Raw genomic sequence first — 66,947 nt, 5'->3', positions numbered from 1 at the left:
AGGAGGAGACTGAGGACACGACGGGGGATAGTGAATTCGCAGTAGATGTGACAAACTAGCCCGGAGGCTGACTCCCAGTCCAGCTCACTTACCGGTACGCTAATTGCTAAGGGAAACATTGCCAGCAACCTGCATGTGCATCAGTAGGGGCATTAGTGAAATAAATAATGGCACATTCACCAACAAGATGCCTGGGTGGGAATATTTTAATGCAGACCATTAAAAAAAAGAATGAAGTAGATTGACATTTATGGATGTGGAAGGATGTCCATGATGTATTGATGAATGGAAGAAGCAGTTTGCAAAACAGTATTTGTGTGTGTGTGTGTGTGTGTGTGAAATATCTATCTATTTAAAAAATTTTTTTAGGGGCGCCTGGGTGGCGCAGTCGGTTAAGCGTCCGACTTCGGCTCAGGTCACGATCTCGCGGTCCGTGAGTTCGAGCCCCGCGTCGGGCTCTGTGCTGACAGCTCAGAGCCTGGAGCCTGTTTCAGAGTCTGTGTCTCCCTCTCTCTCTGACCCTCCCCCGTTCATGCTCTGTCTCTCTCTGTCTCAAAAATAAATAAACGTTAAAAAAAAAATTAAAAAAAAATTTTTTTTAATGTTTCTTATTCTTGAGAGAGACAGAATGTGAGCGGGGGAGGGGCAGACAGAGAGGGAGACACAGAATCCGAAGCAGGCTCCCCTGGTGAGCCACCCAGACACCCCTGTCTATCTATTTGTCTATCTGTCTATCTATCCATCTGTCTGTATGTCTCTGTTATTGTACAACAAAATGTTAGAAGTGAGTCTCTCCCCGTGGTAAGATTCTAGATTATTTTCATTTTCTTCTATAAGTTTTGTGCAGCATTTAGCCTTTTTCCTTTCAATGAGTATAGATTTTTTTAAATGTTTATTTATTTTTTGAGAGAGAGACAGAGCGCGAGGAGAGGAGCAGAGAGAGAGGGAGACACAGAATCCAAAGCAGGCTCCAGGCTCTGAGCCATCAGCATAGAGCCCGACATGGGGCTCCAACTCACAAACTGTGAGATCATGACCTGAGCCGAAGTCGGGTGCTCAACCAACTGAGCCACCCAGGTACCCCATGTATAGATTTGTTACGATAAAAGTGTATTAATTTTGAAAACCGTTAATGGCTCATTTAAAATAGGTTTGAGGGACGCCTGGGTGGCTCAGTTGGTTAAGTGTCCAACTTTGGCTCAGGTCACGATCTCACGGTTCATGAGTTCAAGCCCCGAGTCGGGCTCTGTGCTGACAGCTCGGAGCCTGGAGCCTGCTTCAGATTCTGTGTCTCCCTCTCTCTGCCCCTCCCCTGCTCACACTCTCTCTCTCTCTCTCTCTCTCTCTCAAAAATGAATAAACTTCAAAAAAAATAAAAGGTTTTAAATATCATCAAAGAAATACATCGTGGAAAACTATTTTTTTTTAAGTTTATTTATTTAAGAGAGTGAGGAAGAGAGTATAAGCCAGGCTAGGGAGAGAGAGAGGGAGACAGAGGGATCCAAGCAGGCTCTGCACTGTCAGCGCAAAGCCAGACATGGGGCTTGAACCCACGATCTGTGAAATCATGACCTGAGCCGAAATCAAGTTGGATGCTTAACTGACTGAACCACCCAGGTGCCCTGGAAAACTGTTTTTTGGCTTTTTTAAATGTTTTTATTTTATTTTTGAGAGAGAGAGCGAGAGAGAGCGCGAGCCAGGGAGGAGCAGACAGAGAAGGAGACACAGAATCCGAAGCAGGCTCCAGGCTCCGAGCTGTCAACACAGAGCCCGACGCGGGGCTCGAACTCACGAACTGTGAGATCATAACCAGAGCCGAAGTTCGATGCTTAACCAACTGAGCCACCCAGGCGCCCCCAAAACTTTTTTTTTTTAAATAGAAAGAAACAAGAATCCCAGCCAGCCCTACCACCCAGAGTATCATGGGTAATCCTTGTGTGCTGTCCATCGTTTGCTGGAATTTATAAAAAGAATCACTTCTGAAAGCGGCCTCAAATTCTATCTGATCTGCATACCGGAGTTGACTGAATGGTTCTAGATGGTGGGCACCTGGTTCTAGTTTTTCCTTGCGATACAGATGCTAAAGGACATGCTTGTGCATATACGTTCATCCACACGGTGTTCTTAGTGGCTCCTACACGTGGGTCTCCTGTGCAGAACCACAGGCATTTCTACTCTCGGCAAGTATTTCCCAATTGCTTTAAAAAGCCGCCTATCAATTTACATTCCAACTTGCGAGCCGTCTTTTAAAAATATTTGCTAAATTAGTCATCTTTGCGCAGGCTGAAAATCGGGAGGCCAGGGCAGAGCTCCTGGGTGCTGTGGGCGTCACCTACAGTTGGCTTCACGACCTCCTGCATCCCTTCCAGTTTGATCCAACAAACATCAAAGGACATGAAAGGAGGGTTGTCACAAAGGCATCCTGAAATATTGGATGGAAAGACCGAGGGTCATAACTTACAGGCTCAAGGCAATTCTCCCCAAACCCAAACAATATTGATGTGTGTGTGATGGGAGGGAGGGTGGACTTAACTCGTTTTCAAGTTCACGTAAAGGATAAACTGATGAGAGTTACCAGGGACATTTTTCAAGAATGAGAGTGGTGAAAGAAAGCTCGCCTTTCTAATTCTTAAGCTTTTAGTATTCCACAAAAAGAGAAGAAGAAGGTGATACAGGGCAATGTTTATCTGATTTAAGGACAAAGGAAAGACTTGCTAAACACCCAATAATGAAAACGAAAACACACAAAGGGAAAACAGAAATAGATTTTAAAGTTCTGTAAATAAATACGCATTGTGGACAAAAATGTAAGCCATCTGGTAACTAAGCACGTATTTGCAACATGTAATGGGAATGCAAACTGCTGCTATGGGGGTTCTTCAAAGAATTAACAATAGAAATACCCCATGATCCAGAAATCCCGCTGTAGGGTATACATCCAAAGAAAATGAAAACACTATGTGTCATAAGGCACCTGCACCACCATGTACATTGCAGGATTATTTATAACAGCCAGGATGTGGAAATAATCTAAGTGTCATCAGTGGATGAAAACATAAAGAAATGATGGTGTGTATATATATATATACTGAATTATATATATATATATATATATACTGAATATATATATACACTGAATATATATATACTCAATATATATACAGTATATACTGAATATATATATATATATAATGGAATATATATCTAATGGAATATTATTCAGCCATAAGAAAGAATGAAATCTGGCCATTTGTGACCACATGGATGGACCTTAAGGGCACTATGCTAACTGACATGAGTCAGGCAGAAAAAGACAAATACTGTATGATCTCACTTATAGGTGGAATCTAAAAAAAAGAGAAAACCCCCCCAAGATCATAAACACAGAGAACAGTTGCCAGAGGAGGGGGTGGGGTGGGGTGGGGTGAGGGTGGGGGTGGGCGAAACGGGTGACGGGAATCAAAAAAAGAAAAATACCACTGGAGGCATTTTGTCCAACAGTCTTGGACTTTCACAGACGAAGACATTTAGATTAAAATAGGATTCCTCCATATTCTCATCCGATCAATATTTTAAAATGTCGATGTGGAGCTAATTATGTGTCAGATATTATACAATGATAATAAAAAGTAGTCATACACTGTATTGAAGTTAATGATATTGCACCGATATTTTCCCACTGTTGACAACGTATCCTGGTTATCTAAGAGACTATTGCTGGGGAGAGCTTGAAGGGCCCACAGGGACTCTACTTGGGCAATAGCTAACGAGTCAATCTATTTCAAAATAAGAGAGGTAATATAAACAAAGAGCACAACCAAAAAGCATCGTGAGCAAAAATTTAAGCTGATAACTGAGAGCACATATTTGCAACATGTAGGAAAAAAGACTAACATCCCTGGGATTTATTCATTTGCTTCACATTTACTGAGTGCTTATGATGGTTGAGGCATTGTTATAAATGCTGGACATCCACAAATACATGAAATACTTTCATAGTTCCATAAGAAAAAGATGAGACTTTAACGGAAAAGTAGGTGAACATAAAAGCGATTTGCAAAGGAAAAGATAGTAACGGACGATCAGATTTTATTTTATTTTATTTTAAAAAAATTTTTTTTTCAACGCTTTTTTTATTTATTAATGGGACAGAGAGAGACAGAGCATGAACGGGGGAGGGGCAGAGAGAGAGGGAGACACAGAATCGGAAACAGGCTCCAGGCTCCGAGCCATCAGCCCAGAACCTGACGCGGGGCTCGAACTCACGGACCGCGAGATCGTGACCTGGCTGAAGTCGGACGCTTAACCGACTGCGCCACCCAGGCGCCCCAAGGACGATCAGATTTTAAACGCCCAGCCTGAGCATCGTGAACCTGCAAGTTAAGTCAACAAGGAGGCATAACTTTGCACTCTAAAAATAGTTTAAATGTTTAAGAACAATTCAATTGAGTTTTGATCTGTTGAAGAGGAGACTGGTGAAAACATTTTAGAGATAATAGGGTTTTTTTAATTATTAAAAAATATGTGAAATTCTAGAAATTCTGAGACTTTATCTTAAGCAAGATGAAGGAATCAGAGATGCAGGCAAGATTTACTGAAAAGGATGATTATTATGGCTTTCTCTCTCTCTCTCTCTCTCTCTCTCTCTCTGTCACACACACACACACACACACACACACACACACACACACACAAAGGGTCTCATCCAAAGTGCTCAACATTTGAATAATAGTTGAATAAATTAAGGTGCATCTGTATGTGGACTTTAAGTAGACATTAAAAACTTCGTTTTCTAAGGAATTTTAATGACATATTACTAGGTGAAGAAAACATTAGGATGTAAAAATCCTATGAATTTTTAAATTATACGTCTTTAAAAGCACGCAGTCTTCCTATCCGTGTGTGTATGCAAAGGGCTGGACAGAAGTGATACATGTGGGCAAGATGCACAGCCGATTGTTGGCTTTGGGGGAGACCTCTTCTTTCTCTTTTACAACCAGTATTTTGTTTTTGAATTTTTGCTAGGAGGAGGTAATGCTTTTGTAAATAAGGAGCTGTTTTAGGAAGTTAACAAAGCACAATTAGCATCATCGAACGCCCACACAGCCGTCTAGCAAAACACGCAGGAAGTAATTCTGCTATGTCGATGATGGGGATTTTGAGCCATATTTTTGTTCCTTTTTATATTTTCTGAATTTTCTATAAAATAAGTGTAGCTTTCATGGCCAGGAAGTGAACCACAGCTGGTATTATAGAACGTCTAGAACGTCTAGGTGACCCCCCCCCCCCCCCCCCCCCCCCGCCTCTAGCGATTTTTGCATGCTCAGGGTGTTCACAATCCCAGGAAACAGTATAAGCTTACTTTAAACCATTGTTAGTTACATTTCCAATCTTCAACCTCTAGATGCTTTTTCTCCTGAAATACCTGTAAACTTGAAACAATGTGTCCAATCGTTAGTGTGAAAAAAAAGTGCAATAAATAATCGCTTTCCGAGACTTTCTGGACCCTCTGTAGCACCTGAGGACATCTAGCAGAGTATTTGAAAATTTAACATGCTGTTTACAAATGACTTTCGCTGGTGGAACTATACACATGGAAATACACACTTGTGATGTTGTTGCATACAGTGAAACACTCATGTGACAGATAGCACAATAATTCCGCTTCTGGGTGTTTACCCGAGAGAAATGAAAGCTATGTCCAGACACGGCTTGCCCATGAATGTTCCCAGCAGCACCGCTCATCACAGCTCCAAGCTGGAAACTGCCCACGTGCCCATCAACAGGCAGAGGGACAGAACGGGTATATTTCCACACGTCATTATAACAATAAAAAAGGACAGACAGCGATAACATTACTGCAGGATGGACCTCAGAACATGGCATTGAGGAAGAAAAGCAGACGCAGGAGTGCATATTGCACAATTCTATTTTTATAGGAGTCTGGAAATGACAAAGTCAGCCAGAGGGAAAGAAATCCTTTGGGTGGTTGCCTGGGTCTGGGATGCAGGGCGTGACCAGGCAGGGCAGGAGGGATGTATGTTTCTTTCTTTCTTTCTTTCTTTCTTTCTTTCTTTCTTTTCCTCCTCTTTCTTTCTTTCTTTCTTTCTTTCTTTCTTTCTTTCTTTCTTTCTTCTTTCCTTCTTTATTATTTATTTTATTTATTCTCAAATTAGTTAACATACAGTGCAGTCTTGCTTTCAGAAGTAGAATCCAGGGATTCATCGGTAACATACAACACCCAGTGCTCATCCTGACAAGTGCCCCAGGAGGCAACTTTCTGGGGCGTGATGGAGATGTTCTCTGTCTTGACTGTGGTGGTGGTTATGTGAATACGTTTGTGAACATTTGTTCACCTGTGTGCTTCAAATGCATGCATTCTGTGGTGTGTAAATTATACCTCCGCAAGGTTGATTTTTTAAAAAGTGAGTTTATTCTATGCAGAGCCAGCTACATCATTAAGAAGGGGGCAGCAGACCGGTAAAGCATGCCTAGCGCCCCTCTGGGTGTGGGACCCTGCACAGGTCCTGCACATGAGGCCGACCCTGGTTCTGTTTTCTGATTTTTCAGAAACTCTCAGACACCCGTGTGTGTGTGTGTGTGTGTGTGTGTGTGTGTGTGACACTAGTTTACATAAATGGGATCTCACTGAGAACGCTGTTTTTAAATTTATTTTTTCCCTCAAAAATATGCTGAGGTCTCCTCTCTAAACCAGTAAATCCAGCTGCCCATTGTTCTTCAGAGAACATTCCACGGTGGGGTGTGCCGTAACTGAGTAAGCCATCTCCTCGTGATAGTGTTGAGGGTGTTTTCTGTTTTCACCAGAACTGGCACCCACCCCCACTGTATGGGGCTCTGTGCACAGAAATTTCTAGGCCCTTTCCCAGAAGCCGGGGCCCCTCCCCGCCAAGGCATTATCTCTGATGTGCCTAAAGGTTGTTTGCTTTTCATACTTCCCTTCCCGCTTTCTTTCTTTCTTTCTTTCTTTCTTTCTTTCTTTCTTTCTTTCTTCTTCTTTCTTTTTCTTGAGCTTTAAATAGAGTGAGTAGGTCTCTCCAATCAACTTTCTTTAGCTTGGAGGCTTCTGCCACTGTTCCCCCTCCAGGGAACCCTGGCACCTGACCCCTCACTGTGCCCAGATTATGCCTGTCACTCCAGAGGCCCCGAAGGAGGGCCACAAGGCTAGAAGCTGTACAACCGGGGTTCCTCAGGGCCAAGCAGTCCGTGCTCCTGCTGGCAGGATCATCCTTAAACGTTCCCTGAATTTCCCTCAGCCCTGCCGGGCCCTAGGACGTGTACTGAGCCTCGGGGCTTCCAGAACCTACGGTGAGAGGACAGCTTTATATCCCCACAGGGGAGAGACACTGCCACATTTCAAAAGAAGGGAAGTGTCAACTTACATTTTTACCATATACAGCTCGGTGTGGGCTTTCCACGCCCAGCACAGTCTCGGAGGCCTCCCGCCGCTGGCTGCAGAATGGGCCGAGGTTAACGGAGGCGTGTGAGGCGCCCGGAGCCGCCCTCTGTCAGTTAGGCAAGCATTAATTTGGCACATGTCACGTGCCAGGCCACGCAGCACCGTTTGCCACCGCCAGGCTTGTTTGAAAGGGAAGAGAGCGATGGCCTGTGACTAGCTCTGCGGCCCCGGCAAAGTCACCTGGTCCCCCCGGCTTCCACTTTTGCTGGACAATGCGATCTTTGCACCAGACGACCTGGAAGCATCTTTCGGGTTTCTTTCCAGGCCCCAAGTGTGAGGGTCCTGTCTGCCCCCTCCAGACGGGACGCACTTTCCTCAGCTTAGAAGGACAGCAGCATGTTCTCTAGGGAGTCGGCCCTAGGGTGGGAGGTTGGGGGGTTCGAAGCCCGTTGTTTTAACTTGGCCGGACGGGCTGATGGGGGTCCAGTGTCCGCGAGGGCGTTGAGCACTCCTGGGAAGGGTTCTCGGGCCCCATGTGGCCTCAGATCCCTTGGCAAAGAGCATCAGTAGTTTTGCTGGGGGGAAGGGAGATGCTAACTCCTGCATTAGGGAGGGCAGTCCAGAGCATCAACCGAGCTCAGGTGCCAGTCACACAGCGTGACTGCGGAGTCCGGAGAGAGGGTGAGGGTGCAGTGAGAGGGGGCCGGAGTCAGGGGAGCGACAGATTCCCAAGAGCAGGTAGGGGGGTTGGTGAATGTCAACTGATCAGGTCAGCCGGAGTCTGCTAACCGGCTTTTATCAAAGCCCGGATTCTACTCTGAGGCAGGGAGGCAGAGGCTCCGTCCTTCCTGACCATTACATTCAAAGGGATGGTCCTCGGGTCCTTGAGAAAGACAGCCCTGGGTGGTGGGAGATGTGGGTACATCTCGGAGGGACAGAGAAATGTTTACGATTCTAAGCTTTTTTTTTTTTTTTCCTCCAATAAATGCTCCGTGGAAAGGAAGCCATCCTCACGTGTCGGCCGGAGCAAACAGCACAAGGAATGAAGTGACCCCGAGACAACAAGTCACTTCGCGAGAAGGATGGGTTCTCGTGTTTTTTATCCTCAACAGAATCCGAAAAATTAAAAACGAATTTGACGCTGGATTACTTTGTGATGTTTGGCATCTAAGCTGGACACAGTTGAAAAAATGGACGGGCCTCGCTAGAAAAAAAAGAAAAAAATCCCTTCCAGTGTCATCCAGCCAGCGTGTGCATCCTGTAAAAATGAAAAACGGGATGCTGGTGTCTGTCTGGTTTTAGCAATAAACAACATCCATCCGTGGGTGCATCGACTCAATGAGGAGGAGAAAATATCTAAACACCTCATTGCGAGAGAGATGCCTTTCTAATAACATTTAGCCTTTTGTGGCTAATCATCATTTAGCAAAATTGTAATACCCACATTACTGTGATTTGTGTGCTAAGAATAATTGTAATGACCACCTGGTGGAGGGGGGGAAATTTGATCAGAGCCTCATGACCGCGGAAGTGGTAAAGTTTTAATGTTTTAATTTATGTATATCGTTTTTTTTTTAACGTTTATTTATTTTTGAGACAGAGACAGAGCACGAATGGGGGAGGGTCAGAGAGAGAGGGAGACACAGAATCTGAAACAGGCTCCGGGCTCTGAGCCGTCAGCACAGAGCCCGACGCGGGGCTCGAACTCACGGACTGCGAGATCGTGACCTGAGCCGAAGTCGGCCGCTTAACCGACTGAGCCACCCGGGCGCCCCTATATCGTTGTTTTAAAACATGGTCGGAGGATTATTATGAGGCTTTACTCGCATACAACTGATGCTGGCACGACACGGGTTTGAACTGAGTGTGGGTCCACGAATATGCGGATTTTTTTCTATCGCTATATGAATAGTACTATCGATGTATTTTCCCTTTCTTATGATTTTCTTAGTAATATTTTGTTTTTTAGCTTGCCTTATTATAAGAATACAGTATGTAATGCATATACCATACAAAATATGTGTTGATTGGCTATTTCTGTTACTGGCAAAGCTTCTGGTCAATGGTAGCTATTACTAGTTAAATTTGGGGGGAGTCCAAGGTTATATGCGGATTTTTGACTATGTGGGGAGGGGGGTTGGTCCCCCTAGCCCCCTGCATTGTTCAAGAGTCAACTGTAGTTTTTATTTTTTCATTTTTATTTTTCTTAATGTTTTTAATTTTTTTTTTGAGACAGAGAGAGACAGAGCATGAACGGGGGAGGGTCAGAGAGGGGGAGACACAGAATCTGAAACAGGCTCCAGGCTCTGAGCTGTCAGCACAGAGCCCGATGTGGGGCTCGAACTCACGGACTGTGAGATGATGACCTGAGCCAAAGTCGGACGCTTAACCCACTGAGCCATCCAGGTGCCCCATCAACTGTAGTTTTTAAATAGATGATGGCTGCACACTGGGGGGAGGCGAATGTGTTTTTAAGATTTTATTTTTTATTAATCTGTGCACCCAACGTGGGGCTCGAACGTACAACCCCAAGATCAAAAGTCACACGTTCTGTGGACTGAGCCAGCCAGGGGCCCCCGGGGAGGCAAAGTTTCACCTCCAACTCTGTTAGGTTTCTGGCTGGGCTTGAGAAACTGACTTAAAATGGATTAATTAGCAGGAGAAAAGCACTGGGGGCCTTGTGATGAATGAAGACCCAAAGACATGATAAAAGCCTGCGTGCTTTTATAACAGGTTAAACAAAGAGCGGCAATTGTGGGAAAGAAACTAAACCAGACGAGAGGCTAAAGGGAGATGAGAATTATTTTAACAGATTCTGTTCAGACAGAATTTTCTCCATCTCAACTTCTGGTCCTTGATGATAAGAAAGTTACTTTCCTTCTGGTCTTATAAGGAAGCGTCTTTTACATGGAGATTTCATCTCCTGCTTTCAAGAAAAGAAAAGAAGGCCAGAGTGTTTTTCTTGCATTCGCTGTTTTCCAAGTGGCTTTAACTCAAAATAATCCTTATGCCAAAGTGGTGTATTTTAGGGTGGTATATTCTGCCGTACTCCAACACCCATGTTCTTGGCAACACTGTTCACAACAGCTAAAATGTAGAAGCAACCCTTTGACAGATGTGAATGGATAAGCAAAATGTGGCCTATACTTACAGTATTATTTTTGCCCAAAAGGCTGAGTACAAAGGAAGGAATTTTACTTTCTTTCTTTAAAAAAAAAATGTTTAATGTTTATTTATTTTTGAGAGAGAGAGAGACAGGTGAGGAGGACGGGTAAAAAGAGAGGGAGACACAGACTCTGAAGTAGGTCCCAGGTTCTGAGTTGTCAGCACAGAGCCCCAACACGGGGCTCGAACCCACGAACTGTGAGATGGTGACCTGAGTTGAAGTCAGACGTTCAACCAACGGAGCCACCCAGGTGGCCCCAAAGGAAGGAATTTCTGACACCTGCTATGACTTGGATGGACCTTGAGGACATTATGCAAAGTGAAATGAGCCAGTGGCAAAAAAACAAATCCTACTGCATATTCCACTCCTGTGAGGGACTGGAAGTGGTCAAAATCATAAAGACAGAGAGTAGAATGGAGGCTGCCTGGGGCTGGAGAGGGCGAGGGGAGCCAGTGTTTCACGGGGACAGAGTTTCAGTTTTCCGAGATGACACAGGCTATGGGCATGGCTGGTGGGGACGGCCGTGCCACGTTCTGAATGTATTTAATACACTGAACTGTGCACTTAAATATGGAGAAGACGGTAAAACGTGCCTTGTGTGTATTTTACCACAATAAAAATATTTGGAAAGAGAAAAGGAGGACGGTGGATATCAACATTCTATTCCACTAGGTTCGTTGAAAAGGATAATGGTAACTGTTTTTTTTTTTAACATGTCAGTATTTAAAATGTGACATTGAATATGAAATATGAATCACATCCTGCCTCATCAGACTTCTTGATGCAACGTTTTAGAAAACAAGCAAAAAAGGTCCCAGGATGTCTGATGCAGTTCTCTCGAAACCATTCACGAGACCAGAGAGGAAGCAAACTCTCGCCCTTGGGCGGTCGGGGCCCGGGGCTTGGTTTTGCATGGCCTGCAAATTAAGAAGGCCTCCTGCATTTTTATGTGATTGAAAAGAAGTAAAAAGAAGAATAGTTTGTGACACATAAAAATGGTATGAAATTCAAATTTCAGGGCCCATAAATAGACTTCGATTGGAACGCAGTTAATCTCATTCATCTACGTCTCGTCTCTGGCTACTTTCCCAGCACGAAGGAAGAGTTGAGTAGTTGTGACACAGACCATATGGCCCGCAAAGCCTGGAATATTTACTATGTGGCCATTTGCAGAAGGTGTTTGCCTACCACAGACTAAGGAAATCGGGGAAGTGGTTCCGGCTCTGCTCCCAACCGTGGACAAACCATTCCAGGGCTCTGAGACTCGGGCCTCTCATCTGAAAAAAACGTGCCACTTGGACAAAGTCGTGTTTGAGTTCTCTATCATCTCTAAAAACTTGGCAAGCTTGGGAAAGCAATGCACACTCAGGTATTAACGGCCAATACCTCCCAGGAGTACTCACCTTTGACAGTGACCCCGGAAGAGGCAGCTTCTTAACCCAAAGAGGTGGGGTGCTACCCCACCATGGGTTGGTGGCCGCCATTTTGGTGAAGGGGTTCTTTCCAGCATCGTCCATTTGCAGTGTTTGTGGTGAACAGACAAAGGTTTGAACAAATCAATCTGTCCAGGGACGAGCATCCACCAACATCCCCTAGAGGCCACTCCTGGTTTGTTCCCAGCCCACCGACTTCCTGTAGAGGCCTCAGGAAGGCCGGGCACATGCAGGACTTTTCATGCCCTCTGTCTCTGTCTATGGAGACCTCTTGTTTCATGCTGGGCTTGCAGGGAGGGCGAGGTTTACAGGCAGACCAGGGGCAGGCCACACTGAGTGAGGCAGGCCATGCTGTGCAGGCCCCACCCACTCCAGCGGGCTGTGCACTGGGGTCTCCCACAGAAGGAAGGGAGGGCTGGGCGTTCAGGGTCTCCCTCTGACTCCCCCGGCTTCCCCAGCCAAGGTGTCAGCATGCCCTGCTCCCCCATGGGTCAAACGTGGCCCTGCTGGCTTTTGTGGAAGGCCAGTGGGGTGGGGGAGGGGTGACGAACCCAGTGCCAACAGGGTCCTAGTCTGGGTGACAGGCAGCCTTGTCCCATCTCAAAGGGGCCCCTCTCTGGCTCTCTCTCAGCTGACTGTAGCCGATTGTTGAAATTCCAGGTCTGGGGTTGCCAGCATTTCCAAATTTTCTAAAGAAACCGGAAATCTGGAATTCAATGGGAAATCTGATTTCCAAATGTTGGCAGTTGGTTTCAAAAACATTAAAAAACCCAGCTGGTCTCTCAGGAAAGCACATCTATAGGTCAAAGTTAGGCTCTAGGCTGCAAGATCAAGGCCTGTGAGGGGGGCGAAGCCTAAGCTCTGGACTTGGGAGCCCAGGTGGGCCTCAGCTCTGCCAGTGTGGTCGACTGAGGCCCCCAGAGCATCGATTTCCTCACTTCCAAGGTGGGATGATCGTCCTCACGGGCGTCCTCACGAGCGTCCCTCCTCTCCGGACTCGGAAACTGGCCGTGTCCCCTGATGACAAGAGAGATGAAGTCGGGGCCGGTTGTCGGGTGGGTTTGCTGTGCTGCCCACCGCTCCATTTCTGGATGCTTCTGGAAGGGCGGGCGGGACTTACCTGGGTAACTGTCTCGTCTTGCCCTCTCAGGCACTGCCTTGAGGCACCTCCACCCACCCGAGGAAGCCTGTCAGACGGGAGATGCTTAGATCCCACTGATCGCCACCCTGGGGAGGGGGGAGCTGCTGAGATGGCCCTGATAAGAGTTTTGCAGCGAGGGTGACTCTTTTCCGGTTTTCGTGTGGGCGTTTTCCCCTTAGAGGAACATTAGAGGTGGGTCCACCACGTTTTCCCTGCCGCAGGTGCCTTGACCGTGATGGTGACCGCACGAGGCCATCCTCATGGGGCGCAGCCCCGGGTGCGGCCAGGTCAGGGGGCCCGGGCGGGTGCTGGCGGACCCGGGTTTGAATCCCGCCCGCAGAGCAGCGTGCAGAGGGAGGGCCGCTGGAGGAGGAGCAGGATGAATGGGGATGGCACCGAACGGATGAGTGAGGAGGAACGTTTGCTGTAAACCCCGGATGGTGCAAGAATGACTTCTCTCTGCTTTGGGAGTGCGTTCGATCCCCATTGCCACGCCCCAAAGGCTTGTTCTCTGATTCCGTTGCATCTTTTCGTCTTTTTAAGCCCAATTAAGCCTAATTAAATTAAGCCTAATTTAATTAAGCCTAATTAAGCCTACTTTAAGCCTAATTAAGAAGTTACTATAGGGTGGCTCAGTCGGTTAAGCGTCTGACTTCGGCTCAGGTCACGATCTCGCGGTTCGTGGGTTCGAGCCCCGCGTCGGGTTCTGTGCGCATAGCTCGGAGCCTGGAGCCTGCTTCCATTTCTGTGTTTCTGTCTCTCTCTCCCCCTCCCCTGCTTGGGCTCTGTCTCTCTCTCAAAAATAAATATTAAAAAAAAACATTTTTTAAAAAAATAAACGTTAAAATATTTAAAAAAAAAAATTAAAAAAAGGGTGGTACCCAGGAGACTTTGGTGTTCAGAGGCATCACTCCCAGCTCACGCGGGGCTCCGTGCCTGCAGGAGGGGGTCTTCTAGCTCCCTCAGGTGGGGCCTGGGCTCCTACAGCATGGGGCTCAGTGACAGTGAAGAACAACCCCGGCGTGGGTCTGGGACCTTCAGGAAACCAGTGTGTCCCCCAGAGGGCAGGATGATGGAGGGGTGCACAGCAGGAGCGGGCGGGCAGGAGGGGCAGAGGGAGCGAGAGAGGAGCGAGGCTCAGCCCCTTTATTGTTTTAAACTGGGGCAGAAATGAGGGATGACAGTGACAAACCATTCACGACTTAAAAAAAAACAACCCTTTTGGGGACACAGATGTTCAGGTTGCAGCATCATCTATTTATAGAAACACGTCCAAGGAACGAGCAAGCCCACTTTTCAAACAGAGAGACAATTAACCAAAGACCTGCCGAGGCCCCGTAAGAGCTGTTGAGTCTATTCCTCAAAAGGCAGGTGTCCCTGTTGTGTCTGACAAACACTCCAGGGAGCGCCTCGTCTTTCCATCCTTTCCCAGCCCCCGGGGAGAACTCATGACGCGGGTCCTGAGTCCGGCCAGACTCTGCTCTGGGTCCTGCGGGTACCCCAGGAAACAAAGGGGGCAACACTCGCTACCTGCCCGGAGCTGACGCGGCAGTCTGTGTCTCCTTTTTCTGGGGCCCTCCTCTTGTGATGTGGCCGTCTTGGCACGCCAGGCAGGGGCCCAGAGCTTTCGTTCAATGCTCAAGGAGGATTTATCGGCAGTGGGAGCCATTAGAGAGTCAGTGTCACATCCTGCTCGTCTTCGCATCCCTAGAGATGAGCAGAGAAAATGGCTCATAGTGGACACTCAACAAATATATTAAGGGAAGCCTGTGTCGCTCAGTCGGTTGAGCGTCTGACTTTGGCTCAGGTCACGATCTCACCGTGCGTGAGTTCGAGCCTCACGTTGGGCTCTGTCTCTATTTATTTTATTTTATTTTTATTTTTATTTTTTAAAATTTTTTTTTTCAACGTTTATTTTATTTTTGGGACAGAGAGAGACAGAGCATGAATGGGGGAGGGGCAGAGAGAGAGGGAGACACAGAATGGGAAACAGGCTCCAGGCTCCGAGCCATCAGCCCAGAGCCTGACGCGGGGCTCGAACTCACGGACCGTGAGATCGTGACCTGGCTGAAGTCGGACGCTTAACCGACTGCGCCACCCAGGCGCCCCTATTTATTTTATTTTTGAGAGAGAGAGAGAGCGTGAAGGGGGAGGGGCAGAGAGAGAGGGGGACACAGAATCGGAAGCAGGCTCCAGGCTCCGAGCTGTCAGCACAGAGCCCGACGCGAGTCTCGAACTCACTAACGGTGAGATCGTGACCTGAGCCGAAGTCGCTCAACCGACTGAGCCGCCCAGGTGCCCCTAAAATAAAAAGTGACTTTCTAAAAATTAGATATGCTATAAGAAAAATGGGGGGAAAGCCTCACTTGCCGTCTGAGCCGGGAGCAGGGTGGGTGCAGAGTAAGAGGGGGAATCAAAACAAGACACTAAAGACTGAGTCGGCTTCGTCTGCTCTGTCTTCCTGGGCGGGACAGACCGTGAGGCTGGGTCCTGCCACCTCGTTTCTCACACACTGACGATGTTCTCTTTTCTTCTCCAGCTCCCAGTGGCCGCTGCTGTGTGCCTGCTCCGTTGGCACCTGCCGGCCCCGGGGTCACCGCCTCTGGATTCTGGAAACTTCGGGAGCACCGGATTCAGAGAAGCGAGCCCTACCCGGGCACTTTTCCATTCTAGTGCTGCCCATAACTGTCTCTGTCCCACAGTGAGCTTCCTGAGGGCAGGGACCCTGTCTTCTTTCAGGACCAGGGCCCTGAGGGCGCCCATGAAACTGTCACGAAATGGGTGTCCCTGAGCTCATAGCCATAGGGCAGGACTCTAAATACCATCAGATCACAGATTGAGAAAGCCACGCCCTTGTCAGCCCTGTGCCAGCTTTTCTCTGACATCAGGAACACCTCAGGCCAGCGGGAGGACGTCCCTGCACCTCCCCTCTGTTGCCCATCCCCACATGTAACCAAGAACAGGCGAGTCTTAGGCTCAGACTCAGCTGACTGATGTATCTAGCAAAAGGAGTGGCGTTGCCCTTGAAGAATGACCTTCAATTTGTAGCGAGCGAGACGGCAACACAATGCTTCCTTTAAATGTGTTTTACATTTTAAAGCAATTTCAGACTTAGAGAAAAGCTGCAAGAATAATATAAAGAGGGGTGCCTGGGTGGCTCAATCGGTTAAGTGTCCGACTCTTGATTTTGGCTCAGGTCACGATCTCACGGTTCACGGGTTTGAGTCCTGCGTCGGGCCCTGTGCTGGCAGCACGGAGCCTGCTCGGGATTCTCTCTTTCCCTCTCTCTCTCTCTCTCTCTCTCTCTCTGCCCCTCCCCCACTTGTGTGCACATGTATATGCTCTCTCTCTCTCAAAAATAAATAAATAAACATTAAAATATATATATATAGGGGTGCCTGGGTGGCTCAGTCGGTTGAGTATCCGACTTCGGCTCAGGTCATGATCTCACGGTTCGTGAGTTCGAACCCCACGTCGGGCTCTGTGCTGACAGCTCGAAACCTGGAGCCTGCTTCAGATTCTGTGTCCCCCTCTCTCTCCACCCCACCCCTGCTTGTGCTCTGTCTCTCTCTGTCTTTCAAAAATGAATAAACATTTAAAAATAATTTTAAAAAAACATATGAAATTCCTGGAAACTGCTCATTGCTGGATATCCCCTAATGTTAATATTTTACAACTTAATTACCCCCTCCCCCTACCTAACCCCTTTCCCAAGCAGAAAATTTTTTTTATGAACCACTTGAAAGTAGGCTGTCCCTTCACTCCTAAATACGTCAATATTTTAGTGTGTATTTCCTAAAAGCAAGAATTTTTTCTTCCATTAACCGTAGTTCACGTATCAAAATCAGGGAGTTAACACTGATACGACACTATTGTTTTTTGAAGGTAGAGAGGAGCTGATTCTCTTTGTTTTCCTTTATTTTATTCTGTGTCCCCCTCTCTCTCTGCCCCTCCCCCTTCACGCTCTCTCTCTCTCTCAAAAATAAAATAAATAGGGGCGCCTGGGTGGCGCAGTCGGTTAAGCGTCCGACTTCAGCCAGGTCACGATCTCACGGTCCGTGAGTTCGAGCCCCGCGTCAGGCTCTGGGCTGATGGCTCGGAGCCTGGAGACTGTTTCCCATTCTGTGCAGAGAGAGAGAGCGTGTGTGGGTGCACGAGCGCACGCAAGCGGGGCAGGGGCAGAGGGAGAGAGAGAATCTCAAGCAGGCTCCACACTCAGCACAGAGCCCCACGCGAGGCTCGATCTCACGACTGTGCGATCATGACCTGAGCTGAAATTAAGAGTGCGATCATGACCTGAGCTGAAATTAAGAGTCAGATGCTTAGCCGACTGAGCCACCCAGGCGTCCCTGGATACAGCACTATTTTCTAAACTGTAGACATCATTCCTATTTCTCCGTCTGCCCCAGTAATGTCCTTTATAGCGAAAGGAAATCCCAGATCACAGCTTGAATTCAGTTGTTCTCTCCTCAGCTCCTTTGGTCTGAAATATGCCTTGGAACTTTGTATTGGGTGATGTTAGTATTTTTGAGAAGCACACAGTCGATGTTTTGTAAAATGGCTATTTCCTTTACATTTACGTTTTCAAAACTGTGAATCCATCTATAGAAAAATTGCAGGCATACGTAGGACATATCATAGATTCGTTCCAGACCACCGCTGAAATAAAGCGAATCAAATGAACTTTTTGGTTTCCCAGTGTATATAAAGGTTATGTTCATACTATACTATAGTCTGTTAAGAGTGCCACGGCGTTATGTCTAAAAATAAAAACAATGTACATACCTTAATTTAAACTATTGCTAAAAATTGCTACCTGTCACCTGAGCTTTCAGTGAGTCCAGCGAGTTATTTTTTGCTGGTGGAGGGTCTTGCCTGGATGTTGCTGGCTGCTGACCCATCAGGGTGGTGGTTCGCTGAAGGCTGGGGTGGCTGGAGGCAATTTCTTAAAATGAGACCATCAGGTTTGCTGCGCTGAGTCTTCCTCACCTGAAGGTTTCTGGGCCGTTGTGGGCTTAGTCATTTCCCAAATTTCACTATTGTTGCCTCTCAAGGAACAGGGAGGCCCCAAGGAGAGGGAGGGAGACCTAAACGGCTGGTGGGCGGAGGGGTCAGAACACGTACATTTATCCATAAGGCTCGCTGTCTTGCACGGCGCGGGTCACGGTGCCCCCAGGTACCACAGTCGCATCAAAGATCACTGATCACAGGCCAGCATAGCAACTATAACAATAATGAAAAAGTCGAAATGTTCTGAGCACGACCAGTATGTGACCCAGAGACACGAAGTGAAGCCAGTGCTTTTGGAAAAGTGTGCACGTGAAGAAACCTGATTGTTGCTGGGCGGCCAGGAAAACTTCAGTCTGTAAAACACGCACTATCTGCCGAGCGCGATACTGAGAATGGCAATCAAATGAGACGTATCTGTGGAGCGCGATGCAGCCAATGGCGATAAAAGGAGATGCGCCCGCATTAAGCAACCAGAGAACAAATGGTCCCCCGATAAAGCAAGACCGTGGAGACACACGGAAAACTGAGGTTTAAGAAATGCTGATGGTTTCGATCAACTTCCTTCTGCCCCTGGCTCCTCGTCCCCTCCGGGGGGGTTCGGGCCTGGGGGGCTGGGTTAGAGCCTGTGGGTCACGCTGGGCGGAAACTCAGCCTCAGGGGGCAGGCATGAGGGTGTTGGGCTCCCTCCTGGGTGCTGGTCAGCGGCTGTGGGGGGGAAGGCTTGTGCAGATCTGAACGAATGGTTCATACCATGGAGAATGGAGGAAACAGCCCAACAAGGCAGCAGGAAGACTTGAATGTGGATAGGAGAGTTTTCTGGAAGCAGAGGAAGGTATCTCAGCAGCCTCAGACTCACAGCTATTGCACCCCCCTCCCCTCCCCCACACTCTGGAGTGTTCCCCAGATGTTGGAGGAGCAGGATGGCCTGCCTACTTTGGGTCCCGCACTAACTATCCCCAGGGTAGGTGCCTGGGGACAGAAGGCCAGGATGGTCTTGTGTCACCCGAGACCCCACAGGGACCTTCTCCAGGGATAGGCTGTTCTTGCCAGAGCAGGGGTGTGGGTATGAGCTGGGGTGGTCCTGCAGGCTCCTGGGAAGGAGAAGGAGTGAGGGAAATGGAGGAAGCCCTGGGAGGTCGGGGCACTGGTGCAGAGAAGAGGGTGGCTGTCGTGGACGTGTGACAAAAGGTATCGCTACATCTCAGTCACTCAGAAGAGCTGGGGGTTACTGACTCCAGTTATGTTAGCATCTCCTCAGTTGAGAGCAGGCCTCCACCTGCCTTCACGCCAGGCCCCGGGGGGCCGAGCGAAGCCCACGAGAGGGGTGGCCACACCTCAGAGGGGAGGCCTCGGCGGGGGGCGGGGAGGGGAGTGGGACCCCATGTTCATGCTCGAGTGGAGTGTGGCTCACAGGTCCATGAGGGAGAATGTGTTTGCGGGTACAGATGGGGATCATTTTTCTCTCCCCGCTGTGAGAGACTGGAGGGGGTCGAGAAGGGCCTGGCCCCCCTCTGCCGTGGCGGGGCGGGCAGGAGACCCCACAGGCAGAGGGGGTTGCTCAGAAGGCAGTGACGGCTGGAGGATGACTCCTCCTCTCTCCTTCTGCACTTGTGGGGGTGGGGGGCGGGGGGTGAGCCTGGAGAGAAGGAGCCAGGAAGGGACACCTGCCTTCAGCCAGGATAGGGCTGGGGTCCTCTTGGTGGGGGGCAGTCCCTCCCCAAGAGAAGACGCTTCGTGATCCTTCCTGGGCCTCCAACCCGTCCCGTCTCATTCTCCAGTCCTTCCACTCTTCCATCGTCTTTCCTTTCTCCTTCCAGCCTACTGACTGGCTTCTCCATCCAGGTCCTAGCTGGGTGACCTCAAACAAGTCCCATGACTTCTCCGGGCTTCACTTTTCTCACCTGGAAGACAACGGAGATTCGAATATCCTGCTGCCCTGAGAGGCCCTTGAGGTCCAAGGGACGCCCAAGGATAAGGGACCGAGGAAGGTGCCCCGCTCCAGGGGAGGGGGGGTGGATAAAGTCAGCTTTGGCTGCCTGCTGCGACCCACGTTGCCTCCGGATTACTTTCCTCTCTGTCTCATCACGCACTCTCTCCCTCCTCCCCGCCTTTGTCTCTCTGTTCTTTGTCTTCCTCTGTTGCTATTTCGGTCCTTCCTCGACGATGCTGGTGAGGGGTGAGCCTCTTTTCATGTCAGGATGCCAGCACCGCGTCAAACTGGTAAACAGCTGAAGGATGTGGTGGGAGATGAACTTTCCACTGGGGCGACTTTGAACTTACCCCTTCCCCGATGGGTCTCCCCTGCTCCCCCCGCCTTGTGGAGACTCCATCCCATCTTCGCAAAGCCAGGACGGGGGGGGGGGGGTGGTCTGGGGCCACGGCCAAGAGAGGCCCACGCCGAGCAGCCGCACGGGGCCCTGGCCACTTCTGCCCGCCTCCAGGGGAGGGGTGGAAGTGGAGACTGCAGACGGGGTGGCGGGGAGGATGGGGGCCTGAGCAGGGCTTGGCAGATGCACTGTGGGGCTGAGGTTTCCAGTGGAAAAGTTCGGATCCCAGCAAGGCAGGGAAGCCAGAGCCCGTGCCCCTGGGAGTGACCTCAGAGCCACATGCTGCAGCCCAGGGACGGGCCTCTGGCAGGATAATCGAGCCCAGGCCTCCTTCTGGGTTCAGCCCTCAGGGTCCCCCAAATGCCTGGAGGATGCAAATGAGCTGCGAGGCCTGAAGAGTAAGTGGTATGGTGCTCTCTGGCTGGGCATTCAGATCAGTAAGCACAGAAATGAGCCTTTAGCTTGGCCCGTCCCACCTCAAGAGGCCACGTGGAGGGGGAGCCACGGCCCAGCCACACCATGACCAGAGGACAGCTCTGGCGAAAACTCTGGATCTTTCCGAGCCTTGGTTTCCTTAGCCGTGAGATGGAGATAAATATTAATACCTCGCAGAACATTAATGTGTTAGTACCTGGAAAATGCCCAGAACAGCACCTGACGGAGTACTCAGGAATGGAAGCTGTTTTTAAAAAATTTTTTTTAATGTTTATTCATTTTTAAGAACAAAAGAGAGAGAGAGAGAGAGAAGGAGAAAGAGAGGGAGAGAGGGAATGAGAGGGGGAAGGATCAAGAGGGAGACACAAAATCTGAAGCAGGCTCTGAGCTATCAGCATAGACCCCGGTGCGGGGCTCGAACCCTTGAACCTTGAGATCATGACCTGAGCTGAAGTCAGCCGCTCAACCGACTGAGCCACCCAGGCATCCCAGGAATGGAGGCTGTTTTATTGTTACTGTCATCATAATTATCACTGTGGCTGGGGTACCGTGTCAGAAAGTCATCTCCCGTGTATGTGCTCACTCTCCACATCCTGGGACCCTTCTCCAGCCCCCAGTCCTGGCCATCAGTGTTCAGTGACCACCCCCCAACTGGTCTCCCTCCAACCCACCCCCACCTCACAGCGGTGATCTTTCTAGAGCATCCGTCTCATCTGGTCACTTCCCTGCCTTAGAAACTACTCACGACTCCCCACTGCCTGTATGACCACGACCGAACCCCTGGCTGAGGTTATAGACCCTCTGAGATGCTCCCCAGTGTTTCTTCCCATGTGCAGTAGACTCCCTGCTCCCCACACTTCAGCCAACACGCTCCACACATGTTGCCTCTGGGAACACCCTTCACTCTCTTTTCTGTCCATCCAACTCCTACTCATCCTTCAATGGCCAATTCATTTGTTCTCTGTCCTGCTTTCCCCAGCTTTCCATCAAAGTTAGTGGCTTCTTCCTCTCTGCACAGCCCTCTGGAGCACTGTGTTGGAGTCACCCATGAAATAGAGATCGTATGCTTGACTAGTACATGGGACAAAACTCAAATATGGTCAACGTTACTCTCAAAGATCCCTCGGGAGAATTCTCTCGCATGCTTTAAGAAGTGAAAAGAAGCAAGGAGCCTAGGACCGTGGGTAGAATGCCATTTTTGGTTTTGGTTTTTGTTTGTGTTTTTATTTTTTTTTTAATTTTTTTTTCAAAGTTTATTTATTTTTGGGACAGAGAGAGACAGAGCATGAACAGGGGAGGGGCACAGAGAGAGGGAGACACAGAATCAGAAACAGGCTCCAGGCTCTGAGCCATCAGCCCAGAGCCTGACGCGGGGCTCGAACTCACGGACCGCGAGATCGTGACCTGGCTGAAGTCGGACGCTTAACCGACTGTGCCACCCAGGCGCCCCTTTGTTTGTGTTTTTAATAAGCAGGGACATGGGGGAAGCAAGAGATATTCACAGTTGCTTGTCTTTGTATCACAGAAACAGTACTGTTCACCTGGGAAGGGGGCAGGAGGAGGGGGAGGGTGGATGGGTGGGTAACAAGATTTTAATGATATGCATGTGAATGTTGTTTGGAGTTTTGAACCACGTGACTATTTAAAAGAAAGAAAACGAAGGGGCACCCGCATGCCTCAGTCAGTTAAGCGTCCGACTTCGGCTCAGGTCACGATCTCCTGGTTCGTGAGGTCAAGCCCCGCGTCGGGCTCTGTGCTGCCGGCTCAGAGCCTGGAGCCTGCTTCGAATTCTGTGTCTCCCTCTTTCTCTCTGCCCCTCCCCCACTCATGCTCGTGTGCTCTCTCTCTCTCTCTCTCTCAAAAAATAAACATTTAAAAATTTTAAAAAAAGAAAGAAAACGAAAGAAGGGGAAAAAGAAAGAGGGCTGGAGGAAGGGAGAGGAAAAGTAAACGCTGTTAGGAAGGCTCTCCCTTATTTGAGTCTGTCGTGCATCGTCTCCAATTTAGATGTTTCCCCCTCCGGCGCTGGCTGACCCAGATGAAGCGGGGGTGGGGGGTTGTGTTCGGGCCCACTGTGCACGAGGGTTTAGTTGTTAGTAACTAAAGTCTTATCTGATGTGGCAGGATGCCCAGGTGATGAATTGTTCTCAGGGTCCGAGGGAACAGAGGGCCCCCCGGCTCCTCCCTCCCGCCTCTCTCCTTCCCGCCGGGTGTTTGTTCACTGAGGGGGACTGTGGGCTCCATCGTTCCTTTCCTTTCTCTTCTGCTGCCGGGCAGATACACTGAAGTTTGTGTGGGTTAAATATGGCCATGGTGGGCCCTCACTGCGCAGTGCAATGGTTGGTTTCACACTGGGGCTTTCGAGTTAGGTAGAAAAGTCGTACTACCTGCCGAGCTGTGTGACCTCCGGCTTGTCACTTAACCTCTCTGGACCTCGTTTCCTTCTTTGTAAATTAGGGAGGATACTACCTTCTCAAAGAGCTCGTAGGAGGATTGCGTGAAATGATTTAAGCCTCGCACGTAGCAAATGCCACTCACCCCTGCCATCGCCATCGCCACCGTATCCATGGTGACATACTGTGGCTACTGGTCTCTGTGTGTCTGCCGCAGAGACCTTCAACTCCGCAAGGGAAGGGCTCAGTCTCCCTCCTCTCTGTGCCTGGTTCCACACAGGTGCCCGGGTAATGGGCGAGGAGTCCCAGTACCCAGCAGGTGCCAGTGCTGGTGTTTCCAGGCTGGTGTTTCCAGATCTCAGAGCTGGGCCGGGGCTCTGGCTGCGCCCAGCAGTGTGACTCAAGGGGGCACGGGGACAAGAATAGGTTTCCACCGGAAGTGCCATGGTTAATGCTCAGACTCTGAAGCTAGACAGCCCGTAAAAGCTGCTGCCTTTTTAGCTGTGTGACTCCGGCATTTGACTTAACCCGTCGGGGCCTCGGTTTTCTTACCAACAAAACTGAGTTGGTGTGAGAGTTGACTGTCCTCAGCCTCTGATCAGGCGGGACCGCCCTTTACCTTGTGAGCGACCTGGTTTCCTGTGCTGTCTCTGCTCGTGCCATTGCATTGACTTGGAATGCCCTTTCCTCTCCTCTCCCAGACAGCAAACTCCTACTCATCCTTTGCAGCCCAGCTCAGGCAGCAGCGCCCCCCACCCCCACCCCCACCCCGCCCAGGTCTTTCCGGATGGCCTCCCTCCAGGTGGGTCAGGGGCTCTCCGGGCCCCCCCGAACATTCCCGGGGCTCATTCTCTCGCTGGCTTGCAGAGCCGAAGAATTCCTGCCGTGCCTTCGTGCTCGGAGACAGCCCCTCCCGCTGTATCGACGTTTCTGAAATTGGGATGCGGCTGCCACATCCGTTTAACATCTTGGTGTTTCCTCTCCCAGATCCCTGAGGCTTATCGTAATGGTTGGTCTCTGAAGAGTGGACGGTGGGCACACCAGCTTATGTTAGTTAGGGACGCTTCCCTGCCAGGCTCCCACCCCCTCCCCTCTTCGGATCGAAGCTGGACGCCATTCGGATCTCTGCCTCTCCACTCCGGGCGCAGTCTGGCTCTATAAGGAACCCTCCACGTCCCCCGGAGGCATAGAGATGGCTGCGGAAGGCCGGCTCTGGGAGCAACCTTCCCATCACCCAGCGCAGGAGGCCTTGTGGTTCTGGACCCCAGCCGTCAGAAAGTCCCCCTGACGCGTGTGACCCGGGTGCCACCAGGCTGCAAGGGGGCAAGGGAGACACGTCTCCGAGCTTCCCACTTTCTCTCAGACTGGTGTGTGTGGGCAGAGAAGGGGCCGGGGATGGGGAGGTGGCTCTCGTCAGAGAGGAGCCAGAACTCAGAGGGCGTCAACAGCCCCCTGTCTGAGTCCTGGGTGGCGGCGGGGGCCGGGTGGGGGCGTAGGTGGGATAGGGCTGAACTGTGACTTGGCTATTAATGCTCCGAGTGACCTTGGGCGAGTCCTTTCCCTCCTGGGGCTCAGCGTCCTCATCTGGAAAACGAGATGGTGCTAAGACCCAGGGATTGGTGGCTGTCTTCTCTTCTCCTCCCCCCCCTCCTTTTAAGGAGCTCTCTCACCTCCACTGAGAAAGAACTAAGCCTCTAACCCTTGCCGCCAGCTGTGTGGTATCACTGCCATGCCCCCTTTCCAGATGAATTTCACAGCAAAGGCTCAGAGATGCCGAGTGGCTTGCCAGAAGCCACACAGGGAGGAGACGGGATTTGAACCCAGGCTGCAAAAAAACAAAAAACTTTCACAAACCACCCTGGGACTCTGTCCCGGCCCACCCCAGCCCTGACTCCTCCCCCAGAAATCCCCCCCCCCCCACCTCAACCCGAAGGCTGGGGAGGGTTCAGAGGGCCAGAAGGGGGCCATCACCGGGAACCACATCCTGTGACAGTTGCCCTGGGGAGAGCTCGCTTTCTCTCCAAGTCTGGGACAGGTGAACGGAAAACAGGCCCTCCTCAGCCCCGCTGGGCAGGACCCACAGCCCAGCCTCCTGTACCATCTGCCCGCTCTGGGAGGAAACCTGAGCCCCGGGCAGAGCCGGCCGCCGGCCCTTGCCACTGGGCCCAAATCGCGGCCTCTGGGCCGACGGAGGAAAAGGATTCCTCTGTACGAAGCCACTCCACAACCCGTCCCCTCCGGGCATATGCCAGGCTCGTTTCAACTCCCCCGGGCCTGGGAGCGATTCTTTGCCAGGCGGCAGCTCTGAGCGTCAATCACATGACCCTGCCTTGGAAACCCGTGGAACTACTGAGCCAGCGTCGGCCGAGTGGGGCAGAGAAGAGAGGGATGCAGCCACTGACCTCCCTCACGGGCATGTCTGTGTCCACCTTGTCCCGCCCTCCACACACACACACGCGCGCGCGCGCGCGTGTTCAAGGCCTTGTCACTCAATGCCCCATTTTTATTCAGCAATTACTTTAATCTCAGGACACTCGGAACAGGACACCAGCAGCCGGCCCCGAGCCCTTGGGCCTCTCTCTGGAGGCTGCCGGGACGTGTTTGTGGCTCTGGGTGTGACACTGTATATTCCCGGGCTCCTCGGGGAAGCTCCCAGCAATCCAAGCAGACAGATGGGCGCGAGGTACTTCACACAGCCTCTGGGCCCCTCCTGCTGCCGTGGGCACTGGCGCCCAGCTCTGGGTCTATGGGGGAGCTGGGCTAGGGTCATCGTCGTAAGCCATGGGAAGCTTAGAATAAGGATCTTCTGTCCAGGGACGGTCACTGCAGAACAGGGCTGTGCCCCGGTGGGCTCCGAGGGTCTCTAGAGGCAGGGCTGGCTGCGGGCGCCAGCACCTTGTTCGTGGGGGAGGGGCAGTCGTCCCGCTCGTGGTCAGCTGGCGGTTCCCAGGAAGGCTGGACTCCGTGCCCGGGCCCTTGCCAACCTGGGCCAGTGGGTGTGCCCCCCCCAGCCCCAGAATCCACCTGCCGAAGCAGCCCAGCAGCCCCTGCACATGGGGAGTCTCTGGGCAGTGCTGGGACGGGGCCTGTTTCTGTTCTCTCAGCACCTCTGGGCCCGGAGTCATCTGAGAACCCGGGGAAGCAAACGCATCGTAGACGCCCGAGGACCCGAAGGGGCCTCAGGAGTCATTCAGCTCAGCCCCTCCTTGCAGCCTGCTGAGAGGTGGCCCAGGCGGCTCGTTCATCCTTGAGACGGAGAGCTCACCACCTCTCCGAGGCAGCACCCTCCACCTTGTGGCTGTTTGGGGCCGGCGGGGGGGGGGGGGGGGGCTGGGCCAGCAGCTTCTGTTTGATGGACGGAGACTGAGTGGTGCAAGGTGAGGGCTTTCCTTGCATCTCTCCGGGGGAGGCTTCTCAGCCCCCTGGGGGGGGGGGTGGCGAGCTTGGAGGACGGGGTGGGACAGCGGGGGCAGGTAGAGCAGGAGTCCAGCGGAAGGGAGTCGCCGGAGCCTCTCGTGGGCCCGGCCTAGGATGCCCCGATGTCATCATAGTCCTCATTGCCAGTGGAACCAGGCTGGGGCCTGGGGGATCCTGTGTGGCCAGGGGGCTCGGGTTAGTGGGAGGCTCGTCACCGCCCCTCCTGCCCCATGGGACGGAGCCGAGCGGGTCCGAGTCCGCCCCCTCCCCTGTGATGCCGGGCGGTGTGCAGTGATGAGACTCCCGTTGTATGTTCTTGGTCGCGGCCAGCTCCCTTGCTGGCCTGTCAGCCCAGAAGGCAGAGCCTCGTCTGTGCGGTGTAGGGCTACAGTCCCCAAGTTTGCACAGGACGAGCTGGGCGACTGAGTGCTGGCAGACGCCCGCCACCTCAGTGTCCCCCCCAAGGGACCATCGGCTACTTCTGTTTGAATGCCTCCGCTAATGCGGAGCTCACTTCCTCTCAAGGCACTCTTTGAGTCTTTCTCTGTCTCATCCCCAGCCATGTTCCCCACCTCCTCATTTTACTTCCTTTCTTTTCCCCTTGGGCCAATGGATCCGATGGTGCACCCGCTGCCCCTGACCACCCCCCCCCCCTTCCGGGACCCACCTCCCCTGCCGCTGGCACCTGGATACTGAAACTGGTCCGTCGAGGGAGGCTGGGGCGGCGGCTGGAAGTTCTGGTACCACTCCCCGGAGGAGGTGCTGGAGCTGTCGTCAGCCGAGGGCCCTGCCGGAAAGCCCCAGAGCCGGTCACTCTCTGCCTGGGGACAGCCAGCTCACGAGCTGCCAGGGCTAGGAGGCCCTCCCGACTCACAAGAGTGAAGTCCCTGGCTTGACCACGAATAAGAAAATGAAGGTCCGGAGAGGGGTGGAGGCTTGCCCAAGGTCACACAGCAAGTGGCTGCAGGGCTGGGGCTGGGATCCCCGAACTCAGCCTGGCTCAGGGCTTCCGGTTGCACGCTTCCTCCGGCCAGGCCGGCTACGGGATGGGAGGCCGGGGTACACGCAGAGTCCTCCTGGGCCCAGCTTACCTGAAAAGGTAGCCTGGGAGCCAGCCAGCTCCAAGTTCGGGGGCTGCTCCAAGAAGGGGCTCCTCTCTGTAGAAAACACCTGAGGGGTCCACAGAGGTAGCCTGCTACTGGGGCTGTTGCAGTAATCCTCCCCGGAGGACGTGCTGGATCCCCTGTTGCTTCCTGGGTGGCGCTGAGAGCCCAGGGAGGGCGTGTCTGCGACGTAGTGTCCAGCCCTGGCGGGTGGGACCTGGGAGGCACTCGTCTCTTCAAGTCCTGGGCCAGGAGAGGGAGGATGGTGAGGAGAGGAGCGGCAATGCATCAAGGGGGCTTTCAACTCGGTCGGGGCCGACGTCCCGTGTCACCGACTCACCTTCCTCCAGGGGAGGCATCTGGAACCTGCTCTGCTGGACCTCCTCCTCCGTGACCCGGTGCCGCTGGGAATCTACAAGCAGAGCGGTGGTGAGGAGGGGTGAAGGTCCACCTCCTGGTCCTGGGAGCCCGGAGGAGGGGCGGGTGGGCCTCGGGACTTGGGAGGGGGCCCTGAGGCTGAACAGTGGAGGAGGACAAGCCCAGGGGTACCGAGGGGCTTAGAATTTCCCATCACACCCCAGGCTCTTGTCCAGCCAGACCCCAAACCTCAATCGCTAACCAGCACGGGGACAGGCTGCTTCTGGCCAGAGACCCCAGTGCCTCGTGCCTCTCTGGCCCGCCAGCTGCCCCTCCTCCTCCTTAAGGAAATAGGAAGAGTCCTGGGCTCTCCGCTCATGCCCTGGAGACTCTGGGCAGGAAAGGGGCAGGCGGTGCCTTCTAGGAGCACCTAGAACTTTCTAGGAGCACCCAGAACTTTCCAGAGTGGAAGCCTTGCTTACATCCAGTTCCCTGTTTCAGAACTGGAGAGATGTGGATTTGTTGAGTCTTAAGGACTTGAGGGTCTGGAACCTTGCCGTCAGCTCTCTCGGAACCGGTACCCCTGAATTTCTATCACAATGTCACAGGATTTTGGACTCCTGGTCTTGCCTCTTACGTGCCTGGGCTCAGAATCCCGGGCTCTAAGGATGCCTCATCCCGGTGGCTCCCAAATGCTGATTTGTGGCACAGAGCAGAAGTGGAATCACCCACCTCCCACCCCATAGGCCCTGGTGTGCCGGGTGGGGCACAGACAACCGGTGGTCCCCAATATCCATTCTCCCCTCTGGCCTTTATCTGGACACACAGCTGCTTGGGACAGAGGTTTCGTCTGTCGTCCTCTCTTACAGCTGGGGGGGCTTAAGTTCCAGCCGGGGTGATGTGGGTGGCCGTGATGTGGGCATCTCTGGCGTCCTGCCTTTTAGGGTAGGGCATGCCCCACCTTCCCTTCCCGTCCTGCTGCCCAGAATGTGGATGTTGTGGCGAGCCACGCTGGACCATGTGGACAAGGGCAACAGCTTAGGGATTGCACAGCGGCAAGAAAGGAGGAGCCTGGGCCCCTGCCGACTTCTTAGGACGCTGTCGTTTGGGGACCTCCGTCACACACAGCCAAACTCTCATCCTCGCTTATATGGTGGGTCCCGGGGAGAACCGGGGAATGTTTGACAAGCTCCCAAGGGACTTCACAATAGGCATGGGATTCTGTGCTCTAACCTCCAGCATTGCATGGGCCCTGCCTTAAGCACTGTCTTTCCTCGTCCTATCCCCAGCAGGCGGGAAGGAAAGCTGGAAAAGCCGGCTGAGAGGTTCAAGCTGGGCTTGCCCATGAAGGGAGCGGAGGGTGCCAGGTTGATGGGCAGAATGGGACACAGAAGGGGTGTGGGAGAAACCATCTGAATGAATGTCTCTTGCTTGGACTTGCTTGTCTAACACAGCCACGGCCACCTGCCGGTGAATGTCGAGGGGCGGGTCTTAAGACCCCGCGTGGCCAGAGACAAACGTGGGAAAGAAGGAAGTTGGAGGGGCATTCAACCCATGTCATGCAGGGGTCACCAGATGGAACCTACGGAGGGTCCCCAGCCACATGGGCCCTCTCCCTGGTAGGGGCGGGTGGGCCCTCGGGAGCCCAGGCACTCACTGTAGAAGGTGGTCAGGGCCACGGGAGGCTGGGCGCTGAAGTCATAATGCTCATAGTCTGAGTCCGAGCTGGAGTCCGAGTCCTTGGGGGGTAGGGCCTGGACCTGGATGGGCAGCTTGGGAACTGGGGAGAGAGCAGAGTTGGGGCACGGGGGAGTGGTGGGCAGAAAGGCGCAGGGAGAGGCAGCAGAGAGCGTGGGTGGGGGGGACCAGAGACAGAGCGGCAGGGAGAGCACGGGGTAGCCCATCTTGTACAAGCCCATCCAGCCTGGGTTTTCCAAGCTCCCCCCCCCCACTTCAAACACGGGGAACTAATAACATGTGTTTATTTCACAAGCACGGAGCAGTCACTACATGTCAGGCGCTGTTCTAACATTTAAAACATGATCTCGTCTGGATTCTCGGAACCACTCTGTGAGGTAGGTGCATTACGGTCCCTCTTTTACAGCCGAAGAAACTGAGGCACAGGGAGGTTCTCACCTTGCCCAGAGAAGCGGGCAGTGTGGCTCTTAACCTCGAGACCATAACATTCAGTGAGCGAATGATCTGGGCCCAACTTGTGTGCTAAGTTCTGTATTCATAGTCTCTTCTCAAATACACGGATACCGTGCAGAGAGAATATGTATATAATTTGGCTGAGTTTTGTATTGCTTTTCCGGTCACCGAATGCTTTCAAATAAAGGTGATTTAATACAGTCATAATGCAATGCGATGAAACTCGAGTTCCTTTACAAGACTTTCAAGACGTATAAATCCCTACGTTGTAAAAGATGGATGACTGATCTGATTTTTTTTTTTCATTCAGAAAAATGAAATAAAATTATGTTCCAGGAAACCTGGATGGGGCTCTGCAGGAAGGCTGATTGAGGCTATTGAAAGAGGCGATACTATCACAAACCTACCAGCCAATTAGCAGGGCAGAGCTTTCCTCTGAGAAATGCCCTGTAGTATTCCAGAACTCTAAAGCCTAGTCTAGAATGATTGCCTTGGAGGGTCCTCTGCCCAGATCGAGGCACGACATGCTCAAGGTCCCACGGGCACCAGTGGGCTGGCTGAGGTCTCATCTCCAACCGGGGTGCTGCTTTGACCTACACAGTTCTGACCCTCCAAAAAAGGATTCCTTTCCTGTCCTCCCCAGCCTTCCTCACTCCCAGGGTGGTGGACATCGTACCTCCTTCTTTGGAAATGGTGATGGGAACATCTTGATAGCTATTGATACCCTCTGGGGTGGTGGTGGGTGGGTGCTGGTCGTTCACCATAATGGGCAGGGCTGAGAGAGGAGAGGCAGAGATGCTGTAAGTCACTTTTTGGTCTCTCCCGGTCTAGCTGGTCCTGTTCTCACGGAGATGCCTCTCTCCCCACCTCTCCCTCAAATCCACACGCACGCACACAGTCTGGTCCTCCCATGGACCACTTCTGCCAGGCATGCTGGGAAAATCCTGCCCATCGGGAGGTGCTCCCAGGGGTCTGGGCTGGGTGGCCATTGCTGGGTGGTGCTCCATTCTGCTGAGTCCCTTGAGGCCCCCGTCCCCCTGAGAAGGCCACACCTCAGGCCTGCTGCTTTCCCTCTCTGGGCCTTTCCCGTGGCTCCCAGAACTCTGCACCTACCGTATTTTCCTTTAACTTTCAAGAAGATAAAGGCTGTGGAGATGAGTAAGCCAAGGAGGAGAATTCCCAGAATGATGCAGAGGATGAAAAGCATTAGTTCTCGCGATTTCCAGGCTTCTGCTTTCTGGATCATAGTAGGTTCTGGAAGCAAGAACCCCAAATCAGAAAGAGGAACAGACGTAGACTTCTTGCCTCTCCAGCATCTCTGCAGCCGACCTACTTCCCTTTTGGACTTATCTTCCTCCTCTCTTCTTTTTTCCGAATGTCCCCATCTGCTTTTAGACACTTTATATTGGGAGGTGCCCAAGAAATGTTGAATGAACAATTAGCTGAGTGAGCCTTTCCCCTGGCCACCCGCTCAGTAATCATTGAGTGCCCACTGTGTGCCCACTAGGCTCTAGGGATACAAATACGACATCGGCATCATAGGCCTTGAGGGCCACTGTCTAGTGGGGAGACGAACACGTTGACTCAATCCAATATGGCGCCAGGCTTACTGGGAAGGAGGTATGGGCAGGCATGAGGCCTTACAAGGGGCCTTCTCTGGTAGGGCAGGGTGGGAGGTGGACACCGAGGCTGGCTTTCCAGAGAAGGTGACGTGGAGCCACCTCTGGCAGCGAACAGACCATCAGGAGGGCAAGATGTCCTTTCTGTGCCCTGGATGCATCGTTCCCATCAGACACGTACTCCCTGAGGGCAGAGGTGAGGGCCGTGATTCTGGACCTCCCAGCTCCGCAGCCCTGATGTGACTTCCTGTCTTCACCCCTCTCTCGGTGCCACCCCTGCTAAAAAAGAACCCAAAGCCTGCAAAGAGGCTATAATGAGGCAGGTGCTTGGAGCCCTCGAGAGAGGAGAGACGGGACTCATCTCCTCCTCGGTGTTAGGCCACAGGGCTGGATGAAGGGTAGTGACAGCACCACAGGGGGCTGGTGGGATGCGAGCATCCTGACCCCCTGGCTGGGCATAGTGACTGCTCCCCACTGCCAAGAAATTACCCTCTCCCTGTTCTCATTTTCTCCCCTCCCCTGCATCTGCAAAGGGCTTGACTTGAACCAGGGTGGGAGGTGGGTTTAGCAGCAGGAAGTGGGTGTAAGAGGGAGGCTGGGCTGCGGGGGCCACGAAGAGACCAGTGAATTCGGGCCCAGAGGGACAGGCTGAAGGCAGAGCTGTGGGGCCAAGGGCTAGAGTGTGGATCTTTCTTTGCTCTTTGAAGGCTGATGAGGCTTCCCACCTTGACCTCAGAGAGAGAGAGAGAGAGAGTATGCGAGTGGGTGTCTGGGGTCCTGGCAGGAGTTCACCCTACAGCCCGTACCCTTCCCAGCGTTCCATTCCCTCTCTGTGCCTTCATCCATTGCCAGTTGTCTGTCAGGACTTAGTGCCCCTCCACTCCGTCCCCAGGCCCCTGTCCACCTTCCTCCAGTGGAAGCAGGGGACGGCACCCAGCCGGTGAACCCCCTGCCTATCCCGGGGTTGCCAAGGGGCTCCGTGCCCGGACTAAATAATCACGAGAACACCTAATGCTCCGACAGTGCTTACCGAGTGCTCTGCCCTGTTCTAAGTGCTTTAGAAAAATGAATTCACTGGAGACTCACAGCAAAGCCAGGAGAAAGCTACGGCGATTATCATCCCCACTTTATAGTCAAGGGATCTGAGGCTCAGAGAGACTCAGCCCAACATTACCCAGCTAGCAGGGGACACGGCTGGGCTTTGAGCCTCAGGAGTCTTCCTGGAAGTCAGCCAAGCTACACACAGCTGGCGGGCAGACCAAGCCTGGTTCAGATCAGAGCCTTGGATGCAAACTCCGGCCAAATGCCGGCTGGCTGCGCCTTCATCCTGTGAGTGCGAGCTTTTTTCTCTGTGTAAAGGCTCTAATGAGACCTCCCCGATGGGGACACCAGGAGCATCACAGGGCCGGAAACTAATGATGGCAAAGCTCTGGATCAGTGCCCGGGATGTTATTAACCCACTGACTGTGAGCTACCACTGGCCCGTGTCAGACCAGGTCAGCGCTGGCTCTCTCCAGCTCTGTTCTCCTGCCCGACAGGAGAGTGGGCTCCTGTCCATGAAATACCAGGATTCGGGAAAGCTGGGGAGCTTACACGGCAGGGAGGGGAGAGGAGAGGGGCAGAAGCACCCACAGAATGGAGCCCGGGGACAGGGAGGGGGCGGAGGGAGCGGCAAGTCCATCGGCTGCAGGTAGGGGACGTGGGAGGCGTGCACCCACCTCCCTGAGAAACCGCACACCCAGCGACACTCACCCACAGTGACCGGCTGAACGCTTGCAGGGGCTTCAGAAGTGGATAGATTGAGCAGACTTCGGGAGCCTGTCAGAAAGCACCGATCACTTACTCAACACGTATTACCAAGCACCTACTGCGTGCCAGTCCTTGTGTTAGAAACTGAGCAAGACAGACAAGTGACCTGGAACTTGGGGGTGCATATGGGTAAGAAAACCTGCCTTTCCCACCCCCACCCCCCACACTAAGGAAACTTCATGCTGGGAAGTTTCTTGGGTTAGAGTAAGAGGCTGATGAGAAAAGAACGATCCTTTCTTTCTGTAAAATCTGCTACAGACCCCAAATCTCTTTTTCTGTCAAGTCCTGGGTTCGTTCTTCACATTGGCCCCGGGAGCTGGGAAGCCGACATTACGATCACTATCATTATCGCTTGACAGGTAAGGGATGGGGCTTACAAAGTCCCTCGGTGGATATCACCCGATTTCCCAGCTACCCTGCGAAAGGGCAAGGATCGGCAACCACACGCTCATGGAACTGAACGCCCCCCCCGCCCCAGTGGGTAAATGGTGGAGCTAGGCTTCGTAGACAGGTGTCTGAGCTCCCTCGCGACGCCTAATGCCATGTTTCTCTGGGTCTAACGCTCTGGCTTTGTCACAGTTTAACACCTCCGCAATTGGGGCGATGGCATCCATTGTTACAACTGATGGCGTGCCACGAGTTTATTTTGGCAGCATTGTTGTCCTTTATGGTACATAAAATAATAAGCGTGACCTCCCGATGCCGCCTTAGATTTGGCGAAATATGGCAGAGTCCGATTCTTAGTGGGGAAATGAGGCTTAGCGGAAATAAGCGGCACCGGGTGCTCCCCAATGCCTGGCACGTGATCGGGGCCCCAGACTCTGTCGCTGATGTTACTATTAGTGTCTCCCACTGTTATCCTTCTATGCCACCAGCCCTGGGATAGCCGTTGGTTTCATGTCCTTGAGCCAGTTCCGGTCAACAGAGACCATTGCTTAGCATGCAGGAATGTCTCACCAAATATTGGACGTCACGATCTGGGGGCTGAATCGAGGAATCTGGGGGCAAGAGTGCCCTGATTATTTAGCCGTGTCTCCCTGGGCATGGTAAGGGCAACGGTCCCTGGAAGGCCAGTAGTCGTCATTCCTGACCTAGTCCAAGCCATGGTCCCTGGCCTGCCAGTTCTCAGGCTTCAGATTCGGGTGGAATCGCTAGTCTACATCGGGGGGTAGGTGAGGTAGGGGTGGGGAGGAGGGGTACCTGAGCAGAGGACTCTGGCTGCCCTCGACTGTCTGCAGAGATAGGGGTTGTTGAACCTCCAGAAGCAATCGGAGGGGGTGGGCTCCTCCCCTTTGCATGAGTAGTACATTTTCCCCGGCAGGGAATGGGGCAGCCCCTGGAGTCTTGTGGCCACGGTCCCACAGCCCAAGGTCCGGCAGAGCACCTGGGCCTCCGAGGAGTACCACTCACTGTCACACACTGTGCTCCAGACCCCACGGAAATGTACTTCCACCTGCCCCTCGCAGGAGTCGGCGCCCCCAGTCAGGCGCCAGGACTGGTGCTCTGCAGAGGAGAGGTGCGGGGGGTGGGGGTGGGGGCAGAGTCAGGTCAGGACCCTTTGGGCTGAACCCCCCTCGCCCCCCGCCCCAAGCAGGCCTGGCTCATGGATGCAAACACCCTACAGCCAACCAGTCTCCAGAATCCGTGTCCTTCCCCGTCTATATCTGCCCACACATCCCCCGGGGGTCATCTGCTGCATCTACACTGGCCCATGCTGCTCTGCTACTCAAACTGTGGTCCGTGGATCTGCAGCATAGGCGTGGCGTGGGATCTGGTCAGAAACTCAGACTCTCAAGCCCTGCCCGCACCTACTGAGTCAGAATCCCTATTTACCAAGACCCCTTCTCCCCAGCCCCCATGCCCGCGCACAAGTAGAAAGAAACACTGGCTGGACCAGAGCTTCGTGGCCTCATCTGGAAGGCTGACAGCCTCCTCCGTCCGGCTCCCCTTGCTGCTCTGAACCCGGTGACCGGCTGGCCCCGGGGAAGAGTCTCACCACCGATGTGGCTTCCTCCAGGAGGTGGGCAGGCTTACCCTCCAACTCTGGAGTCCTGGTTCCCTCTAAACTCCACCTGGCTTGCTTTCTTAGGGCGCTTGTCACTCTCTCCCTCCGATGTTGCCTGTCTCTTATTTGCTTGTCTCTTATTTGCTTGTCCCCGTATTTGCGAGGACTCGACCTCGCTCCGGCAGGGGTCATCCCTCCCGGCTCCCAGTAAGTGCGGGTAGATGACCCCCGGCTCACCTGAGCACAGCACGCCGGCGTCCTCCTTGTGACCGCAGTAGCCGTTTCCTGGCAGCCCACGGCAGTCCCACAGGTGGTCCTCGGTCCCCGAGCAGTTCACCTGGTCCCGGTGGATGGGTCCTTGGCCGGGCGCGAAGTGCAGGCCGGGCAGGGCCTGGACCGCCCAGCCGCAGTTCAGCTGCCGGCACACCACGTGGGCGTCCTTCAGGTCCCACGTGTCGTCGCACACCGACCCCCACTGGCCGCGCTCTAGCATCTCCACGCGGCCGGCGCACGGACCGCTGCCGCCCACCAACCGCACCGCGCGGTTCTCTGGGGAAGGAGAAGAGGTTTGTGGGTGGTTGGGAAGAGCGTGGGGGGAGGGGGGAGGGTGGTCCTAGCGGTGGATCCGATGAGACGAGCTGGTAGCTCGGTGGGCAGGACTGGAAAACCCAGTCAGGGCTGAGGACCTAGTGGGCAGACGTGGGGGACTCCGCAGGACTAAGGACCTGTGGGTGGGCTATGGGGCCGGTGGGAGGGGCTAGTAACCTCGTGGGCGGGACAGGGGAAATCTCTGGGCTTGCGGACTGGGTGGGCGGAGCTGCAGGCTGGTGGGTGGGGCTAGAGGCCTGGTGGGCGGAGCCCGAAGAGCAGGCTGTCCTCGGGGCTGGAGAGCCGCGCTGCTAAGGGACACAGGGAACCTGGCATATTTGTGCACATGGGAGGTGGGGGCAGAGATAGAGGTCCTGAGCGAAAGCAGAGGCGGGACCAGTAGGTAAGGGCTAGAGACCCAGTTAGGATTGGGGAGCCAAGGGGTCAGGTTGGGGACCACAGTGGCGGAGCTGGAGATCCAGTAGGGGGAGAGGTCCAGCGTCCAGATCTGAGGACTTGCTCAGAGCTGGAAATGAGACAGTGCTGCAGTCCACCAGTGTGGGAACCAGCTGTGCTTGCATTGGTGGCGGGTGGCCGGTGGCGGGCGGCGGGGGGTGGGGGGGTAGGGGAAGGGAGGGTCCGGCGGGCGGGCCTTGGGTCCAGTGGCCAGGGCTGGGGACAGGAGTGAGGGACAATGGCTTGAAGGCCTGAGGGTAGGGCAGGCAGGGCCAAGATGACGGTCTACTTGTACCTGCGCAGGTGACCTCAGCTGGCCTCCTGTCGCTGTCGCACGGACGCTCCACCACGTCGCAGAGTGGCCACTCGGGCCCTCTGCACAGGACGGCGGGCGCCAGGGCCAGTGTGGCGTTCGGGGCCTCGCTGGCGTTCCCCGCGCCTGGACCAGGCGGCAGCTCCGAGGGCGGCAGGGTGGGCTGGACGGCTGCCCCCGCCCCGCCGCAGCTCAGCGCGCGGCACGCGGCCTCGGTGGCATTGTGGTTCCAGAACGCCCCGCACGCGGGCTCCCACGACTGTCGGATCCAGACCTCCACCGTCCCGCTGCAGTGACTGCTCCCATTCACCAGGCGGATCCCGAGCGGCTCTCCTGGAAGTGCCAGACGCCAGCTGAGACCTCCACCGATTGGGACTCTGCAGACCCCAGGGATGGCAGTGGGGGGCGGCGGCTTCCAGGGGCTCCACCGCTGACCTGCTGTGTTACCTCAGACTATACCCTCCTGGGCTCTGGGCCTCAGCCTTCCCATCTGCAGAATGGGGCTGGGCTGGTTCATCCCCAATCCCCCTTTGGGGCCTGACCTGGTTCTCCTTAGAGTCAGGAGACGGGGGCTGAGGGTGACTGTAGAGGTTAGGATGCCTTTGTTCCATCTAGGGTGACAGAGAACCAGGGGTCCAGTCCCCACAAACCTCCCTCTCTTGCCCCTGTCTCCAGGGCACCCTTGTGTGAAGGAAGGGCAGAGTTCTGGGTGCCAGGCCCTGCCCTTGTACTGTGGATGCCATGCGTCCACTCTTAGGCCCCTCTGCTGTTCTGAGAGTTACCATTGAGGCCGCCATCATGACCTGGAAGCCCTGGAGGATGGTTATGGGGTTGGTGATGGGGTTGAAGACGGGCTTCTTGGGATGGTGGTAACCCAGACACCGTCCTTGGGGAGTCACCTGCCTATTTTTGCCCAGGACTACACCCTCAGGATAGCACACAGCTTTGCACAGAGTAGGTGCTTAATATGTGTTGAGTTAATCAAGGACCCACTTGGCAGAACCCCCCCCCCCCCACTAAGAGTTCTTCAGCTTGTTCTCAGCAAGTCTCCTTAAAATGCTTACTGAACATTTTGACCTCCCATACGTGACATTTTATTTTAAGGTAAGCCCCTTGCCCAGCGTGGGGCTTGAATTCATGACCTTGAGATCCAGACCTGAGCTGAGATTGGGAGTCAGATGCTTAATGGGCTGAGCCACCCAGGTGCCCCAAGCATATGTGACATTTTATCAGTGGCCTTTCAAAGATGGCAGTTCTAAGATCTCAGAGGGAAGGTGATGGCGGGACTCAGGCACTGAGCCAGGAAGTTAGGGAGCCTCCCTGATACCCTAAAAGTCTTTCCTCTCCCATCACTCAGGACACCCCCCGCTTGGTCTCAGAAAGCCGGCTGTGCGCCCCAGAAAGATTGTTTCCTTACCTGACTCCAAGGGCTGGGTCTCTGTGCTGCTGGTGTTGGGCTGGCCGGATGGGGTTGGAGTCGGGTGACCTGAAATTAACCAGCAGCGGCCATGGTGGGTGAGTGAGCACAGAGGTAGAGGGCACAGAGGTGTCTTCAAGGACAGGGGACACTTTCTGTGGCTACGTGGGGACCTTGACACGACATGGCCCTGGGCCTTGGGCATAGTTGCCTCCATTCAGGGTAGGGAAATTCTCAAGCTTTCTTCTGGGGCATTTTCCACTTCCCCTTTGAATTGTGCAAACGTGCTCAGACATCAGAGTAGAGCAGGGAGGAGTGACTGGGGGCTTTGGGGACACACTTCCTGGCTGAGTGACCGTGGATGGGCTACTACCCTCTCTGGGTCAGAGTCCCAGTTTGTTGGCAGTCGCACTTAGGCAGGTATTGTGAGGCTGAAAGGAGTCAATACCTATAAAATACTGGACCTACAGAAGAAGCTCAAACGGGAGTTATTGTCAGGAAGAACATTGTTGTTTGGAAAACTGAGAAACTCACACCAGGCTTCTGGGTAATCGTTGCATCTGGGGGCGGGACCATCAGACTGCAGAGCTTTCAGATGCGGAGAAACTAACATTTGCCAAAAGCTGAAGTTATGCAAGGTCCTCGCAGATAGTATTCCATCTTCCTCCAAACAGGCAGTGAGATAGCTATTAGCGTTTGCTTTTTACAGATTAGGAAAGGGAGGCCCAAAGAATAGAAACCAATCGCCTGGCCCAGATGGTACCCCTTTGTCCTTCCAGAGCCCTGTCCTCTTGGCCCCCTGGGGGCTGACCTGTTTGGGCTACATCAGCATCTCCCTGGGCCCTTTAGCTTTTGCTTGGCTCAGCCAACGGGGAGCCCCAGCAGAAGCAGGAGGGAGGGAGGAGCGTGGAGGGGTAGGTGCTTATTCCCCTGGCTCCTCCTGTCCTTGACTCTCTCCTTCCAGGTCTCGCTGACCACTCCCTGGTCTTGTCTCCTTGGGTCCAGAGTGGCAACAGCTTACCTTATCCTTTGCAAATAGCCTTTTGGTTTTTCTGTGTGTTTTTAAATGTTTATTTATTTTTGAGAGAGAGAGAGAGAAAGAGAGAACACACAAGCAGGGGACGGGCAGAGAGGGAAGGAGACAGAATCCCAGGCAGGCTCCACACGGTCAGTGCAGAGCCCGACGCGGGACTGGAACCCACAAACTGAGATCGTGGCCTGAGCTGAAGATGCTTAACCAACTGATCCACCCAGGCGCCCCCGTAAATAGTCTTTTTGTAAATAAGCCCCTTCAAAGTCTCCTATTTTGAAAGCGCCTCCCGTTTCCTGTTGGGACCCCGACTGATATTGGCCCGAGGCACCCCCCCCCCCCCCCCCCCCGCCCCAGCTGAGCAAAAAGCAGAGTTTGGATTTGACCGGTCTCCGAGGAATGGGCTCCGTGCTGGGCAGGGATATTCCAGTTTGCAGACGCAGAAAGGGAGGGCTGTGGCCAGGGCCGCTGTGCTCCCAAAGGAGCGCCCCTGCATTCAGGGTCTCTCCCCTGCATTCAGAAGGGCGTGTGCTCGCTGATGGGCCGATGTGGGGAAGAGGCAGCGAGCCTCCTTCGTCCCTTCCTTCTCTATCTTCTCTTTTGACCCAGTATTGGAGGCCCTGATGCAACCACAAGATGGAGGGAAATGCGGACCCGACTGGAATTTTGTGTAAGAAGTAAACCTCTTTTCCGGTTCACATCCTGGTGCCCCCTCCGAAAAAACATACGCAAACCCTCCAAAAAAACAAAACACCCAGAAGTGAACCTCTGCTGGGGTAAGCCATGAAGATTTCACCCTATGTTGGTTACTCCGGCCCAGCCTGGCCTGGTCTGACTGATCTAGGGGCTGCAGACTCAGGCACGGCTGCTACGTATTCTGAGAAGCTTCTCCGGACTCGTACCCAGTCGTGCGCGCAGGCGCACCCAACGCTCAGGCCTGCAGACACAGCTCTCCTGTAGGCACCCATGTGGGCCACTCCATCACTCAGACAGAAAGTAATCAGGCCTAGAATTGCCTGTCCTTGCCAGCTCCCTGCTTGGCTGCCCGGCCTGACCCCCGGGGAGGGAAAGGACTCAGAATTCAGAGCACAACCTCTGTGGCTAATGGAATATTCAGAACCAGGATCCAGACGCCCCGAGGTTAGGACTGCAGAATCCCGGTTCCCACAGCAATGGTCCCAGTGCCACAGAGTAACAGTTTTCAATACGTGTGCCAGGGCCCGGGGTGGGGAATGGGGTCTTGGCTGTGGCGTGTGTGTGCCTGTGATTGTGGTGGGTGTGTGAGTGTGTGGTTGTGACCATTTGTGTGCGAGCGTCTGTGTGTGTGTGTGTGTGTGTGTGTGGAGGGCCCTAGATCGACTGTGTGTGTCTCTGGGTCTGGGAAACCACTCTCGTGTGCAAAAACACACATGCTTTCTGTTAGACCAGAAAACCCTGGAGGGCGGGGCTCAAAGCTGAACCAGCCCTGTGTCCCAGGCTGTCCAACCCTGTGGTTGCTGATTGACTGGCTGATGGAGGAGTGAGTAGACCTGCCAGGCTTTATTTTGTTTTTTTACATTTATTTATTTTTGAGAGACAGACAGAGACAGAGCACACGTGGGGGAGGGGCAGAGAGAGAAGGAGACACAGAATCCGAAGCAGGCTCCAGGCTGGGAGCTGTCAGCACAGAGCCCGACGCGGGGCTCGAACTCACAAACCGTGAGGTCATGACCTGAGTAGAAGTCGGACGCTCAACCGACTAAGCCACCCAGGCGCCCCTAGACCTGCCAGCTTTAAGGACAGCTGTCACCAAGGCAGTTTATTCATTCTCAAGTGTTTGTTTTCTGTGTCCCAGGCATTTTCCTGCCCCCAATCCCAAGAAGGGATCCTGGCTTTTGTGTTCTCTGGGTCCTGTGCCTGTAGGAACAAAAGAAGAATTTCCCTCCCACCCTCCTTGCATCCAGGCCTCGGCTGGCACGCGGGGCCCAACGCAGCACCGGTGCGTCCCAGGAATCATTGCTGCCTTTGTCTGGTCCTGCGTTTCACACTTTTCTTTGCATTTGATTCACTTTTTGCTGGAGTAAATTTATTTGAAAAGGAACTGTTACCTTTTCCCGGGAATCTGCTCTACAGCATTAAGATACTCAACTATAAAAGTGTTGATTGTGGTGTCTTGGATGGCTAATCACTAGACACAGAGTGAATGCTCATTCGTTGGGGAAATGGAATGAATTATGGCCCGGTTACAGCATGTCCTCTGATGCCGCCTTTATAAAGAATGAAATGGACACACACCGGTTGGAAGGGTTTCCATCCTGTGTTGAGTAAGGAAGCAAGATGCAGGGAAGGAGGTGTAATGTGATACAACTTTGGTAAAGCGATGGCCAAAAAGAAAAAAAAAAAACACCTTTTATGAACTGGTACGATTATATGGACATGGGGAAGAGTGTGGGGGGAAAGACAGAGGGGGCCAGATTTATGGGCGTGTGACCTGTGCATTCACAGGCCCCCAACTCAGAAGGTTCCCTGGACGTGGTTCAGTGCTGTCTCCATCTTGAAATTCTTAACAGTTTTTTTAACAAGGGGCTCTACATTTTTCTATTGCACTGGGGGGGCCCCTTCACATTTTGTAACTGGTCCTGGGGCCGAGCCTTATGCTGGTGGGAGAAGCGAGGGAAAGAGAGAGAAAGCAAACAAGGAAAGAAGGAGATAAAAGGCTGTATTTAGGAAACCATGTGTGGTATGAATGCATTTCTATAAAATCAGGTACCGAGGTAGACGTGCACAAACTTAGCGAATATAGAGCACAAATGGACTTTTAGTACGGCGTGCCCCACATGGAAGCTAACTGTGAAACTAAGTGTACTAAAAGGAAAGCCACATGAGAAATATTAAAAGACGCATCATCATCGAATAAAGACGGGCTCTTTGATAGGCTCAGAAAGAATGACAGAGCCTCGAAGAGAAAATCATTAAAATAATTGAATCTTTTTCTTCCCACGCGGCTCCGTGTTATTGGATACTAAACTCGGTTATGCTGTGTGCCCCACAAAATCATCTTGAGTTGTGCGCCCCTCCCCGTTCTGCAAAAGTATGGACCCACAGGGATGAGAGATGGAGGGGAGGGCTCCGACCGGGGGGAGAAAACTTACCCCCCCTGCGCGGGACGACGGACAGCAGCTTTTCCGGCCGGCCCCGAGCAGAATGGGCCAGGACCCTGGACAGGGTAGCCAGGGGAACATGCCAAGGGAACGTGAAATGTAGGCGACCGAGGACAGGAAAAATGAAGAGTCACCTTGCCTGGAGGCTGAGAGACACTTGTCCTCCTCTTGTGTCACCCAGGCCCGTGGGACTCCCCGGGGCTTGGAGAGCTGGGGGACATGGAAAGGGAAGAGGCGTAGACACCGAAGGAGAGGCCGAGGCCCAGCTGGCCGGCCCAGTGTCAGAGCAAGTGGGGGAGGGGAGCTGTCAGACCCCTTCGGGGTCACCAGAACACCGCCCTGGGCACGCCCGGCACACGGGGTGAGAGAAACACCAGCTGAAGGCTCCAAAGATATGCCGAGAAAAGCATAGACGTAATAAGTGCTTGCCGAGAGGATGATGTTGCAGGGCCGGGGTTTGGGGGAAGGCAGGGTGGAGACGGAGGGCTGCAGCCACGTACGTGGAGGGGGCCCACAGAGAGAACCAGCGCGCGCAGGGCATGTGTCGCCTGCCACAAGCACATTGTTTTCTTTTTAACATCAGTACAAAGTGTCATGAGCCCACGTCAACGGCCTTGAGAACAACAGCAGCAGAGCCCTTTTGATCCGGTCATTTCGTTTCTGGAAACCTGTCCTAAAGAAATAATCTGGAATACTCCATAGAGATTAGAGGCCATGGGTCAGAATTGGAAAGTTCTAGATTCCTTTCCCCACCTGAGCCCTTTTCTGTTGTTGTTGTTTTTTTTTTTTCCTTTTAAGAGAGTGTGAGTGGGGGAGGGGCAGAGAGAAGGAGAGAGAGAATCCCAGGCAGGCTCCGTGCTGCCAGCGCAGAGCCCGATGCGGGGCTCGAACTCACGAACCGTGAGATCATGCCCTGAGCCTAAATCAAGAATCGGAGGCTTAACTGACCGAGCCACCCAGGTGCCCCCGAGACCTTTGCTAACTGATTCAGGCAAATCATTTAACTTCTCTGAGCCTCGGAAATTCCCTCTGTAAGACGGGAGCAAAAGGACCCCCCAGTGCAGGCTCACCGTGAACATGGAAATATACGACACACGTTAGACAAAGCCTTCCCTTCCCTTGTTTCTAATAGGAAAAAAATTTACAGTCCTCCAAACTGGGGACAACTGAATTGTCTAAAAGCAACTGGCGGATCGGTTAGGAGGATCAACAATAAAAATATTTGCAAAAAGATATTCACAAAGAGTTTTTAATGATGTGGGGAAAACTACAAATACTTTGGGCTCTCCCCTCTGGCCCCCGCCCCTACCCAGCCCGGCTTTAAGCTTCTGAAGGTCTTCTGAGACCCAGAGGGAGCCCGAGTTCGGTCCCCCATTCTGTCCTCTCCTTGAACCCTGGACTTTTTCCCTCCGTGGCCCCAGTCGCATGCAGTTACGGTGGTTTTAGTGATGTGCTGTTGATTCCCAACAGGCCCGCTAGATTCTAAGGGTCACAGGGACAGGGATGTTCCATATCCCCGACACTTGGCACAGTGCCTTGCCCAGAAGAGATGCTAAAAGGATATAAATAAATGAAATGTGATCTCTACTACAGAAAAAAAAAAAAAGCATAGGAAAAATAAAAACACTAGCAGGAAATATGCCCATACGGCGAGTTTTGTTGTTTTCTCTCTCTTTCGGTTGCTTTAAATTTTTAAAATCTTCTATGACAAATTAAAAATCAAAGGTCTCCAAAGAAACAAGTGGGCCTTTTTTTCGGGGAGAACATGTGGTTGGCTCGCAGTACTAATACAATGAGTTTTTTTTAGTGTTTCTTTATTTTTGAGAGAGAGAGAGAGAGAGTGCGAGCCCAAGTGGGGGAGGGGCAGAGCTGTCCACACAGAGCCCGACACGCGGGGCTTGAACTCATGAACCATGAGATCATGACCTGAGCTGAAGTTGGACGCTTAATTGGCTGAGCCACCCAGGTGCCCCCACAATGAGTTTGAAGCCAGCTGTCCACTCGTTCCGCTCACCCGAGCCTGTGGAGAGGGTCCGGCAGACCACGTGGCCAGTGTGGCCATGTCAGCCAGAGCCACACTCACGCCTGGAGGTGAAACAAAGAGCTCGTGTGCTCCGTGGGTCAAGCCGTTTCTTCTCTGGTAAATGTCAGGATTGTTGGGGGCAGAGTGGAGGGGTCACACCGGGGCTGAGTGTTAGAAGAGGCGGGTCCGGGCTGATTTCTATCATTAGCTTTCTGTGTCACCTCGGATGGGTCTTTTATACTCCCCGGACCTGTTTTCTCACTTGCAAGACAACAGACTGATAGCTTTCTGGTCTCTTCTAGTCCTTCGATCCTTTCATTATAATTAGATAAAATATATAATGAAAGGCAACTCTAATGAACACTCACTGTATGCCCCAGAGATGATGAGTATTATCAATGCGCTTTAATCCCATGTAGTATCTATTCGAATCCTGAAACTATCCTATGAAGTGGGAACTATCAGCCTCCCTGTGTCATCACAGAGAGAACTGCAACACAGAGAGGTTAAGCAAATCACCCACGGCCACCCAGCTGGTCAGCATTAGAGACAAGCGTAGAGCCTGGGCAGTCTGGCTTGAGAAGCCACTCTTAAACCACTACATCGTACGACTTCCAATATCCTATCGATATAAATGGAAAATGTGTCCTGTGCTCTCAGTGTATCATTACAGGGGGCAGTTCACCATATGCAAAGAGTTCGTATGTACCAATGCGGCAAGAGGAGTAGAAATCTGGAGATGTTAGAGATCCTTTTGTCCAAAATGGAGAACCGTGTTGTGCTGCACTGTCCGACATGGTTGCAATTTTCATTTTATTTAATGCAATTCGTTTAAACGTCATCTTACAAACTGATATTCGATCCAGTCGTTGGAAAACTTCAAAAACCGTTCGAGCTGCTTAGATACGTGAATCTACCTTTGCCATAGCGAATTTTATGAAATCTGAATACAGATCAAGTACTGCTGATGAAACTTTAGGGTCCAGACTGAGATGGGCTTTAAATGCCAAGTATACACCATATTTCGAAGACTTGGTAAGAAAAAAAGTAGACTGTGAAATAGCTCATTAATAACTTTTTATATTGACAGCATGTTGAGATGATATTTTGGACATATGGGTTCAGTAAAATATATCATTATGTTAACTTCATCTGTTTTCACTTTTAAAAATGTGGCTACAGGAGAATTTAAAATGACCAATGTGGCTCACATCATATTTGCATCAGACAGCACGATGTGGGGGAGAACATGGGCCTTATATCCACAGGCTTGGACAGGAGACCCAGCCCTGCCCTTACTAACTATTTTTTTTAAGTTTATTTATTTATTTTGAGAGTGAGAGAGAGCATGCGTGCATAAGTGGGAGAGGGGCAGAGAGAGAGGGGGAGAGAGAGCAAATCCTAGGAGGGCTCTGTGCTGTCAGCGCTGAGCCTGATTCGGGGCTTGAACTCATGAACCATGAGATCGTGACCCCAGCGAAAACCAAGAATCAGATGCTTAACTGACTGAGCCACCCAGGCGCCCCTTCCAATACTTTAGAAGAACTCATTTAATTTCATTTCATTCCCACAGCAAGCCCGCAAAGTGGGGGACACTGAGGCACAAAGACGTTTTGTAATTTACCCAAGACGACACGGTGAGAAAATGTCGGAGCTGGGATTTGGACCCAGGCTCTCTGGTTCCAGAGCCCACGCTCTCAACCGCTCTACTCCACTGGTTGGAATCCAGGGTCCTGGTTTCGGCTTCAGTGACAGTGCCGGGGGCAGGGGAGTGGTGGGGGGGGGGAGTGGAGTGGAGGGGGGCAGGGAGCTCTGACAAGCCAGGGGGTCTCCCAAACTCCTTCCACCTCTGCACCGCTCAGCAAGCCCTGAACTCAGACATGAAATCTCTCCCCATAATGGTGGTACAGCTTCCGGGGGTTAATTTCCGAAAGGGGCCCTGACTCCCAGGGTGAGCTGCCACCTTGAAGAGACCATCCTTCCTGGGGCAGAGGCTCCTGGGATGGCATTTGTCCCACTGCCCTCATAACACGGAGGACGCAAGTCTGCCGGCTGAGCCACGAGCTGCCCCTGCCCCTTCCCCACCAGCTCCCCGACCCAGGCTGGGTCCGGTACCGTCTGCCCCCCCCCCCCATTTCTATTGTGAGGAGGAAAGGGACACTTAGAAGACCAACCACCAGTGGAATCGGGGTGGGGTGGGGCGGGTATCGGGGAAGCAGCCAGGAGAGGGGGGGTAGCCGGGACTAGGCGACTGGTTCTCTTTCAAGAAATTCCCTGGAGGTTGTTACTGGGCAGCGATCCGCCGAACGGCTGGACAGAATAAAGGAACAAGCTACAATTCCATTAAATTTGGAAAGAAACATGGTGCCCGTTTACACAAGTAACTTGCAACTGGAGGCAGAGCCGGTAGCTGTGTTCTGTCTTCGAAGGGACTTGCGGGGAGATTGTGACATCCAGTCGGGCTGCGTTTACTTTGTCACGGAGACCGAGGCTGGCCCAGGGGCTTGGTGGGACAGCACAGCCCTCGCTCACTGGTGTCGGTGGCTGTGGTGAACAGACCAGGCTGTACCCGCTGGGAATCTCTAAGTCCAAGAAGGTTGGGGCGACCTTCCTCCCTTTGGAACCTATAGAGAAGTTAGGGGGCTCCTGGGTGGCTCAGTCGATTAAGCATCTGACGTTCGGTTTCCGCTCAGGTCGTGATCTCACGGTTCGTGGGTTCGAGTCCTGCATGGGGCTCCTCGCTGACAGTGCGGAGTCTGCTTGGGATTCTCTCTCTCTCTCTCTCTCTCTCTCTCTCTCTCTCTCTCTGCCCCTCCCCCACTCAGTCTCTCTGTCTCTCAAACTAAATGAACTGAAAGAAAAAAAATTTCTAATTAAAAAGAAAATGTAAGGGGAAGTCAATGACTTGGGATTTTGGCTTTATTTTATTTGATGGGAGTTTTTGTTTGATTTCACTCTCTCCTCTTCTACCTAGGAAAATCTTGGGGACACAGAGGAAACTCAGTGCACACGCTATGAACTGGACCTTTGTGTCCCCCCCCCCCAACCCACCAAATCTGTATATTGAAGCCCTACTCCCCAGTGTGATGGTTCAGGAGGTGGGGTGCTTGGGACGCAATTCGGGTTAGATGAGGTCATGAGGGTGGGGACCTCCTGATGGAAAAAAGAACAGGAGACAGGCACTCTGTCCCTCTGCCACATGAGGACGCAGCAGGAAGGGGGGGCAGCCATGAACCAGGAAGAGGTTCCTCACCAGACACTGAGCCTGCAGGCACCTTGACCTTGGACTTCCCAGCCTCCAGAACTGTGAGACCACGTCGGTACTTTGAGCCATCCAGTCTGTGGCATTTGGCTCTAGCAGCCCAAGCTGAGACAGCACATGATGGATGGGAGTTCAGAGCTCCAGAGGACTCCACTCCCTCAGGGCAGAGAACATCCAGCCTTTTTAGCTTTCTTGCATCACCCCGTCACACGACAGAGGATGTTCATCTGCGTGACCCCCTCCCTGCATGCCCAGCTGGAATTTCTGTCCCCTCCATCGCCACGTCCAACGGCCGCTCATAATTCCCACCGAAAGGGAAGCTCAACCATAGGAACGACGCAACATAACCCGCTTTGGGGCCCGTTAGATTTCTGGAAGTCCCCCGTTGTCTCTCTTGCTCAAGAGAGCGAGGCTGTGTGAGTGACACTGTGCCGAGAGCTGAGAAATGAGTCTGTGGCTGGCCTGCGTTCAATTCCATTCACACCCGTTGACCGCTCGCCGCGTGCCGGGACGGGAGCAGGTGTCAGGGACACGAGCGTGTCACTGGGAAGCTCTGTGGGTTGCCTCGAGGGCTGCGACGGGAACATACGTGAAATGCCTCGGAAGTGGTATCTGGAAGCTGTCGTGATGACCCCCCATCCTGAGGCTTTGGCCTACTTTCTCTTGTCCGGTGCTGAGTGGATACGGTGCAGGGGGGCATCTGGCCGTCGATTACACGTTCCGTCCCAGACACGAAGACGGCTCTGAGGGCCCTTCAGCCTTCTCTGCAAAGGGACAGTTCCAGCTCCCCAAAGACTTTGTTATTTCCTCCTTCCTCCCCATCCCTCTTATGAACCTCAGCAGAGCTGCCCCACACTCACATTTTGCTGCCCCCTTCCCTGGCTCTGCAAGTCCTAGAGATGTTCATCCGGTGGTCCTAGAGACGAGACGGGGCCTGCGGTTGCCATGGTAACAGGAGTTCCTCCAAAACCAAAGGCTCCCGTGGTCCTGACCCCACAGGCGCCTCCGCCAGACCCCACCTTCTGGGCTGCCACCGCCCGGTGAGACGAGACACCACCACCCACGGAGAGTCATGAGCAGCTCCATACTAAGCCCAAGGGGTGACAGAAGGGATGTGGTTCCAAGAGAGCCCAGCAGGCCAGAGGCACTGACTGGCCTTTCACAGGTCCCACCTGCTCGATCCCCCATAAGAATTCAGACCACGGAGTGCGCGAGGCAGACGTCCGGTCCCTCCTCTAGAATTCTGATTCTAGTAGGTCTCGGGTGGGGGAGGTGTTTGAACCAACCCTGCCCGGGTTTGGAACCCAGCTGCCTCCACGCCATGGGCGTGTTGGGCCAATCTCGTTATATGCCAGCCTTGCTTCCCCCACCTCACAGATGTAAATGTCTCGTATGACTGACGTACGATCACAAGAGAGACCCAACACCGGCCCTGGTTAAGTACTCAAGATCTTGCCGGGTCAACGAGTATGAACGTGTATATGTGATAGATGTGTGTGTGTGTGCACATGGGCACAGGAGGTGGATAGAGCGGATTATAAACACATCACGCAGGATGGTCACATCGTTACACATATAACGGATCGAAAAATGGCCAATAATACCTCAAAAAGCTGAAGATGTTCAGACCTTGACCCCCAAACCTATTCCTTTCCATACATATCCTAGAAAAAATTATCTGGCATGTTCACATGCAAACATCCACAGGGATTTTTACTGCAGAAAGAAAATTAGGAGTGGGCCGCCTGGGTGGCTCAGTCGGTTGAGCGTCCGACTTCAGCTCAGGTCATGATCTCACAGTTCGTGGGTTTGAGCCCCGCATCGGGCTCTGTGCTGACCACTTGCTCAGAGCCTGGAGCCTGCTTCGGATCCTGTGTCTCCTTCTCTCTCTGCCCCTCCCCCACTCACGCTTTGTCTCACTCTATTTCTTTTTTTTTTTTTTTATTTAAAAAAAAATTTTTTTTTCAACGTTTTTATTTACTTTTGGGACAGAGAGAGACAGAGCATGAACGGGGGAGGGTCAGAGAGAAAGGGAGACACAGAATCGGAAACAGGCTCCAGGCTCTGAGCCATCAGCCCAGAGCCTGACGCGGGGCTCGAACCCACGGACCGCGAGATCGTGACCTGGCTGAAGTCGGACGCCCAACCGACTGCGCCACCTAGGCGCCCCATTGTCTCACTCTATTTCTTAAAAAATAAATAAATATAAAAAAATTAAAACAAAAAAAAGAAAATTAGGAGTAATCTAACAGCCCACCAGCAGGAAATAATTAAAGATACTGTGTTATATTCATAGACTGGATTATTTCGCTAGAAGCATGAAGTAGATCTTTATCTGTCCACTTGGATAGATCTTGCAAACGTAATATATTGAATGAGAAAAGTAAGTGTTAGAACAGCCTGTCCAGCATGCTAGCACTTATATAAAATATGGCACATGTGCCCATCCATTGGGTATTGATACATTTTTGTGTAATAAGAATATGAAAGCACGGAAGACAATGGTATACACGTCACACTTTGGAGTGTGTGAGTCCTCTGGGGAAGGAAGGAAAAGAATAATACGTATTTCAACAGTATCTATTTGGTTTTCTTTCTTATTAATATAGATCATTTTGCCAAATGTAGCAAAAATGGAAACATTTCTTGTTTGTTTGTTTTTTTAAATGTAAACATTTCTTAAACGAGAGTAGTGGGGATGCAGAATCTGAAGCAGGCTCCGGGCTCCGAGCTGTCAGCACAGAGCCCGACGCGGGGCTCGAACTCACGGACCATGAGATCATGACCTGAGCCGAAGTCGGATGCTTAGCCGACTGAGCCACCCAGGCGCCCCCCGTTATTTTTAATAGAAGTCTGTATAAGTCGCCTTACCTCCGCCCACGTTTCCAGGGTCATGCCCGTGGCCAGGCCCTCTCTGGGCTCTACTGTAGAAAGGTGGAGGTGAGGGAGCCCCAGGCCGGCCTGCAGTTTGGGGTCCAGCCGGGAGGCCCAGGCGTCAAGAGGTGGCTAAATCCTGGCTCTCTGGCTGCACAAAGGGTGTCCCCAAGGAGCCCTGAGGAGGGTGAGTCTAGAAAGTTCCTGCAGGGGAGGAGGATTTGGGCGAGGCCTTGATGGTCAAGGAGCGTTTTACTAGGACCGGGTGAGCAGATGCACATTTACCAAGGGCTTCCTCTGTGCCGAGTGCTTTCCATACGTTATTGTACAGAATCCTCGTGACAACCCTGTGAGGAAACCCGTCTTCCTGACAAAGAGGCTCGGAGAAGTTAAGTTACTAGCCCAAGGTCACAAAGCTTGGTGTGGACAGACCCAGAATGCAAATGCAGGTTTGCTCCCCGTATTTATTCTTTCCATGGCTTCATGCGGCATCAGCCAGTGAGAGGAGGCAGAAGGGCATTCTGGGTCGGGAGTACGGCACGAGCGAAGGCCCCGGGGCAGGTCAGGGACTGGTGCGTGAAGGCAGAATGAGATTCAAGAATAAAATCCTCCAGAGCATGGCCCCCTGTGCAAAGCTCAGGGCTAGGTTTCTGGGTTTCAGTGGAAGCCGAAACCCTGCTGGGCCGCACAGGGTTTTCCAGGGGGCCTGTCCCCACCCACTGGCTCTCTGGAGGGACTCTGGTTTGAGTCTCTGAGAGCTGCTGGAACAGCAGTTTCTGGGTGAATGAAGCTTGAGTGTGGGCACGGGATGAAAATCCCCCCAGCTCCTAGAGGCGGTGCTGACACCTTTCTGAGGGGGCCTAAAGCCCCCTTAGGAGAAGGGCCCCCCGGATGTCAGGCACCCAGAGCTGCTGGAAGCCATCGGCATCCCTCTAAGGAAGGAACCAGGGCCCCTTCCCGAGCCTTCAGGACTTCAGGCTGGGACTGGAATGTCTTGGGGGGAGCGGGGCGCGGGGGACAGAATATCACTTCAGATCCAGTCCGAGCCCACAGTCTTAGCCGCCAGGCCTCGCGGTCGCCCCACGCTTCCCTCCACAAGTCACACGTAGGCTTGCTTTTGAGGGGGCTCAAAGTCCTTCCACGTTTCCGCCTATCTTAACCCTTAGCCAAGAAGGTGCATTCTTTCGGTCCTTCGTTCATTCCTCACCGTTGGCCAGGCTGTGCGCACAACGCGGTAGGGCTCACACGTGTACTCATGGCTCAGTACAGTCGGGGAGAATTTCTATCCCAGGGGTCAGGGCAAAGTGCTCTAGGAGAAGTAGAGGCGGGTGGGAATAACTTGGACTCCAAAGAGCAGGGGACCATCGGGAGGGGTCTTAGAGGATGTGTAGGAGTTCTCAGGGATGACAAAGTGGTGGGAGAGAGAGAGAGCCATCCGAGCCTTGGACAAAGGACTCGAGAGACCCAACCTGCACCTTTCCAGAGGTGAGTGGGCCAGGAGGAGAGATCACCAAGGGCAGCAACGACCCATTCCTCTGTCTGTACCCGCCTTGTTCTCCCGGCCAGTGGCCTGGCCTCACAGGCCTTCCCATCATTCTCTGCCAAGGTGCTTCAGCCCCGATTTATACACCAGAAAGACCTGCTGCTTTCTCAAGCCCCTGCTCCCAGTGACGGCTAAGATCTCTGATCAGCGCCTCTCCCCAAGCCTTTGGGCTTCAAACCAGGATACGCAGAGGCCCGGCTGAATGTTTGGTCAGTACCAGAGTATGATGGGCACTTGGCAAGTTCGGCAGAGTTTTGGGGTGGGCGTCCCAAGCTCCGGCCACCGGCACCCACTGCTTTGGGGTGAGGGTCTGGCTCAGCCAACGGAGCCACCGCTCACTCCCAGCTGTGCTCTGCCCTCCCAATCCACTCCTCTGGCTTGTGACTTTGTTTCTAAACTCTCGAGTCCTGGGGAACGGAGAAACCAAGAAGCCACCACCAGAGGGTTGGATGTCTGTGAGCCCTGGAGTCAGACCGATGCGGGTCCAAGTCCCCCTCTTCCTCTTCATACCAGGATCTGGATTTCTTAGCCTCTCCGCGCCTCGGCGACCCTTCTCCAATGTGAATGGGGATGGTCATGTCACCTCCCTGGAGCAGTCAGGGGGATTAGCCAATAAAGGGGGCACCAGAGGGCCCAGCTTGGGGTTTGCGTGCACACTCCCTTACCGCGGTCTGGAAGCCCCAGAGACCCCCAAACTGAAAGTGCTTTCATAACTCTGTTGGTGGTGGCACCTGACCTTTACCGAAGCAAGGTCTTTGTTTATTCCGTGTGGTGTGGACAATCACACATTGTTGCTGAAGATATATTAATGTATTCGATGCCAGTGGCTGACCGGGCCCTGCCTGAGACCTGACAAAGTAGAGAAGAAATCCAAACAGTCTCGGTTCTGAATCACACCCGGCCCCACGGATTCCAGAAGGAGACAGAGGACCCAGAGCGGTTTTCTGTTTCTCTCCCGAAGGAGTAACTGTGCAGGTCAGTCCTCCACATCTAAGGCCACAAAAGGTGCCCTAACCTCCCCCTCCCCTTCCCTTCTCCTCGCCTCCCCTTAAAGGAAACCCTCCTTAGAAAAGGAGATGGTCTATAAATCAATAAGGAAAAGGCAAGCGATGGGACACTGGGCATACGGCCTGGATAGGCACTTCACGGAAGCAGAAACACGCGGGACCCATAAACTCATGGGAAGTATCCAGCCTCACAGTCATCAGAAAAATGCAAAGTAAGGCCACGGGGAAACGGTATCATACACCCACAATTGAGAAGTGGGGTAATGCTGAGTATTGAGAACGGGGGTCAGCAGGGACTCTGTAGATTGCTGGGGGGAGCTGAGCCCACACAACGACTTTCAAAACATTTCCATAGTCATGACCCAGAAATTCTACCCCTGAGTCTCCCTCTCTCTCTCTCTCTCACACACACACATCCCACACACACACGCACACACACGCGTGCGCACACACGGCTATGGGTGGAATTGTGTCTCACCAAAAAAGATATGTTGGAGTCCTGACCTCAGTACCTAAGAATGTGACCTTATTTGGAGATAGGCTCTTCACAGAGGTAGTCAAGTTAAAACGAGGTCATTGGTGGGGGTGGGGGGGGGAGGGGCGGCTGGTCCAGGAGGACTGGGGTCCTCATGAAAAGGGGAAGTGTGGACACGGGTGTATGCGCGTAGGAAGAATGCCATGTTAAGATGAAGGCCGAGATCGGATCACGGCTTCTACAAGCCAAAGAATGGCGAAGAACGCCAAGCAAACCATCGGAAGCTAGGAGAGAGGCCTGGGAGAGATGCTCCCTCCCCGCCTGAGAAGGAGACCCTGATCTTGAACTTGCAGCCTCCCGAGCTGTGACACGATACACTTCTGTTGCTCACGCACCAATCCGTGGCGCTGCCTTATGGTAGCTCTAGAAAACGAAGTCACACATACCTGCAACAAAGGTGGCCTTCCAGAGGCAGGGGCTGGGGGCGGGGGGAGGGCCCCTGGGACTTCTAGGGAATTCCAGGAGGCGGGTGGGAGGGGGGAACTTGCAAGATGCATGGTTGTGCCCCCTCCTTCACTTCTAGAGGGCCAGACCCTAAACCCGCAAGTGCTCCCGGGACTGTTTCATGGCTTCTGTTGACATGGCTGGAACCGAGACCATCCACGCACGTGCAGGTGGCTAGAAATGGTCCGTAAAGATCTTCAGGGAAGGTGGAAAGTCCATCTTGAGGGTAAGAATGGAGGAGCTGGCGTTGGGGCGTAGGCCCGTGTCCCCTCAGGAGGTTCTGGACCTCGCCCAGGGCCACTGAGGAGGTGGTGGGGCCTGGAATCAAACGCTCGTCTCCCGGACCCCAGATTCCACGTGCTCACAGCGGTCCTGACAAACACTGATCAGAGGCAGCACGATGCCCCCCCGCACCCACCGTCATGCTGACGAGGGACGAAACACGCGCCTCGCTCCAGGGACTTGCAGCCTGCCTCCTTCAAGAACGAAAGGCCGAGTTTTGTGCCGGGTGACAGTTCTTTTCATGTGGTTGTTAGAACGATTTTTACAATAAGGATGACTAATGTTTACGGCGCGTGTGCATTTTCGGCTGGAACCCGGTGGAAGTGACAACGGAATTTGGCAGAGGTGAGACCAGCCAGGATTATGACCTTGGGTAAGTCCCTGTGGGACGGGGCGGCGGGTGGGGAGGGGGCTCAGTTTCTCCAGGGTAAAATGGGCCAACCGGGCCAGATGGGGTCTGACCGCTGGAGGGAGGGGGCTCCCTTGCCTCTGACGGCTGGTTTGAGGGTGCCCGGCAGACTGCACCTCCTTCCCTCACGGCATGGCCCTCCAGTGTCCCCAGACAATTTAAGAGTGGGTACTAACTGGTACTGAATCCCACAGTAAAGGAAATTAGTCCTTCTCCAGTCCTTCGGTGCTTGGGGTTCCAAGTCTTGGCTGGTGCCGCCCAGCCTTGAACACCCAACACTTCGTACCAAGGGGAGAGTGACTCAGGCTTGGATAGCAGTCTCTTTAAAGCCGCTTTGTTTTCAGTGTTTTGTTTATACGGACATATTCTGTTTACCGAAGTAATATTTGTTGGAAATGGATGATGGTGACAGAAGGTCCAAACAAACTGACTTAGGTTTAAGTGTGGAGTTGATCATAAACCATATTTGTTAAATAATTGTATATGCCTAAACGCAGATCGGGTCACGTCTTTTTATACCTAAAACTTTCTGAAGATTTCCCGTTTCCCATGGGTTCATTCCAAGCCCCTGCATGACTGATGATCCCTGACATCTGCAGCCTGTCCGTCTCTATCTTCTCTGCTCCCCACTCCCTCAGCAATCTCCTCCAGCACCTCAACTGGTCCACCTCAGGGCCCTTGCACTTGCCTTCCCTCCGCCCGGAAGGTCCTGCTCCCTGATCTCTCCATCTCGATTCCAGGTTAATCTCATGAGTCACATCTCTGCTCAAATGCCCCCAGAGGCCTTACCTGGACCCCGACCCCAGTCACTCTCTGTCTTTCGGACTCTGCTTTATTTCCCTTGTTGCAGGTACTCCTTTCTGATGTGATACTGATTTTGAAACGTGCTTGTTCATTTGTCTGCTTTCCCCCCTCTAGAATATAAGCTCCTTGGAGTCTGAGGCTGTATCCCGCATCCTCAGTGGCTGAAAATGGTGCCCGACACGTAGCGGGAGCTACAAATGAATGGCAAAACTTGTAGGCGGGGAGGGAAGCGGCCCCGGAAGCAGAGAGGAACTGAACCAAGCTCTAACCTCTGAGGCGGAGCAAGATGGCCGCCGCCAGAGGCCCAGCCCGAGGGGCCCACACCTTGGCCTCTTCAGCTCCAGCCTTCGAGGCGCTGAACCAGTTGGCTCCTACCCCCTGAACCTGAGCCAAGAAAGCCAAGCCAGTGACTAACCTTGCAGAAGGAACGATGGCGTCGTAACATCGCCATTGAGAAACGGTAGCGATGGTAACCGATTCAGGCCAGGGTCATCACTAATGTCACAACTAGAGGGTAGAAGTTTGAGGGGAGCTAACGTGTTTACACATTCTCACAGAATCTGCCCCCAGGACGCACATGAGTCACAAAGCAGAAAAGAGCAACCTTACCTACAGACATCCCCTTAGCCACGCAGCCGAAATTAGAACACCGAGATGGGACAAGCCGATGGGGCGCGCCCCTTGACACGAGAGGCCGACGATAACACCACGGCACTTCTGTGCTATTTCTGCCCTAGAAGGCATGGCTAATCACAAGGAATCATCAGACAAACCACGACTTGGGATACAGATCACAGAATAACTGGACCCTGCTCTTCCAAAGGATCAATGTCATGAAAGAGAAAGAAAATCTGAGAAATTATTCTAGGTTGAAGGAACAGAAGGAGACATGAGAATAAAGCACAGTCCCCTAACTGGAGTTTTCTTTTGCCTTAAAGGACGTTATTGGCACAACTGGAAAAATCTGAAAAAGTTCTGTGGATGAGGGTTAGTTTCGTATTGATGTCAACTGGGGAGAGCACAGGACCCCCCGCTATGCCCACTGCAGGCCCCACTTTCCACTCCCGCTCCGTGACCTTGATCCCGTCTCTGCCCCCCACCCCCACCTGCCACTCTGCGCCTTGGTTTTCTCCTCTGACAAACAGGAGTACATGATTGGCAGCCCTCCGGGGTTTCTTCCTGCCCAGATACTGTCATGATATTTCCAGAATCCTATCTGGAGAATGTGGCACATTTCTCCAAGGAGTTGAATTCATTTGGCAAGTGACTTTAGTTTAGTCAAGGGAAGTAGGGAAAAGTGAATCTCCCTGAGCAGACTCGGCAGGGGGTGGGGGGTGACACGGTCCAGGGATGGTTTCCCACCTCTGCCCCCCCCACCCCCGCCCAGCCCAGCTCTCACACACTCCTCCCAGATGAGGTGAGCACCCTAGCAAAAAAGAATTAAAAAAAAAGCATAGATCAAAATCTTTCCCCTAAACTCCATTTAGAAAGAGGCAGCTGGTGGGGGTGGGTTGGTGACCAGAAGGTGGCTAGGGTCTCAGTTCTCTCAGCGACTGGCTGCAAGGCTGGGGCTCTCTTAGTATCAGTTTGTCCTTCTGTCAAATGGACAGAGCTTGTGCTTGGCTTTGCACATAGCTGTGGCGACACGGTGACTTCACCTCTGTGCCCTCCCTCGCTCAGGCCTCAGCAGTTGACTTCCAGATTGGAAGTGGGGTGCTCAGGTGGGACCCCCAAGACATCTTGAGAAGCTCCCAGCGCTGAGGCCCTTCCTCACTCGCACAGCCTGCGGCCCCATGCACAGACCCCCTGGGCATCTGCGAGCACTGCCTGGAGAGCCCAGTTCAGCTTGGCCATGATGGAGGGGAGGCATGAAGACATATAGGGTAGACCTTCTAATGTGTGCCGCTACCTTCTAACACAGGTGGAGACGCAGGGGAAAGCCAGGGGATCGCTTTCCTCTTATGGGATCCCAGTCTAGCACCCCCCAAGGGCCTGGCAACTTCTTCTTACAACCCCTCCGCCCTCTCTCCCTGTCCAGGCTGGCATCTCAGAGGCTCTCTCAGCTGCCATTTTCTGGCAGAAGGCGGTGGGGCCACAGGACTCTACAAAATGGTGGGCGGAAACTCGGGCTTCCTTCTTCTTTTTCTGCCGTCCCCATGAGCTCCTGTCACGGCCCCCGGCCCAGCAGCAGTTACGGCCATGGGACTCTTCAGCATGCGCACGAACCCCATATTTTCCCAAGTACTCCAGAGCCAACATCTCATGGAGCCTCATCCTAGACCCGGGTTCTGGAAGCTGACATTGACCCTGCTTTACAGCCAGGGAAACTGAGGCTCAGAGTGGCTCCTTGGCCAGGAAGTGGCTTCTGACTCATGAGTAGCTTCAAGGGTTTTTTTTTTTTGTTTGTTTTTTTTTTTAACCGGGTCCCACGACCGCCCAGCCGATAGTGGGTGAGATGAAAAGTCTCCAGAGAATGGGGAGACCTTTCCTGAAGAAATCTTGAAGTGGACGGGGTCCGTGGCCCAAACCCTGCCTATTTTCCAGGGCTGGGAAAGAACATGGGTCAGGAGGCACAAAGTCAAGTTAAAGATCCACTGCTGTGCATCTATTAGCTGTGTAATCTAGGAAAAGTCCCTTCGCCTCTCGGAGCCTCAGCCACTTAATCGGTAAAATGGGGGTAATAACTCCTATTTCATAGGGCTGCAATGAGGAAATAGATCTATGAATTTACAGAGTGCTGCCTGGGAAGCCGTTACCCTTGTGACTGCCCGGCTAGCATCCTTACACGTGTGTACGGTCTATGTGTGTGCTTTCTGTGGGCTAGTCGCTGGCTTGGCATTTTCATGAATATCAGCTCATCGAATCCCCGCCACGCAGCAGTCCAGATGAATCAGGAGGAAGAGAACGTTCCCTATAGGACCAGCAGGGCCGGCTGGTCAGCCACCCCCCACAGCCAGCCCGTCCTGGGCTCTCACCTTGACTGCCTCACCTCCGGGCTTCTGCTCAAATCGGTCCTTCTGCAAGGAATGTTTCCCACCCAGTATAGCACGGAGACGAGTCTCGTGTATCCATCGCCCGGCTTCCCCCCAGTGATGACATGTTATGTAACTAACCAGAGTAACTGACCAAAACCAGGAAGCTGACATTGCCACAACACAACGGACCATTTACACTTTCCTCAGGCCTCATTAGTTTTTGCACGCTTTGTGCCCAGGATGTTTGGACCACCCTTCTCTGTATGTCCAGCCCCCTTGGGACAGCCAGGTTCCACCCCACCCCCTGCCCCTACTGCCACCGCCCATCTGAGAAGCCACCAAGTGTCTCCAGGAGGCTCGGGCCCTCCCCCTCTCAGACTCCCAGCTCTGGAAGGCAGTGTAGCCCCGTGACGGAGAATGTGGGTTTTGGAGACCTACGGACCTGGATTTAAACTCCGGATCCGCCCCCAGCCTGGGACCAAATACATAAACTTCTGAGCCTTAGTTGACCCAACCATAAAATGACCCAATGTCAGGGCGGGACAGCGTCCGCTCAGCCGATGCTTACAGAACAGTAAGTCCCCTGCAGTGAATGGTGGTTACGGCTGTCAACGGATTGCATCTGTTGTCACACGTACCCCAGGCTGACCCTGTGTGTTTTATCATCTTCCTCACAGCACGTAAAGTGTTCGAGGACAAACCTTCGTATCTCACATCTCGGTGTTGTACAGGGCCTGGCACGCAGCAGGCGCCCAATAAATGTGACTAGATGGAACCTCCCGCCAGACAAACCGTCCCCAGGCTCGCGGTGCTTCCCCTTCATTCATTTCTGGCCTAGGCGGGCAGGGTGGGTGCACAGCAGGACCCCACAAGGGCGCAGCCACATTTGACCCCATCTGTCCCTGAGAAGCCTTCCAGGAGACCCCGGAACCTCAGAGGCCCCTCAGGCTGCAAGCTGGGGGGGATGGGGGAGCTGGGGGAGAACCTCATCTTTGCAAGGAGCCCCGAGGACAGCCCTCCAGGAGGCAAGCCAGGCCGCTCTTCCCTGGGAAAGAGCCAGAGCGGCGACCCTTAAGCTCAAGTCCTGTCACTTACTAGCTACAGACTTTGGTTGGACCGGTCTCCCAGCCTCGATAAACCCTGGTTTCCTCATCTATACGCTGGGCTTGTCATGTGGGTAAACGAGCTCACTGTGCAAACGGCGTGTTAACCGCTAAACCCTGCACTCGCATTTACAAGACCCTTCTCCTGGCTGTGTAACATTTATAACTCACATTTTTAAGCACTACTATGTTCAGGCATTTTCCGATGCAATTATCTAAATTTCATAATGTGGTGAGGTGGGTGTTTTTATTTGTAGCCTGCAGGCACGCAGAAGCTGAGAAATAACCCAGGTCACCCAGAGCCGGGACCGAGAAGCCAAGCCGGCCTCCGGCCAGGGTCCACGATTCCGCGTGGCAGGTGCCGGCCGGGGTTACCATGTCGCGCCCATAATCCAGTTGGTTTCTAACAGCTGGATCTCCGCTGCCCTGCTCCACAAACGGTAAAGCCACAGAGTACGAGGGTTTTTAGGCTGCGTTTTTAGTGTTCAATTTGCCCATTTTTCCAGGGAAGAAACTAAGGCCAGAGGAAGGAATGGGCCTGCCCAAGATTCCCCCGCAATCGAGAGCCAGAGTGAGTTCTAAAATCCTACGCTCACCCGTCTTCCTGGTTCCTTGTCCCCACCCTACAGGGGCTCGTTCCCAGAGGTAAACTGGGGGGGATGTGAATCTGGGCACCATTCTCAACTTCAAGGCTCACCAGGAGTCTAGGGGCTGTCCTGGGGACCTGGGGACAGCCTGAAACGGGGTCGCCATGGTCTAGGATGTCCACCAGGAAGGTAAGCAGAAGGCTTCCCCAGGCTCTGTCCCGTAAGGGGAACAGATTGCCCACCACCCTTGTCCTTTCTCCGGACCAGGGTGAGGCCCATAGCTGAAGCCTTGAGAAATGATTTAGGTGGTCACTGACATGGTGTTAAATTACATGAAGGCAGTTATGCCCTTTCAGCTTTTCTGACTCCTTGGAGGAGAAGATCTCTCAGGGCGCTAGTCCCTAATGCCTCTCTGACATCTAGAAACCCTCCCATTTGAGCTCAAGGAAAGCAGCAACACATTTGGCTAGGATTTAGTGACATTTTGTTTCCATGATGTTTATTTTCACCATTACCGCCATTAAGGTGATTTACAATGGCTTTATCTTTAAGGGAGCAAGATAAAGTTTTTTTTCTAAAAACCAAAGTATTTACACCTTGAAACATCAGCTTAGGGGCGCCTGGGGTGGCTCAGTTGTTTAAGCATCCAACTTCAGCTCAGGAAATGATCTCAAAAAGACGATTTGAGCCCTGCATTGGGATCTCTGCTGTCGAAAAATAAAAACAAAAATAAAATATCCACTGAAAATATTAAGTAAATTATCAGTGAATTGGCAGCTTTCGAAAACCCTGGGAAGGGACAGGAATGAGGGCCCCCAGGAAGTCCTGCTCTGAGGGACTCTGGTAGCCCTGACTCTGGGGGAGGCTTGGGGGGGCGGGTAGGAGGCAGTGCCAGCGATTGGGATGGAGAGTCTGAGGACACTGTGAGTAGAGAGGAGATGGGCTTGGGGATTCCAGCCCCCGCCAGGGTCTGTTCAGTGCCGGGCTGAGCATCAACATGGGTACGGGTCGGTGGTTTCACGGCCATCCACATGGTCTAGTCTTTTCCTCCAAGCCCCTGTCCCAAAGCCTCCGTTGGGGCCACCTGCTTAATCCCTCCCCTGTCCCCAGGAATAGGGCTGATTCTTCAGCCTTTGAATCCAACGGCTGGGGGCCCGATGTGATGCCTGAGCTTCCCTATCAGGCAATGAGACTGGCTCCCAGCAGGCCTCAATAAACGCAGACTGAGTGAGGCAGTCAGTGGACAGTGTTTCTTACTCATTCTAGATGCCTTTGTAATAAGCCACGTTACCCTAGGAGCCGCGTCGTCCCACATCACCACGATGGGGACCGTCATGCCGACGTCCCCCACCAGTCATTGACCTGTGACCAGAGAGCCAGGCTAAGCCAGGAGAAATACACAGATGCCAGTCATATATTATTTATACATCTGTTTTGCCAGCTGGGAAGAATGAGAGGGGGGAGAAATGAAGAAAAAGAAGAACAGAATAGCAAACACATTTGTTTGATTTAATCCAATCGGGTGGATTGGATTAAATCTGATCCAGGACACATAGAGAATTAGGCTTGCAGAAGTCGGGTCCAGAGGTCACAGGTCAAGGGACCGGCTCAAGTGGAGGGCACAGCCTATCCAAAAGCTCATCTCACACGCATCAGCAGCACAGGAGAATCTTAATCTTCTATTTCGGCAAAACGATAGAAAAGCTGACCTCCTCTCAATGCACTAAGACAGACCCTCCAGTCTCCGGGGGGATAATCCGTGTTATCTGCTATGGGACAATCCTTTTCTCCTTGGTAAGTGGCTTTGAAGCCCAAGAAGATTAGAATTTGAAAAATAAAGATGATGGAAAGACGTGGAAACCCCGAGTAATTATACATTTACGTTAAGTTTCGGTTGGATCAATTTCCGTGTGTTGCTGCATGAAGTCCTGTTACCTGTGATGTTTAAGAACGCGTGGCCACTGGAATTTCTCGTGTGTGTGACCGAGTGATTGACTTCAGTTGAAATTTTGAGTTAAAAACTTAAGAGAGTTTGGTAATGTCTGTAAACATTATTGGCATATTTCAGAGAACTTAATACTCACTTTGTTTAAAAGTTAGGGTTTTAGATCTGTAAGTATTCTCTGAAATCCTTGGAACAGTTGTGTTTCTTAGAGCTGTTTGAAGCATTTATAAGACAATCGAGTTCGTTAGATGTACAAATGCAGCTTAGATTAGGTAAGGCAGTGCTATCCGATATAAACATCATGCAAGCTACCTGGGTCATTTAAAATGTCCTAGTAGCCACGTTTTTTAAACGTGAAAAAGGAATAGATCAACCTAATTATAACGATAAAATGTATTTAACCTAACATATCCAGCAAATTATCATCTCAACATACAATTCACATAAAAGTTGCTAATGAGGTATTTTGTGTTCTTTTTTTGAACACGTCTTCGACATCTGCTGTGTACGTTACCTCTCCAACCTTCTCAACTCAGACTACCGCGTTTCAAATGCAACTTCCCGTGGCAGCTATATTAGACATTACAGATCTAAGGGAATTTAATTAGCTACCTTTGTGAGTGGTATTTATTATTTAAGGCGCTTACTCCGTTCAACCTGATTTGATGAAATATTCATCAAAGGCTCCCTGAGAGTCATTGTCGAAAATTACCGGACTTATAAATAAAGTGATTTTTGTATATTGAATTTACAAGCGAAGGGAAAAAAATCGATGTTAAAAAATTTGTTAATTTAAGAAACTTTTTTTTTTTTTTTATAAAGTAACCACAAACAGCCTTTTTTAGTGCACAACAGAAGCCCTCAACCCACCACCGTCCAGATGGAATTAGAGTCACCAACCTCGGCACGGCCCTTGGGGGAGAGGCCTGGTTCTATGTTATCGCTCTGCACACAGAAATGTCAGGTCTGACCGAGCCCTTAGGGATCGTCCACCCAAAGCACCCCATTTCACTGGCGCAGAAACCAAGTCCAGATCAGAGAAGAACACAGGGTGAGTCAGAGACGGGGCCCAGGCAATACCCTGGCCTCCTGACCCCACCCAATCTTCTCCAGTAAAAAGGCTTCGAGTCCATTCCTTCTCCCTCTTTGTCCCCAGATGACTGATCAGGAAACTGAGGCACAAAACTGGAGGGTATGTGGACAAACTGGTCCTGGACCCAGGTCTCCAGGGAGCACCAGCAGAACCGGAAAGCGTGGTCCCTGCCCTGGTCATTGAACAGCACGCACCCAGACCTGAGGAGAGAAGGGCCCAGAACCCAGGCCAGCCTGGCCAGAGAAATGGCTGTGTGAGGCCCAGGATGGAGCCTGGTGCTAGGACTGCAGAGGACAGAGGAGAGGGGAGGACTGCTGAACGCGAAAGAGCCATGGCTGGGTCTTCCGGGGCCCAGGAGGGCCAGCCTCCGGCCTCCTGCGGCCCCAGACGCAGCCTGCTAACCCCTCCGGGGCTCCATGCAGCTGTCAGAGTGAAGGCCCTGGGACTCCCTCTGGGGCCTCATTCTTCCAGGATCCTTTCCTCCCTCGTCTCTGTTGTTTTCCTTTCTTTCTTTTTCTTTCTCTCCTTGGAGACCCTCATTTCCTTTCCCCAAATCTGATCGGCCCAACACACTGATTTCACCAAGGAGAACCCCTCAGGCAGATCGGGGTCCATCTTGCCCGCCTAGGGCTCAGCTCTGCTGGGGTTTGGGCCTGCTGGACCTGGGCGGGGCGGGGAAGAACATTCTGGCAGGCCCGGGGAGCAGCCTCCCTACACCAGCTCGCTCTGGCCTTCCCCACCTTACTCCTGGGGACACCGTTTCCTTCTGCCGGCAACGTTCTTCCTGCCAGGCCCTATTTGTCAGCAGTAGGACATATGCCTCTGGGGACCCTTTAGGAGGCTTTCAGGAAGCAGCATTTAGTGCCATTAAATCACACGGCAGGGAAACTATTCCCCATTCCAAGTGCTATCAGTCCCCCTGAAAGATCAAGAAGAAAGTAACAATTTGGAGCCAGGGTATCTCTATCGCCACCCCATCTCCCCTTTAACAGAGGGGACAGGTGTCGGCTTCAGGCTCAAGGACCTTTGCTTTCTTTCAACTTTTTGCTAGCACGTAATAGAAATTGGTTTCCACCCCCATTTATTTTTATGCTTACCTTCATCTTTTATTTATGGCACATGATGTCGGTTTTCCACTTAGAATCGTGACATCAAGTTTCCTTTCAAGACTAAACTGGTATTAGTAACAAGTGAGACCATTGAATATGAATGTGGTTTTAGAAACACGGAGTGAAATATCTGTGCTGGGAGTGGGGTGAGGCGGGCAGGAGTGTCAGGAGGGGACAAAAAGGGCTGGGGTGTAGGGACCTTGGCTCCAGGAGTCCCTTCATTTCACCCTCCTGGGCTCTCCCGGGCCCCTGGGTTCTCACCTGCTTGCGGCACCATTCAAGGCCGGTTCCCCGGGGCCCAGGGGCCGGCCAGCCACCCTCTCTGTCCCAGATTTCATTCTGAGCCTGGGCCGGCGGTCGGGTCTCATGGAAAAGGACGGAGGGTGGCGACAGTGGAGATGGGGAAGGAGGGGCCCCTACTCTGACCCTCTGTCCGTCTTAGGTCTTAGCTCTTAGCTCAGGGGCAGAAGGCGGCTGAGTTCCGGGTGCTCCTGGTAGAGCGAGAGAGACCACACGACCCCACACGGAGCTGAAGGCACACGCGTTCCAGCTAAATGGCTTTCCCTGACCCGGCGTGAGTTCAGGAGCACATGCCTCTAGATGGAGGCCGAGAGAGGAGTTGTCCGCCATCCCAAATAACTCCCCGCCTCTCTCAGCTCTCCGAGTCGGCTTCGGCTTGGGTGGCCCTCCTGATGGGGACTTTCTGGGTCCCCTTGTGAAAGCAAAGTGAAAGCACTTGGTATCTCCCCTGCCAGGCGGACCCGGGCTCCCTGGCCCAGAATTCTGTTTCCATGAGTCTCCCCATCCCCCGAAAGGTCCCAACAGGAGCAGGATCTCTAGCAACTCTGGGCCCCCGCCCAGCTCCCGCCAGCTTGGACCCCGCACTCGACAGAGGCCAACGGCGTCTGATGAACACAGCCAGCCCCCAAACTGCCTGCCTGACGCCCCTGCCCAGGTCACAAAGTGCCTTGGCACCCTGGGGGAGCTCAGGAGGGGGCAGGAGGGGGCCCTCAAGAGCTCTCCTATTCACTTGTGCCCTAAACTACCCCTTACTGGTTGCATGTGAGCCACAAGCCCCCAGCTGTCCTCAATTCCCATTGGCTTCCCTGAATTCTGTCTCCGGACCGTTCTCTCTCTCCCTGAGAGTCGCCGAGAAATGGGGATGGGGGAGTTCCCAAACTTATGGTGGGAGGCGTCTCCCTCCTCAGACCCCGGGAGCCCACTCACAAGACAGCACGCGCGCATGCTGAGACTTCTGGCACCGTCCGGGCACAGCCCAGCTCCCCCAGGGGGATCCTGGCCCCTCTCCAGGTCCCAGCCCCTGTTGCCGTAGCTGGGGCCTCCCTGGTACCGTCTCGGCTAAAAGGTTCTAGAAAGGTGAGTGAGAAAATGACCGGAAAGGGGGCCAAGCAAGAGGCCAGGACCCAGGTCACCCAGCATGAGCGGCAGGAGGTGGGAAAGGGGCCCTACCTGAGAGGGCTGCCGACAGCAATCCAAGGATAGCAGAGAACAGCCACATGTCCGGGGCCATCTCTGGCTGCTATGCGTGCCTGCCAGCGGGAAGCGCCATCCCCGGGCCAGGAGGTGGACGTGGCTGCTGGGTGCTCCTCGCACCCGCTCGCTCGCTCGGACCTTGGCTGCTCCTGTTTATGACTCTCTCTCCGCAAGAGAGAGCGCTCCTTTGCACGCATGCGACCAAACCAGCCTGTGAGTGTGTTTCTCACACCTCTGTGCTCTCTACTTGTGGTTTTGGTCTCCAGGAAGCCAGGCTGGTATCACAGGGGCTGAGGGGGAGAGCCCAGCTGCCTGTGAGCCCACCCAGCCCTGCTGAACCCCAGAAGTCATAGAGAGGGACACACACACACACACACACACACACACACACTTCGTCCAAGTGTCTCCCAAAGAAAAGGGAAATGCGGACACGCTTCCTTTCTGGAGACCTGAAGTACAGTAGGTGATCAATCAGTCCAGGTGGGAAGAGTGAGCACATGACCCACCCCCCTTCCCGGTCCACGGAAGCCAGCTCTTCTGGGATAAAATCGCGACATTTACCTCGCCCTTGGGTGTGTTTGTGGCTGGTCAGGAGGAGGGTGGGGTCCTGCACTTTTGAGAGGGGAAAGTCCCAGATGCCCTTTGGAGAATGGTAAATGGAGAAGGGTCTGAGAGAAGGGGTGTCCCGCACATCCTCCCAGGCTGGACCTGTCCCCCGAGATGGCACAGGA

General features: G+C 52.9%; 1 protein-coding gene across 6 annotated transcripts; it reads right to left on the bottom strand.

The window, feature by feature from the left end:
* Positions 1 to 25,822: 25,822 nt before the first annotated feature.
* CD6 (CD6 molecule) lies at positions 25,823 to 66,439 on the bottom strand. Of its 6 annotated transcripts, none has more exons than XM_047070351.1 (13): positions 66,193 to 66,435; positions 38,558 to 38,626; positions 37,123 to 37,473; positions 36,021 to 36,332; positions 34,979 to 35,281; positions 33,722 to 33,787; positions 31,464 to 31,604; positions 31,027 to 31,125; positions 29,857 to 29,979; positions 28,183 to 28,254; positions 27,831 to 28,085; positions 27,407 to 27,526; positions 25,823 to 26,913 (listed from the first exon to the last, which is right to left on the bottom strand). In XM_047070351.1, exons 1-13 carry the CDS (start codon positions 66,251 to 66,253, stop codon positions 26,849 to 26,851), a joined length of 2,037 nt encoding a protein of 678 aa, XP_046926307.1. In that variant the 5' UTR covers positions 66,254 to 66,435; the 3' UTR covers positions 25,823 to 26,848. The 6 variants fall into 6 exon arrangements, with proteins under 6 accessions (XP_046926307.1, XP_046926308.1, XP_046926309.1 ...); XM_047070352.1 differs by having other exon boundaries at positions 27,425 to 27,526; XM_047070353.1 differs by lacking the exon at positions 29,857 to 29,979 and having other exon boundaries at positions 66,193 to 66,438.
* Positions 66,440 to 66,947: the final 508 nt, after the last annotated feature.

The sequence above is a fragment of the Lynx rufus genome, unplaced genomic scaffold (genome assembly GCF_022079265.1).
Source record: "Lynx rufus isolate CCGP_SWC_20201006 ecotype Redwood Valley unplaced genomic scaffold, mLynRuf1.p SCAF_9, whole genome shotgun sequence".
In the NCBI taxonomy this organism is placed as follows: domain Eukaryota; kingdom Metazoa; phylum Chordata; class Mammalia; order Carnivora; family Felidae; genus Lynx; species Lynx rufus.
The sequence above is the reverse complement of the archived record's forward strand: the minus strand, read 5'-3'. Positions and strand labels throughout refer to the sequence as shown.

What these genes read in the sequence shown, in the direction of transcription:
- CD6 (XM_047070351.1), bottom strand. Translation starts at nt 66,253, where the DNA reads ATGGCCCCGGACATGTGGCTGTTCTCTGCTATCCTTGGATTGCTGTCG. An exon ending in GACCCAGCCCTTGGAGTCAG is followed by an intron (nt 37,474 to 38,557) that starts GTAAGGAAACAA and finishes TGGCACTTCCAG; the next exon opens with GAGAGCCGCTCGGGATCCGC. An exon ending in CTCCCAGGCTACCTTTTCAG is followed by an intron (nt 27,527 to 27,830) that starts GTAAGCTGGGCC and finishes GCTTTCCGGCAG; the next exon opens with GGCCCTCGGCTGACGACAGC.